The 71,085-nt window shown below is 44.9% G+C and overlaps 4 protein-coding genes across 7 annotated transcripts; 1 reads left to right on the top strand and 3 right to left on the bottom strand.

Annotated features, from left to right (window-relative positions):
* Positions 1–30,013: 30,013 nt before the first annotated feature.
* LOC311364894 (putative histone deacetylase 1-B) lies at positions 30,014–35,764 on the top strand. Of its 2 annotated transcripts, none has more exons than XM_084484397.1 (12): positions 30,014–30,092; positions 30,763–30,875; positions 31,259–31,376; positions 31,487–31,561; positions 31,773–31,911; positions 33,016–33,157; positions 33,282–33,374; positions 33,504–33,612; positions 33,717–34,097; positions 34,340–34,495; positions 34,902–34,947; positions 35,028–35,764. In XM_084484397.1, exons 1-12 carry the CDS (start codon positions 30,044–30,046, stop codon positions 35,053–35,055), a joined length of 1,449 nt encoding a protein of 482 aa, XP_084340523.1. In that variant the 5' UTR covers positions 30,014–30,043; the 3' UTR covers positions 35,056–35,764. The 2 variants fall into 2 exon arrangements, with proteins under 2 accessions (XP_084340523.1, XP_084340522.1); XM_084484396.1 differs by having other exon boundaries at positions 34,899–34,947.
* A 34-nt stretch (positions 35,765–35,798) lies between these two features.
* On the bottom strand, positions 35,799–38,837 carry eif3i (eukaryotic translation initiation factor 3, subunit I). Its single transcript, XM_084485106.1, has 11 exons — positions 38,755–38,837; positions 38,358–38,450; positions 38,181–38,268; positions 38,001–38,066; positions 37,644–37,793; positions 37,178–37,305; positions 36,955–37,065; positions 36,753–36,842; positions 36,539–36,612; positions 36,336–36,428; positions 35,799–36,079 (listed from the first exon to the last, which is right to left on the bottom strand). The coding sequence occupies exons 1-11, from the start codon at positions 38,755–38,757 to the stop codon at positions 35,998–36,000; spliced, it is 978 nt and encodes a 325-aa protein (XP_084341232.1). The 5' UTR covers positions 38,758–38,837; the 3' UTR covers positions 35,799–35,997.
* A 471-nt stretch (positions 38,838–39,308) lies between these two features.
* txlna (taxilin alpha) lies at positions 39,309–47,128 on the bottom strand. 3 transcript variants are annotated; one of them, XM_084484436.1, is made up of 11 exons: positions 47,060–47,128; positions 46,575–46,755; positions 46,152–46,424; positions 45,854–45,945; positions 45,238–45,408; positions 43,164–43,358; positions 42,664–42,783; positions 42,502–42,576; positions 42,314–42,406; positions 42,110–42,205; positions 39,309–40,776 (listed from the first exon to the last, which is right to left on the bottom strand). In XM_084484436.1, the coding sequence occupies exons 2-11, from the start codon at positions 46,732–46,734 to the stop codon at positions 40,453–40,455; spliced, it is 1,599 nt and encodes a 532-aa protein (XP_084340562.1). In that variant the 5' UTR covers positions 46,735–46,755; positions 47,060–47,128; the 3' UTR covers positions 39,309–40,452. The 3 variants fall into 3 exon arrangements, with proteins under 3 accessions (XP_084340562.1, XP_084340563.1, XP_084340564.1); XM_084484437.1 differs by having other exon boundaries at positions 47,069–47,110; XM_084484438.1 differs by having other exon boundaries at positions 46,575–46,743; positions 47,060–47,098.
* A 199-nt stretch (positions 47,129–47,327) lies between these two features.
* On the bottom strand, positions 47,328–60,557 carry kpna6 (karyopherin alpha 6 (importin alpha 7)). The gene is made up of 14 exons (XM_084484696.1): positions 60,428–60,557; positions 58,730–58,863; positions 57,611–57,703; positions 57,355–57,454; positions 57,166–57,260; positions 56,900–57,031; positions 56,734–56,822; positions 55,507–55,606; positions 54,023–54,186; positions 53,577–53,655; positions 53,206–53,331; positions 52,448–52,575; positions 52,169–52,353; positions 47,328–51,880 (listed from the first exon to the last, which is right to left on the bottom strand). The coding sequence occupies exons 1-14, from the start codon at positions 60,429–60,431 to the stop codon at positions 51,690–51,692; spliced, it is 1,620 nt and encodes a 539-aa protein (XP_084340822.1). The 5' UTR covers positions 60,432–60,557; the 3' UTR covers positions 47,328–51,689.
* Positions 60,558–71,085: the final 10,528 nt, after the last annotated feature.

Here is a 71,085-nt window from a genome sequence, read left to right as displayed (position 1 = left end):
AATATTGCAGTGTCCCAAAATCTCATGCCATGTTTTGACATCACAAGATAAACTCACTTAGTCAGTGGACATCATATCATTTACTGTATTTGCAGCACATTTTGTTTTTTAGTTTTCAAGTAGTACAGCCTCTCGTGCACCTCTATGCGAAAAACAGTCCCATCTCTTATCATACCAGTCCCATGAATCAGTTCATTCTGTCCCTCTTGGAATGTCACTGTGGCTCCATTAGTTGTGGCTGCTTTCACAGAGAATATGCTCTGTGGATATGACGGTATGAATATGGCCTTCCTCAGTGTGACCTTGCAGCATCTTCCTTCTCTGTCCTGCAAACACACCTGTGTCCCCTCGTTTTGATGCCACGTTGTTCATTCCATCAGCTGGCTCCATGTAGTGTGCAATTGGGTTAAAAGTCTTGTCAAATTTTTAGAATGCGTCTTCCTCAGTGATGTGATGTTGCCCCACAAAAGCATTCTACAAAATACAGAATAAGAATACAAAAATGTATTCTTTAAAAAATTGTGGTTGTACATAATTATATTTAAGGATAACTCTGCGATTTTTAACCCCAATATTGTTTTCCTGAGGGTCACCCCATGTTGAGAGAAGTAAAAAAGAATGGATGCGCGTGGATGCACATCCGTTCTGCTATCGGCTAGTAAGGGCTTTCTGGATATGTCAACGGGGTTATCTGCAGTGAGTCAGTGCGTTTACATTGCGTTTACACTCAAGAAAGTCAAATTATTGGCTTAGTCCAACTATGATTGGATTACTAAGATGCATGTATACACCTTAGTCAAGCTCAAATCTAATCAAATTGGGTTACTCATAGTCGAATTAAGACACCTAGATAATGCGATTCATAGTCGAGTTAAGCGTGCATGTACAGAGTCGAATTGGATTATGCGTTGAAATGCGTTCTGCGCATGCTCGAGATCTTTTCCCGGGGCCGTGAGTCGGAAGTAGAAGGAGACGATAGTCGTGTTGTTGTTGTTGTCACCGTCGGAAAATGAGAAACGGCGATTTATTTAAAAAGGTGGCGCAGAAGATGGAGGAAGCCGGTGAATGTAGTTACCCCCTATAAGAATTGTGTCCCAGCCGCGGGAGTGCGCATGGCATGCATTCATTAAAGGTGGAAGCACACAGACACTATGCTTCAATTTCACCCAAGGCTGAATTAAAAGTACATGTTTTTCTAAATGTGGGTCATCAACGAGGTTGTAAAATAACTACGATCTTTATTCATTCATTGCTCCGCGGCCGAACTGACGTGTGTATTGACTAGTGGTGCAACGGATCATCATTGATCCGTGATCCGTTCGGATCAATTATTTCGGTTCGGCACACACATGATCCGCGGATTGATTTATAGAAAAAAATTATTGTGCGCATGTTCAGTCCACACACAGCGTGGTCATGGCGAGCGGAGGAACGGAGGAGCTTGAACACCGCGCGTCATTTAAATCCCCTGTTTGGGAGCATTTTGGCTTCCCTGTCAAAGTTAATGATGAAGGAAAGAGGTTAGTGGATAAAACCGTGACGGTTACACATCTAGCATGACCACGCATTTGCAGCGACATCACCCCGGTGTTTCACTGACAGGAGTGAAACCGAAAGCGACTCAACAACCGCTTATCACCGCGGCATTTAAACAGCCCCTTCCTGCACAAACCTACCGGGCTAAAGCTATCACAAACAATAATAACAATAAACAAAAAGACACAACTTATGTTTATTTGTCTTGTCTATTTTTTTTTTTTGCTGATCCGAAAAATGATCCGATCCGTGACTCTGATCCGAGGAACGATCCGAACCGTGAGTTTTTTGATCCGTTGCACCCCTAGTATTGACTGAACAGACTGCGTCGGGTTCTCCGAATCTCTGGTACTTCCACAACAAGTAAAGACTCCTAGTCTGGTTTATCTCGCCCATGGGGGAAGAGGAATTGGGGGAAATTAACTTTGGCTTTGACTCTGAAGTCCAGATTGAAATGAACATGGAGGAGAAAGCGATGTTTCAGCAGACAGCTGTCAGTTCACTTCGGGTCCATATCATTTCTCCGACGCTCCATTGTTCCGACCTCTCGGTCGTATGCGGACTCCTCCACCGGCAGAGCAGCTTGCAAGCGAATAAGCAACGCTGTTTTTATTTATTTTTTGCTGTTTTTTTGGGTTTATATTATAAATCTCGAATATAATATCTATATTTTTTTAAAGCTCAAAATTGCGGCCTAGACTTCTGCACTTTTTTGTTCGCACTGAAGCCTCATATCTTCTCATAGTAAGAATTAAACAGTAACTCACCCCAAAGCCGCCTTCTCCAATCTCGTCATTCGTTTCTTTGGCCCCTCTGCTGGCCCCTCTCCTGCAGTGCTGAGGCCCACTTTAGCAGCCCACTGCTCGTAGCGCTGCTCCTGCTTCAGCCTCTGAGCCTCCTTCTGCTCCCAACGCTCTGCCCGGTACTTCCGCATTCTGATCTGCTCTTTCTGGGCTCGTGTGAGCTTTGTGTACGGCACATCTGCCTTACGTGCAAGTGTCTGCGGAACAACATGGACACGTAAGAAGATTTAAAAGAAAGCAAGAGCATGTGCCACACACATCTTCTTTTGGTGGCGCTCCTTCACCTTCTCATTTAGCCAATTGGCCAATTGCCACCTGAGGCTCTTCTCTTTGGGCTCCTGTACGGGTTTGTCCCCTTCCTCGTCGGTAATTTCCGAGATTTCCAAGAAAAGCTATTTTTCTATCTAAGCTTCTACACCTGGCAGGGCGGTGGATCCTGGTGGAGGCTGATCCTGGATCAGAGGAGATGAGATCTGACGAATGACAACGTGCTGGTCGTTGCTTTTGATGAGGTTGCCATTGTCAGTTGGCCGGGCCAACTGTTCCCTGCACTCCGCAGTGAACCGCAGCTTGGAGGAGAAAGTGATTGTTGCCGTTTGCGACTCCCGGAGCTCTATATATAATATATGATATTATATATATATAATATCTAAATATCTTTATAATATAATATATACGATATATATAATATCACAGCACAAAGCGGTGTGCGCCTCCGGATTATATTATTGTGGTGGTTATCTCGGCCATGGTTGATGAGAATGAATTGGCATAAAGCACCGTTGGCGGGAAAAACGCTCCGCGACAAAATTCGCCCCGCGACACGTTTCAATGTGCGGTGTGAACACAATTATGCTAATTTGCTTGCTAACAGTTGCTTTATTGAGCAGCGACACCCTCCGTGTGCATAGAAAAACACCTCCGTTACTCACGTATCCACGGGAATGAACGAGCAGCGCGGCGGAGTCAACGAGCTGAGTCAACGAGCACCGAGTACCCCCTCACGAGGCCGTACAGAGTCCCTCCTCACGAGGCCGTACAGAGTCCCTCCTCACGAGGCCGTACAGAGTCCCTCCTCACGAGGCCGTACCGAGTCCCTCCTCACGAGGCCGCAGCAGCAGCAGCAGCAGCAGCTAACGCACGGCATTGAAGTGAAAGCCTTTTCTCTCCCGGTGGAGCACGTTAAACAAGTCACTAACTTTCACACGACGTTTTTCTGCCAGAGGATACTTGTGCCAATACTCAATAAGATAAAGTATTCCGTCTACAAATATCCGTCTGTTCGCTAAGCTTAATTACTCCTTTTCCACTCGTTGAGCGCATCACCTTTTTCCGCGTGCTCGAGCCGTTTCTCCACAGGGTGGTCTCTGATTGGTGCAGCAATACAGGAATCCTATTGGCTCATATCACTTCGCTCAAACACATCGAAAATACATAGACCTCTGATGAATAATACTGCGTTCCAGTGCCCCCATCCAAACCAATGGGACGCGGGACTTAACCTGCCTCCAACTAAGAAAAGTGCACTGGAATGCCTGTCGAAGCGGAACCTCCTACCGGCGAATTCGGGGGAGCTGGACGGAGCTCGACCTACCCCGACTTAAGATAAGTCGGAGAATAATGGCGGCGCCCATGGAGTCACACGTCGTGAGAGATAAAACTTAAACGAATAGGCTATAAACGTGACTTCTCTGCGTGTAAGGTTGTTTTCGACACACAATTTTAACACAACTTGTTTTTCATATTATGGCGTGAAATTATGTCGTTATTATCTGTTAGCATGAAGATACGGTAAAAGCTTAGCTTTGAAGTAGGAGCTAGTACACTTCAGGTAGGATAAGTCCCACGTCCCACTGGTTTGGATGGGCTCTGGAACGCACCATAAGTCCCGCCACTTTTTCCATCTAGTTTCGACTGGGTTTTTGGATTGTCGGTGCCGATAAAGTAAACGATTATTAATGCTACTTTAACGGCACCGAAAATCCAACCCAGTCGAAACTAGATGGAAAAGTGTGTAGTTTAAAACGTGACGCAGCTTTTACTTATTTGCCACCTACAGTTTGTTATGTACGATCATTAAAAAAAAACCATGTTATTTCCCATAGACATTTGACCGAGGGAACCGGGAGCCTTGTCCACATATGAAATAAAACACACAATTTATTTATTAAACGGAATTTACCCACATATTAAATTAATCACTTTGTATTTATTTAACTGTATTTTTTTTAGGTCCCTACCCTCAACTCTGATCAGCACTGAGGAATGGTGCCTATTACTTTAACATAAAAAGTGTATAAACACACACACACACACACACACACACACACACACACACACACACACATACTTTAGTGGCTCAAAACTAATAACTTTTCATGATGTCCTATTGCTTCTGCTTCCTTTGTTTTCTGGCGTATGAGTGTGTGTGTGTGTGTGTGTTCTCCACAGACAACACCAGGAGAGGTCAAAGGTTACCAGTGCTCAGTCTGTACAGCAGCTTCAAACAGAGCTGATCAAGGTGTGAAAAGTTAAAAAATACATTTGACCTTAGCTCTACAAGAACAATAAAAAGCATCTCTTGTGGTGCTAATAGTCTCCAGGCTTCCCTCTTTAGACCAGCAGGACGTGAATCTAGGACAGATGCTTCTGATGTCCTCAGTTATGCCGCCGTGGACTCCAGCCACGCCGGACACACACAACCACGTCGGACACACACAACCATGCACAGCCTAACTCTAGCCCCGGGAAAGGAGCGACACACATGGCGAAATGCCACGTGTGTCCCGAAATGCCATGTGTGTCCCCCTCGGGAGCGGGTCCGTGGACTCCAACCATGCCGGACACAACTTAACTTTGAGTGATTATTCCCATTTACAGCCGCTGGCCAATCAGTTGCCAGCAGCCTGTTTACGTCACACAAAAGTACCTACTCCGCTCGCTTGGAACCTCGACGGAGGTAGTACAAAAAAAAGTACCCGGTACTAGGTATCAGGTACTTTTTTTGCCAATGGAAACGCAAAAAAAGGCGGGCCAAGTCGAGGCGAGTCGAGTAGAGCTGGTACTGTCGATGGAAAAGCGGCATTAAGAGTCAGAGTAAAGTTCTTCTTGATGTTTGTTCTGTTCCAGAGGGCTGAGGAGAATGCACACGCTTTTCTAGACAAGGAGATGAAGAAGCTCTGGAGGGATCTCTTCCTACATTACCCACAATGCTCAGAGAGTCAGAGGGAGGAGGAGGAGGAGGAGGTGGATGGTAAGAACGAGGAGCAGAGGAGGCGCGCCATAGAGGGAGTGGTAGACATCACAAAGCACTGCCTGATGGAGGTGAACCAGGAGGAACTGGCCGACACTGGGGGGCGGTAAGAGACTCTTATTTTGAAGGGCAGAAGATAATCTTGTCTTAAAAACAGAGTAGAATTACTAATTTTGAAGAGCTGAAGACTTTCCTTTTCGGTGTTAAATGGTCAAGTTACTAAAAGTTTTTGCGGCCTTCGACCTTCAAACGGATGGGGCCGGTTGTACTCATATTGACTCATATAACATGAACGTGTGTGCACTGCTCTTATGACGTTCGTAGGCTTGTAGCTGTCCACTGACACGGTGCTGAAATGGGCTCTGTAGGAGGGGGAGACGCAAGAATGTTGTAAGATTAAACTATATTTTGTGGCAGCAAATAAATATCTCCCGATCAAGGCCAACAGCAGAGTAGCCTACGGAAAGAATAGATGAATTTGCTATATCAGTCCTAATCATGGCATTTTCCTCCCTGAAATAATTCCATATTAGAAAAATATATTTTTTTTCTTTTTACTATAGCATTTATCTAAATGTGCTGATTTCTGAAACATGCTTTGCGCCGTAAGGGCAGACTTTCTCTGATTCCGCAGAAGGTTTCATTGATTGGCGCGCACTCTAGTATCGAATCTTTGGTGTAAACATTAAAAATTCAACGTTCCATTCATTCATTATCATTCAAACGCAGAGGCATTGACACGGCTATTGCTATTACTGGTCTAGATCCTGCCCATATTGTTGGGCAGGGGTATGATGGTGCGGGCAATGTAAGCGAGAAAGGCACACATCGCAACAGTTTCCCGCAGCAGTCCACGTTCACTGCAGAAACCACTCTCTCAACTTGGTCTTTGTGCACTCCACTAAGGTCAGGGATGTTCGTAACTGTCTAGACACGGTCCAAGAAATAGTGAACTTCATCACAGCCTCACCGACACGCCTACAGTGCTTTATGGCAAACAATCGCAACAAAAAAACGCCTGCAGAAATTCTCCGAGACCCGCTGGTCTCAGTAGATACATATAGAGTATGTCTTCTGTCATTGATCAATATGAGGACATTTTAACTACGATGGTTGAATTAAAATCAGAGGGAGACAGCAAGTGCAGCTCGCAAGCGACCTCTCACACGAGCAATGGAATCATTTTAGGTAACACTTTACGGTAACACTTAACAATAAGGTACGCAAAAACGTGGGTAGTTACTGAGGAACGAATGAGTAACGAATGATGAACAACCAGGGCCCTAACTGGGGCCCTAACAGGGCCCTAAAGTGACAGTTACTCAGTAACTACTGAGGAGTTACTGGTAAACAGACCAGGGGATACTGTATTCGTTACTGAGTAACGAATGATGAACGACCAGCAGCTGGTTGCACCAGCTGAGCGTAAGTTCCATCTTAGCTTAGTTCCACCGTAAATTGGCCATACGGCGGACTTTAGGCGCTGCTAATTGTTACGCTGTTGCACCACATACGTCCAACGTAGGCTTACGTTATATCCTAAAACTTACACCTCCTACTTAGTAGGTGTAAAGCAAAGTGTAAAGTCCGCCGTTTAAACCGTTGGTATGGCTTTTCATTTCGATCGGTTAGAAAACTTAATTCAAAATGACGAAAATGAGGGAGGATATGGTTTACGGAGACAACACGTTCTTCGTGATAGGTTAAATCCACTAGACATGTACGACGACGTTGATTTGTACATGCGTTTTAGATTTTGTCGCACAGAAATAATGCGAATAACAGACCTACTCGCTAATGACTTAAGACATGACACGGACAGGAACGGGGCCGTTTCTCCATCCCTACAATTATGTCTAGCACTCCGATACTTTGCTACAGGTTCATTTCAAAATCTTGTTGGGGACTCAATTCCACAAGTCCACTGTTTGTAGGACAGTCCGCTCTGTGGCGCTGTCATTATGCAGACGCATTAACACCTTTGTCAGTTTCCCATCACAACCTGACCACCAAAACATCACACGTCAGAAGTTTTTTAACATCGCTGGCTTCCCTGACGTGTTGGGCTGTGTGGATGGGACTCACATACGAATTAAAACCCCCACGGAGCATGAGAATGTATTCGTCGATAGAAAAGGCTACCACTCCATCAATGCCCAGATAGTGTGTGACGCTGACCTGAAAATAACAAACTGCGTGATCAAGTGGCCTGGGTCTAAACATGACAGTTACATTCTTCGGCAATCCAGGCTTTGGGGGGAATTCGAGGCAGGCACTTATCCAGGGAGACTTTTGGGGGACTCGGGCTATCCTCTCAGGCCGTGGCTGATGACTCCGTACCTCAACCCAGCCAATGACCACGAAGAGCGCTACAACTCGGCGCACATAAAAACCAGGAATGTGGTGGAGAGGTGTATTGGAGTTCTTAAAAAGCACTGGGCGTGTCTGCATAGAGGTAATGCCTCTCATGGTCACAGGCTAAACCATTTCTTTAATTTCCTAGACAGTCACCTGCTTTAAGTTAAAAAAAAAAAGATGCCAAGCTTAAACCAGCCTTAGAGTTAATGTTACATACAGCTACTACCTTTGGTCTTTAGTAGCGCACCAGCGCCACCTACTGATCAAAAATTATGTCTTTAATCTCTCGGAGCACAACTCCTTTGGCATTAATGGCGTCTGTTATCTCCTCCCATGTTTGTTGTTTTCTTTTGTTGGTTGTAAAGGTGTTAAATTTGGACTCCAGCACAGATTTGTTTTCTTTATATTTTGTTATCAAAATGATGACCTCATCATGAGTGAAATTTTTCTTTCTGGGTCTGCGATCGGACATGGCCAGGCCTGAAATACATAACACCACCATGTTATATACACACCAGAGTAGGCTATATAGCATATGTTTTCTGCCCTAAAAGTGCAGAGTGGCAAAAGGCAAAGTGCAGCAACTAACTAGGCTACTATTTTACAATATTAACTGGTGCCCTCAAATGATTAGGTAAAACCATGGCACTGATCAAAAATTATGAAGTTGGAAAATGTCTCTAGTGCAAAGTAGTTATTTACCAACTAGTTTCTAAAGGACATGCATGTATTGTGATTTTGGTTATTGACAGGCATAATAATGGAACCAGATAGAGCTGCGGTTGTAGCTGGTGCCTGTGTGGTGCTGCATAACATGGCAATGGCATGGAATGTACGTCTGGTGGAAAACGCTGATGCTGATGCTGATGCTGATGGTGACCTGCATGTTCCCCGAGGCATGGAAAACAACCTGCATGCTGAAGCAGCTACTGTTCGAGCGTACCTCGCAAGAACACATTTTAGCTAAAGACACAATAAAACTTGTTTTGTCCCACAAAAAAATGCTTTATTTGGATAACAGTATTTAAGATTTAGTTTTAGATAGATAACATAAAAATTAGTGATATAACAAAAAGAAAGATTACATCTCAGTAAGAGTTGTATAGCCATATGCTTTCAACTCTTCTTGTAGTTTTAGAATTTCCAAATTTAACTTGAATTTTTCTACATCTATTTTTTCCTTTTCAGCTCTTGTCTTCAAAATCTCTTCCTTTACCTTTTCAATTTCAACTCTTAAGAGTTCATATCTTAGACTCTTCCCTCTCTCGGTCGCTTTAGGCGTTTAGATGGAGGTGGCAGCTTGTTATGGCAGGCTCAGGTGTTGGTGACTGTACTGGCTGGTGAGATGGGCCCTGTGTGGTTGCATCAAATTGTGTTGGTCCAGGTGAAGGGGGGCAGTCTTCCAGAGGTGGGGTTCATGTTTCCTCCACTGACACGCCACTCTCCACTCCACCTCCTTCAACACCAATGAGACAGGGAGAATCTTCCCCTTGGATGTCCAGGACCAGTGAAGAATATGGCCCTATGTCTTCTTTTGGCCCACCCCCAGTCGAAACAGACTTGGGAAAGTCTTCTGTTGCTTGCATTTTCAAGTCACTCCACTTCTTCCTGACATCTTTAATCTCTCGGAACGCAACTCCTTTGGCATTAATGGCATCTGTTATCTCCTCCCATGTTTGTTGTTTTCTTTTGTTGGTTGTAAAGGTGTTAAATTTGGACTCCAGCACAGATTTGTAAACCCATGGCACATTTGTCAGGTCTGCTTTTATTGAAATATGCGAATACATATTATTATGAATGATTACAAATACAACACTGACTGAACCACAAGCTGTCTTAATGTGGCATAGACCTAGGGTATGTGTAGAAGGGAGTGGGGGTTATTTCAGCTGAAGGCCTTGTCACTGGTGAAGAAACAGAGCTGAAAAGTCTAGGCTATCTTTCCTAAGGATTCAATGTTATGTATTACAATTTGTTTATTAATTTATTATAATTGATTTCAATTCTAAATATGTTTTATCTGTTGCCTATCCTAAAGGTGATTATCGAGCAACACAAAATATGACACTGACAGCCTACAGTCACTCTCCATCAACTTATAACAAATGCCTATTTTTGGTTTACGTTGACCTCTATGATTTGCAAGCAAACATATAATAATAATAATATAATAGATAGATAGAATAGATATAATATAATAGATAATCCGGTTAGCGATAATCGCTAATGTCAGAGTGGAGCCTTTAATGGAGCAGAGGTAGGCTAAATTCCTTTATTTGCTAGCTTGGTCAGTTAGCCGACAACTCCATATTCAACCATCAAACTACACAGAGTATGTTGTTACTGCACTTTACCTTCACACACCTTAATATTGTTCATATTATTAATATAACAAACTTACCGGTAACGTTAGCCTACTTTGTTTGTATTCTTCCTTGGTAGCTAGCGCTTGCAAAGAGCTCTTGGTTTATTGTAGAAATTCTGTTAATTCCATTATTTCACTAAAACATTGTTGCTGGACAACACAATTCAGCCACAGTAAACAATACGTATTACATAAAAACACAAAAACAGCCACAACACAACACATGCATAACAGTGAGCTACTCTTTATTGTAAGACATCAAGTTGTTTTAGTTACAAGTTTAACGTTGGACATTCATGTAAACTATGGCCAAGCAGTGACACGGGCTAGTATAAGTTTAAAAGTCGAAATGAGCCATTTCTCCTCATTTTTCTGCTCTCTTCATCTGTAAATGGGCTTTACTATGCTTGGCATTTACCAATTTGCAACAGTTCCCCATTGCTTTTTTTTTTTTCATTTACCTCCCTCTGAAGGTTCCTGCCAAGAATCTCCAGGCGACATTTATCAGAAAACAAGTAAAGTCTCTCTCCCATGGGCATTGATGCCCTCAGCTGGTTGTAAAGGTCCTTGTTTACAGCATGCAGCTCTGAAATGGCGGCTGTTTCTGCAACAGTTTTTCTGTCAACGCCAACTTTTATGTGTGCCTCTGTTTTTGTCATGCCCTTCTTCACTGCTTCAAGGACACGCCTGTAGCGATCCATCGCCTCTTCTGGGGTGAGGACTGAAACAAAGAAAATTATAAACATGTATTAAATGTATTAACAGTAGTATTTTGTCAGGATGATGGTAGTGCAGTTGGTTAGGGGTTTACTAGTATTAATACTATTCTTGTATTAGTGTTATATAGTGGCAAGTTAGTCCTAAATTACATTCTAGAGTAATGAATGTACAGAGGTATAATAATAATAATTATTAAATTGTAATTTCCAGTAGTATCAAGAGTACTGTGAGTGTACTGTTTATTCAAGTAGTATTATCTGTACTCTTAACAGTAGGTTATTATAAATCAAATGAACTAGAGAGTAAAGTGGAAGTACTGTATAGTTTAGACAAGTGGTAGAATAAGTAAATTATATTGTTTAGTGTTATTTGAAAGCCATGTTCCTGCTGTAGCTTCATCCATTATGCTGCTTTGAACAGTCATGTTCAGACGTGGCTTTGATATTATAAGCAGACTTGGGACCAGCTGACCACCTATCTCCTTAAAGAAATGGGTAACTTGAGGCAGTGTAAACTAAAGCGCTGGTTACACTTCTACAACTGCGTAATGCGCTATCCAACTGCGTAACCACGGAGACCCCTCGAGCCCTCATAGTTCTCCATTGTGGTGCCGGATACGCAATTCAATTTCCCGCCATTGAAAATGGCGCTGCCAGTGTTTACGTTGTGATAGTAGTCAAACCGGAAAAGTAGACTAGTACATTACACTGTTATAGTGCTATTACGGTAATACTTTTCTCCCTGTTTTTTTAGTTAAAAACAACTCCAAAAACTATTCAAAGACGTGGTAACTGGCGCTAACAGAATAACTTTACAAGTCCAATTTCAAAGCTTGGACCACATTTTCATCGCATATCGCCTAATTTAACATTAGATAAATGGTTGAACCGTCTGTCTTTTGACCTAGTTAAAGAGTTAATTTTTCGTGTTTGACAGATAATTTAAATTTGCTTGCAACGTCGGCTATCTAGCCAGCTATCAATCCATTGGTTAGTGACAAGGTTAGCTAGCAAGGCCAAAAAATACGTGATAGAACAGACGTGGTACGATGTCAAATTAGCTCATTTTAGGAAGCTAAGCAATGTGACCGAATCATTACACCCTCAATTAATAATGAAATAACTTTAAAGCATGTACTTACATTCTACCATGGCTTTCTCTACACGTACAAGATCTCTCGTAGGCTGCCTTTTCCTTTTGCTCTTCCTCTGAGCCTCCATTGCCATGTTCTTCTTGTGCAATCCTGTATAATCACGTCACGAGCTCCTCCGAAATATCTTCTTCCCTCTTGTTCAGTCCTAATTACGACATTACACGCATTCAAGAGTTTGTGAAGACAGCACAAGTTGAACTGATGGTGACGTGAAAAAGCTTCGGTTGACCATTCGTGAGACACGTGTTAGGCCACTTGCCCACGTGTACACATCCGTCGACGGAAGAGAGTGGGCGTGTCCGACGCATGGGGTAAAACACGATCTGCGTATAACGTGCGTATAACGTGATCTGATTGGTTGACGGATCCGTCGCTGCCTGAAACTTTTCTCAACTTTTGGACCCAAGAGACGGAGCCGATTTGACGGACGGACCCATAATGTATTTCGTTCCTCCCTTACATCCCTCAGGGAGTGAAATGCCTTGTTAAAAGTGCAGCCTTTATTTTTGTTCCATTTTAAAATGCCTTTTTTTGTTTCCGTTTGTGTTTTCAATTGTTAATATTTTCTATATTATCCTGTTCTTATGTTATTATGTTGTATACATTTTTAACTAAAGTGGCTGTAGATCCCTCATTGTCATCAACAGTGGTTTGGGGTTTTATAACTAACCCTAAAGTGCTTCGCTACTGGTAAACAAATGGTGAACGAATGATTCAAAAGCTTAACTACTGGTGAACGAATGGTTCGCAAAAGAGTAACAACTCAGTATGATGCATGACTTTACACTAATGTACACAAAAAGCTTCACTACTGGTAAACAAATGATTCAAAAAGCTTAACTACTGGTGAACGAATGATTCGTGAAAGAGTAACAACTCAGTATGATGCATTACTTTACATGAAGTTACAGAAGGTAAGAACAAATGATTAATTTGTTTACCTTATTGTAAAGTGTTGCTTTTCACATAATAAACTGCCCGGTTTCTTTGTTACGTTTGAGCCACGTAACAAATGGGGACTCCTTCCAAACGCCTTCACACAGAGGTCTGTGTTACCTGCGCCTTTGTTCGTGGTGCATTAGTCTGCGGCGGTGTTTAGCTGCACCGAAATGTTTGACAATGAGGGTTGGTGAGTTCAGCGATATACTTGCGGGGCCTTTAACTTTTCCTTTCAGGCTTGCGTATTTTGTGGGATGTGTGGTTTATTATTTTTGAACAGTTCCTGTGGCTAGAGCATTTGTCTCGGGGGCACTCCCAGGCATTGGTAGAATCGCCAGTCTTCTGGTTGTTTTGCCATACCTGCGGGCTTGGTGCTTAATTCATCCCACCACGGGCCTGTTTGAAGCTCCGCGTTTAGTTAATTAAATTTGATCAAAGTGGGAATGGTTGTTGGTCTTTGCTTATATTATCGCTGGGCTTCCCTGTTTAGTTTTGATGGTTTTACACTGTAAAAAATGTGACCAATAGCTACTTAAAAAAATTGTGGCAACAAAGTGACATGTGATATATTTGAATAGATTTTAATACTACAACTTTTATTAAAATTAATTGAATAAGTCAACTAAATTTACACAATAAAATTAACAACATGGTAATAAAAGCCCAAAACTATTTAGTAAATCCAAATTAATATCATAAGGAAAACTGACTTGCATTTACTAATTATCTATGCAAACATAATTGATATTTACTAATTATTTGGGCAAAATTAATTCATATTTACTACATATCTGGGCCAACATAATTCATATTTACTAATTATTTGGGCAAAAGTTATTTATATTTACTACATAACTGAGCCAACCTAATTCATATTCACTAACTATTTGGTCAAAAGTTATCTATATTTACTACATATCCGGGCCAACCTAATTCATATTCACTAACTATTTGGGCCAAAATGATTTATATCTACTAATTATCTGGTGAAAGTTGATAAAGACTACTGTCTGGATAAAGGTCATTTGCATTCATTAAATAATATCAATTATATTAAATCATATTTCAGTACATTGTCTAACGCCTTCCAAATAACTCAATATCATAGCTAACCCTAGCTTCTTATAATGCCAAAGTTTACTTGAGTTATGTCAACCATGCATGAAAATAAACTCAAATGTCTTGCTGGAGTAACTTAATAACTTAAGACACCTAAGGCAGGTACATTTAACCTTACTGCAAAATTCTGTCATCTTTATTTTACTTGAATTCGTACAACAGATTGTCAGTAATGTTGATATTTCAAACAGGATACAGCAGTGTGACTAGCAGTGTGTGTAAGTGAGCGGTTCTGTACTGTGCGTGTGTACAAAATTAATAATCAATTCAACAGAAAGAAGTTGAAAATGTCTGAACAAGACATGGTTCTCCTACAAGAGCTTCACTCCAAAACGTATTTCTGAAGAATCACTTGCAACACTCGACCTCAAGTATTTGAAGGTAACATTGTAACATTATACCATTATAACAATTTGCTGCTCTAACTCTTTTAAAAAGAAACCCTGGGATTGTTATAGCTGCTGCACACAATATAACCAATCAGTGTTTTAGAAAGCGATAATGTAATTGTAAAACATATGTTCTTGCCAAGTTATGTAAATAGGACAGTCAGCTCACCAACATATCCAAATAATTCAACTCCAGCAAAGATTAGTCTGAACTAATGAGTTACAGTTGTAAATATTTGTAAATTACTGTTGTTGTTTTTTAAATTAAATCGATCCATTGCTACAATGTGTTTCTCCCTGGCACTTGTGTATTGAGTATTTAATCTCTATATAGACATGAATGTAGAAGTGCAAATATGCAAACATCAGTACACAGTAAATTCAATAGCGTTAAATTTACTCCTATAGAGTTGATTTTAACACTGTTTGAGATAACATATGGTCCCATTCCCGATAGTGTCAAGTTTACTCTAACACCAGTGTTGATCTCCAGTGTATATTTAACAATAGGTTTTAAAAAAAGAACACTTATTGAGTCACACTTTTGTGTAGTGTAACTAAAACTTAACACATATTTCTACAATTAGTGTTGTTTCAACACTACTTTAAGTTAAAGGAAAATTGTTCCACCATTGCTTCATTGTTCTATTCATTGTTATTTTTACTCTTTTTAAGTGTCAAATTATAATAAAACATATTTTCAATATTTCAGTTTCAGTTCAGATTTTATTGGAGAGGTGTACATGACTTCTAAATGAAGACACAATTTGGCACAATATATTTGAAATCATCCTGTGTGCCATATGTCATCTGCAAGTCAAACGGTTTATGGTACACAAGTTCATTTACACTGACAATCTTCCATTCCTCAACCTCTTTTAAACTGACTTTAAATGAATGAAAATGTTCATCAAAACAACATGTATGTAGAACTACACAGATCAAAAGTATCTCCTCATCTTGTACAAAAATGTCTCTGATTTTACAAAACTTGGAAGATCAATGTCAACACTACTGCAAATAATCAATTTGGGGTGATATTCAGTGCCATGGACTTTTGCCCATTTAACTTTCAAAACAGAAATTTCCACAGAAACATTCAAATACAATGTAGAATGTAGTAGACGCCAAGCCAAACTTGTAGGCCAAGTCAAGTCATTTAGATGTTTGATTGCTAGAGTCTTAGTTACATTTTTAAAACTTTTCAGTTGTTTTTTGAAGTAATAATGCTTAGACTTAGACTGGGAAAAAGCCTTTTAGAGGGAAATAAATATTTGAATAGCCTGTGATGTTCAGCTATGACATGTTTTAAACAATGTCAAACCTTCGGTCGCCTCTCTGCAAAACATCCCCAAATATAAGGGGCATATTTCTGACAAAACACCATGTCTGGATAGCATTAAGCCCTAAATCATTTCCTTCTTCTAGTCTCCAGATGGCTTGTTCTTACTCTCTGTGTAGCCATAATTGAATGAGTGTATCCAAGCTTGTAGTTCTCTGTGTGAAATGAAGTCGGACCTCAAATATTCTAATACTAGTTTCATCTTGTATTGGGCAACTCCTTCCAATATATTGTGCATTATGTCAACAGAAAAATTCTCTCAGTCAGGCAAAATCGACAGCAGTAACGGGCTGAAAATGATTCAACATATCCAAATAAGCAATGCAATCCAAGATTATCCCCCGTTACTTGGAATATACTACCCCGTAAACGGCCATTGAAGCATTGAACTTCAATTCCCTCAGTCTCGAGTACTTTAAGGTCTGACACAAGTGGCTCTAATATTGCATTGAACCCATATGTTTTAATATCTTGGGTGTGGAAGAGTGTGCATAGATATATGTTGTCCAAACATGAATTAAATTTAGACTGGAAATTTCGCAAAGTAAAGTATATGCCTCATATTTTATGAGAACCTCTTTTGGATCCCAAGGGATTACATGGTTCAAAGTCATCATAGAACAACTGTATTTTTAATGCATGACTCTGACTTGAAAAAAGTGGATGTGCCTTTGAATGAATGGTTTGTTTTTCGGACTAATATATACATTGAGACATTTACATATTCATTTCACAAATGCGATGAAAATGTTCGTCATAATAATGGTAAATAAAAAAAATGTCAGAAAAAGGAGTAGGCTGAAGCCAAGGGTTTATTATAGCCTATCCTTTGCAATTTTTTGTTTTACATTCAAACAATATGACATCCGGTGAATGAGAATACACAAATAAGAAAATAAATTTAAAAATAAATAAAATGATCAACTTTCATGTATTCCATTATATTATATAACAATAATAATACTAATAATGTAATATGGGGTCTATGGTGGTGCTATTTCAATTTTAATATATAATAGGCTACCACATAATTACTAAATTTGTTTATAACTGTTTATCATTTTATATTTAAATTTTTTTTTGAAAACATAGATTGAGCTACACATTCTTAAATCCTTATCACAGCAATTCCACAATTTGACACCTTTCACAGAAACACAGTTTTCTTTACTCTTTGTTCTTCCCCATGTCTTTTTAAACATACCCGTGTTCCTTAGTTCATATTAGGGCTGAACGATTTTGGAAAATAATCTAATTGCGATTTTTTTCCCCTCAATATTGCGATTGCGATTTAATATGCGATTATTTTTTCAAGGTCCTCATCTCATGTATTTTTCAACGAACACAAGCAAGAAATCAATCTGTTTCATAATAAACAATATCTGATTTATTTTCGAACTCCTTCTCCCTCATCCTGGTGCTCAATGTGTTAAATGCATCGGCATTTTTATGTGTGTTTGCCAGCATGCGTTCTATGTGGGCGTCTGCCCAAATATCCAATAGACATTCCGTCTCCTCTTTGCTCCATGTTGAGCCACAACTCATTTTCACCCGACGGTCCGACAATGTGCTGTTACCGCTACCGCGTTCGCTTTCACATCTCAAGCAAACCGAGACCACCTCTTTAGCAAGGTCTCGGCCGGCTGATTTGGTGCGCTGAGGTGTTTTTTTTTTCAAGGCCGACGAGGCTGTGATCAAAATGCGGTACAGGAGCTGTCCCGTACGGGACAAATCAAAATCACCCGAAATACGGGACGTCCTGCACAATCCGGGACGGTTGGCACCTCGTGAGGTAACAGTAGCGAGGCACGTTCTGCACAATACCTGACGTTGCACAGCATCGTCTTTTTTATAGCCAAAATAATTCCACACAACTGATGTGCCGCCCCTCTTTGGTACCAAACTTTCAGCTGTGCGCTCTTCTGACGAGACTGAGGCCATTGTGCAGCAGGTTAAAGCGCAGCGTCTCTCCCTGCCTGCACTGCTTTGCTCCGCTCGGCTCACTTGCAAGTCACGTGACCAATCAAATCGCAGCCTTTGCGGTTAGAAAATCTTGTTTTGTCATATCGCGATATTATCGCAAATGCAATTAATCGTTCAGCCCTAGTTCATATTTACTCTCTTGAATTTCGAACAGCGTCTGAGAACATCTTGGGAGGAGATTATGATGTGCTTTGTATATAATCAATAAGGTTTGAAGGTTGACTATATCCCAGAATTTTAATGTATTTAAATTTATTTAGTAGAAAAATGGGCTTGAGATTAGTTTTGTAAGTGTTTCCCCACACTTCCACACAATATGTCATGTATGGATTATAAGGGAACAATATAGCAGGTACTGTGATTTTTTTATTTAAAAATTCTTTGGATCTATAATTATCACTAAATTATAACTATCATTTTCTTTTTGACATGATTAATGTGTAATTTGTGGTCAATTAATACTCCAAGAAACTTATATTCAAACACTCTTTGAATCTTCACACTATCAATCCTTAATGAGACTTCATTGTTGATTTTTTGATTACCGAATATTATAAATTTGGTTTTACTTAAATTTAAAGATAATTTATTTACGTCAAACCACTTCTTCTGTTTGTTTAGTTCCCCTTCCATTGTTCTCAGAAGCTGATCCACATTCATTCCATGGCAAAACAGACTTGTGTCATCCGCAAACAGGACATAATTCAAGATTCATAATTCTTTGATACATTGATAATGTCATTAATATATAAAATAAAAAGCTTAGGCCGAAGGACAGATCCTTGAGGAACTCCACATTTTACTTTCAAAAGTTCAGATTTAATATCTTGTATTTGTACATATTTATAACGGTCATCAAGATAGCTTCTTAACCAGAGATTAGCCATCCCTCTGATACCATAGCATTCCAGTTTCTTGATTAATAGTTTATGATCAACTGTATCGAAGGCTTTACTAAGATCTATAAACACACCAGTTGTAAATTCTTGGTTGTCAATTGCAGTGGAGATCTGTTCTATTAGGTTTACCACTGCCATTGAGGTGGACCTGTTTGTTCTAAAGCCGTATTGTTGGTCACATAATGTCATGTTTCTCAATGAAGTTGTCGAGTCTGAGCACAAACAATTTTTCTAGGATCTTGGAGAACTGTGGAAGCAGGGAAATGGGCCTGTAATTTGTAAATATGTGACTATCTCCATTTTTATATATTGGAATGACTTTTGCTGTTTTCATCTTGTTGGGGAGTATGCCCGTATGAAAAGATTGGTTACATATATGAGTCAATGGTTCTGCAATACGGTGTATAATATCTTTTACTAGGGACAAGTCTATTCCTGTCCAATCAGTGGACTTTTTATTTTCTTAAAATATCAATAATTTCATTTTCCTCAACATCCCTGATAAAAATGGAGTGCAGATTGTTTTGCATAGTATCTCCAGTATTCAGCATCCCAGTCCCATTACTCTGCTCCTCAATTTCCTTAGCCAGATTGACACCAACGTTTACAAAGTAAGCATTAAATTCATTGGCAATGTCAATGGCTTTGTTAATGATTACATTGTCATCTTTTACAAAGTAGTTGGGAATTGTTTTCCCTTCACCCTTTTTAATTACCTTGTTTAACACCTTCCATATTTCCTGTGTATTACTCCTATGAAGTTCCAGTAATTTATGGTAATAGCCCTTTTTGTTTGATCTCATAATACTTTTAATAATTTATTTTTATAGGTTTTATATTTATTTTTGGCTTCTTTAGTTCTTAGTTTTAAAAATCTTCTGTATAGAACGTTTTTCTTTTTACATGCATTTTCAATCCCTTTTGTGATCCATGGTTTGACCACTAGGTGATGCTTTCGTGTATGTTTCCTTAGTGGGCAGTGTTTGTCATAGGACAACATTAGTGTGGACAAAAACGCATCATAGGCCTTGTTCGGATCACTATTCTCATAGACCTTGTTCCAAGTTTGATTACTGAGCTCTAAATCAAGAGCGGCAATGGCTTCCAATGATCTATGCCTAATATAGTTACATGTATTTGCCATTTTTTCCTTCCTTGTCTTAAAGACATTTGGAAAAATCGCAAATACAGGAAGATGGTCACTTATGTCATGTAGAAGAAGACCAACTCTGATGTCATTTTCAATTTTATTGGTAAATATATTGTCTATTAGCGTGACAGTATCTGAAGTAATTCTACTGGGTTTTGTGATTAAAGGGAAGAGACTGTTACTATACATTGCATTGATGAAGTCTACGGTCCTACTGTTCCCATGTGGATTTAGTAAATCAATATTCGTATCACCACATATTATTTTCACCTTGTTGTCACTGACCTTATCCCACATACCAGCCATTTGTTCATTGAAAATGTCAATTTAAGTTCCTGGGGCTCTATACACAACCTATAATGATATTTGGCATTTTATCTTTATAAGTTTTATTTCGACTGTTATACTTTCCAGGATATTCTCTACAGTTTTTGACATAGATTTCATGGTACGACATCTTAGGGCAGTATCAATGTAGAGTGCAACCCCACCTCCCGTTTTGCCTACTCCATTTGTTGTAAACAGCTCATACCCATCCAGTTGCACATCCATTACTTTACCCTCATTTAGCCATGTTTCAGATACAGCAATTACATTGAATTTTTTGAAATGACCCAAGTAATCCTTAATCCTTTCTAGCTTCCTATATAGGCTTCTAGTGTTGAAATGTATTACTGTTAAGGAATCATCCATTTTTACATGGCTATTGAATTAATTCTCTCTATAATACTCACAATTAATGTTAATGGTATTGTAGAAATGGTTTTCAGGGTCATTTGCCCTGTCATATATTTTATGGTCGGTGTTGTCACATATATTATAGTTCAGACGTTCATACCCTTTGGACTGTCTCTGCGGGTGTTCATACATATTGTCCATCTCCTCGTCAGATTGCTCCTCCAGATCCTCGTCTCCCGATGGAGACGTGAAGTACTCGTTGGACTCAGTCATGTAGTCAATGTTTTAAGTAGGTCCCTGAGGGGACCAATCCATCCCACAGCGATAGTCCAAGGTCTGGCCCCGACAGTAGGCCTGGCCAGTCCAGCCCAGTCCCACCCCTCAATCTGTAATCCGCACCCCACAGTGGGCCTAGTCCATTCGAGGCAATCCACCTCCCGGTCGGTTGTCCATAGCCCCCCAAAGTATATTATCTGTGTTGCAAAGCATGTTGTAAAAAAAGTGAAAAATAAATAATGGCCATGTCGCCAGCTGGGCTGGACAAGCGTGTGAAAAAAAGAGCCACAATTTATTGGTATTTGTCCAAATCCTTGAGTTCTTTGATTGTAATGACTTTAGATTGCTCACCATTCGGCTGTATCATCACCTTGCAATTTCGTGTCTGTGTACCTTTGATCTTTTCTTTATTCCTTAGCAGGCGTGCGTGCCTGACGATGTCGCCGTTTTTTTTTGGTAAGGTGCTCGTTCAGATAAACCCCTGTACCTTTTAGTTCCTTGGCTTGTTTCAGCAGTTCAACCTTGTGCTTCCGATTCACAAATCGAATTATTATAGCGGGTTTCGTGTCAGGATCCTTTCTAGGAAGCATGTGGCAAGCCGAAAGATCGGAACTCTGAATGGTAATGCTATTAGTTTCAAGAAAGTTTATTACTTGCCGTTCCAGCGTCTCTAGCTCCTCGGGCTGTGTCTCATCTCCAAGCCCGGAGCTCCTGGTCATGGAAGCATATGATCGATACTTTGTAACCAGTCCAGTAATAATAACATCTTCCATTCGTGTGTACTGCTCCAGTTCATCAATTCTTCAATCTAGGCCTTCAATTTTGCCGTCCTTATCTTTGATCACTTTGTTTAGATTCTCAATACTCTCCTTTAGTTCTTCAACATCCTGCACAACTTGGAGCAGCTTAGGTAGCTCGGCGGTAACTTTACCGACCTCTTTAGTCAGGTGTGTCAGCATGATCCTGATCTCCGTCAGGCTATCCTCAAGCTGTTTGTTTGATCCCATTTCGGCGTTGTCGTTGACTTTATTTTCGTCTTTGTTTTTGCCTTTGGTTTTCTTTTTGGTTGTTTTGTCTTGATTCCCCGTTTTTCCTGTTCTCAGGTCCATGGATATAGGTTTTCTTTACTTATTCTTATTTGTTGTTTTGACGAGGTGCCAGCATTTCACCTATCGGCGCCATCATGCTGTCACATGATGACCATTTATATATAACTCATATATAACCCATTTAACCTTTATATATAACCCATCCTCCAAATCAACATACAAGCCATCTGGGGAACTCCTGCCAGATTTGAGCATACTACTCATCTTTGGATTTTTGAAAATGGACAGTAATGTTTGTAGAATAGGAACATAAGAGAATTTGTCTGTGACGAGCACTTGGTCGTAAGTACCAGTTTTTTTGTTCCTCCTATTATCAAAGCTGACTCCAAGTACTTTCTCTACAGGAGTAACAATTTCACATGTCTCTTTGAAATAGGACTTCTGTTTAGAGACTGTATTAAGGGAGGTAAAGGGATTTTCTATTTCACTAAATGCTTTTGTGATTCTAGTATGCATTTCATTTTCTGGGGATAAGCATTTTAAAGCTGTTTCTTTCACCTGACTTTGAATCGGTTCTAAGTTCTTCCCATGATGACACTACCCCATCAACAGTATTTTGGCCTACTCCTGCTGACAGCAGTTTAGCTACAATAGCTCCACAAGCATCCTTGGTGTTTTTATCGGTCATTGAAAAATCAGCAGTTTTGACTGAGGAGGTAGCAACATCGCTAAAACACGAATCACTATCATCATCATCACAAGATATTGACACATTTCTGGCCGCAGAGGTCTGTCCCTCAGTGTTACTTTGAACTTTGTCCACTATGAACTCGATTCAAATGTTTTCTAAACCCTGAAAACGACCCAAACTCAAGAGAACAACCATTCTGGCCACATTTAAGGGAGAGAGTTTTCCCAGGCAATAAACCATGAACACTCTTCAGGTGTCTAACAAGAAGATTCACCCCATCAAAACATTAACTACATAGAATACACAACATATTGTCAGAGACCACCTGGCTTATAGATTAGTAGAGCTCAACAGCTAATTTAGTGGAGCAATCTTGCTCTGAGTTCAGCAACCCGAGGAGTCTCTCTAACCTTTGGTATGTCTATTTAAAAAATTGTGGTCTGAATGAAAGTGTACATTTTGTACAGTGCATTGTTGTAGGATGTGCCAAATACAAAGTGAGCTTTGAAAAGTTCATCAAATGCTCCAACAGCACTCACAGCCTGACAAGCTATGGCTTGCTTGTCCAGTATGATGTAGTAGCCATGGATGCGACTTTTCTTGGTTGGGCTGTCTTCTCTCTTCGATGGAATCAAGGTGCTGTTGTATGCTGGTTCCTGTCTGTCGATGACACACAAACAAAATACATTTGTTCGATTTCGAGTCAATCTGGTTATTTTAATTAATTGATGAGCAAGTCAGCCTGAAAAGCATAGCACTGCTCATCACTGAGCCTCACAATCTGTGAAATAAATAATATAATAATATAAAAATCCAATGTAACACTATTTTACATGGTTCAGTACATCTAATTAATTGAGTAAAGTCTAACAGTCTGTAATATGCAATGCATTTACATATCTCTCATCCTACATAAGCTGAACAATGTACAGTAAATACATGATGTTGCATATAAAATATCCTAAATACCCTGTATCTGGGACCAGACCATGTAAAATAGTATATCAAGCTTCCAATTCCACAGATATTGAAGGCCTGGTGCAACTGGTCATGCGAAGTGGAGCTGTCCAGTGCTGAAACCTCAATCAAAAGAGTGGCTTTCTGGTGTAAAGCCTGATATGTTGGCGGTATCTCCTTCGAAGTTGAATGTTAATTTATTGCATACTGGATTGAATTCCAATTTCTCTCCATTCATTTCTGATGGATTTGTTTCTTTAAAAGACGGTGATGAGTTAATTAAGGTAAAAATTCTCCGTTACACAGGAGCATCAGAGGCGTTTATACTGGAGTCTGTTTTACCATTTTCTTCCACTTCAAGTTCTGGAAGATCTCTGTTGGTTCGGGGAATTGACCTCACTACTTTTGAAGTAACTTTACATAGAGTCATGTTGTGAGTTGAGGGGGAACTTGAGTTGGGATACGCCCCGCCCTACCTGTTGACGAGGTCCATATTCATACTTGGATACTTGGAAATAATTACGCAGGAGGACGTGTGTGACATGTGAGTAATCCTGTGTCGGTGGTGTCTTCTTCTCCTCAGCTGAGAAATGAGGCTGATGATTGTTCAGAGTAGTTCCCTGACGTGTTTGCAGCTTGTGCTGTGACCCGCTCAGCTACTCGTGCTGTGGCGGAGGCCAAACAGGTCAAGGTGGCTGCAGAGAAGGTCCCTTGTGAAGGCTCTTTCCCAGTTTTTCTCCATTTTTGGCATACCAAAGGTAGACTGACCAAGGTTCTAATTTTATCTCCAGGGTGCCAGGGTGCCCTTGAGCGTTTCCACCAAATGTTGAAGACTCTGTTTTTTGTGCAAGCACTTTGTGCTTATTGTATTGAGTTGGGACAGGGCTGGGAAGAAGGGCTTCCTTGGTTGCTGCTTGCCTCGTACAAGAGAGCACAGGGTTTAGCCCTATGAGCTTGTATTTGGCCATTCGATCCGTGGTCCTTTGGCTGTGTTTAGGGATGGTGCAGGCCTCCAGGAGCCACCAAAGACCTTAGGTGACTATGTCAATGGTTTTAAAAGACGTCTATATGAGGCAGTTCATTTAGCTCGTGAACATCTGACTGCCACTTAGGCTAAGATGAAGCAGCGCTACGATCAGAAAGCTAAGCACCGTGTGTTTGCAGTGGGGGATAGGGTGCTCGCTCTTTTGCCTCTTTTGTTATGTCCTCACCGTTTCAGGCAAAGTTTGCTGGTCCTTATATGGTGACCAAAAAGCTGTCAGATCTTAATTATGTGCTGACTACTCCTGACAGGAGAAAGAACTTTTATGTCATGCCAACTTGCTTAAACCGTATCATGAGCGTCCAAACGCGCAGATGGTGCTGTTAGTGCTGTTGCTAACAGCACCATCTGAGCGTGTTCTGCCGCCTGCTTCTCCTTTAGCTCCTTTGGTGGCAGTGCAGGAACAGGATGAGATCAGGGCTCCTGACGATGGGGTCTTGCGGGCGGAGCGTGCAGCAGAGTAGTGATGGATTTCATGATTATTTTCCTTGATTCAGTTCATGTCAGTCAGTTCGCCAAGGAGAATCGTTCAGAATCATTTGTTTGTACGTTCAGTCGCGTTTCCGGTAGCGGTGAATCATGGAATGCTCAGACTCAGCTCCTCCCTCGTTCTCAAACGATCGTGCAAACGGTCATCAATCAACACACAGCATTACAACTAAGTTCCTTTCAGCTGAGGAGCGCTTCAGGTTCGGAATCGGGATGTTGTTGCCCAGGCCAGTCCCTCTTCACCACTCCTCTAACTTAACAGTGAACAGCGAGTGGGAGTCGAGTCTGGGAGAACAAACGATAGAGACGAACGAGAGATAACTGAAACGTGTTTCCAATGTTGTTTTCTGATACTACTTTGCCAATCAGACAACGTTTTTATCGTGTCTCTCAGGAGAAAAAGAAACGTGTAGTCACAGAGGTGGTATGTCTCCATACCACCTTTGTATACATCTAAAAATAAAAACAAGATGACAAATTTGCTCAAATATATTATAATGTTTACAGTCGAATAGTGAAACACAAAAGTACAATACAAGGTACTACAGGCAGTGGAAACATACTCTGGTTCTTCCAGCTTGAGATGCTCTTGGTTTGAGGGGACACCCTGAGTGGATTGGGGATACCGTGGCTGTGGTCCATATAGCCATGGTCTCGAGCTACCACCAGGTGTCTGTCCATCTCGAGGACTTTGCCAAGATGGCATTTATAACCCCTTTTGGTCTTTGAATATATATATATATATATATATATATATATATATATATATATATATATATATAAGCTCAAAATTGCGGCCTAGGCTTCTGATTTTGTCCCGTGACCTAGGACGTGCATACTTTGTCCTAGCCCAGGTCAATTTCAACATGGCTGGGGTTTCAGTCCGGTGTGATGTGCCAACTGGCCAAGCAAACCAGGGATGCTGTCAACGACACATTGATGAGGACTTGGTTGGGTCCCATCAGATGTGGGACTTGCATACTACCAGCCCAGGTGAATTTAAACAAAGCTGGGGTTTCACTCCAGTGTAATGTCACATCGATGTGGACTTGGTTAGGTCCCATCAGATGTGCATACTTTGTTTAAATTCACCTTGGCTAGTCTCCACCGTTTGCTTGGCCAGTGGGGACATCACACTGGACTGAAACCCAAGCCATGTTGAAATTGACGGGACAAACTCCAAAGTCTGGTCAATTTTGAGCTTTAAAAAGCTTTAAAAAATAATAATGAAAAACTCAAAGACCAAAAGGGGTTAGACAGACACCTGGTCCTCCTTCGAAGAGATCACCTTCGTAAGGAAGTAGGGTAGATTTGATATCTTTATTTTTGCTCATATAGGCTATATATTTTTTTTTGGTGTTTTCTTGTATCTCTTTTTGTATATATATATATTTTTGTGTGTTGTTTCTATACAAATGACCCACACAGGGGTTGGCAGAGTGGAGGGGATCATCTTATTGGAGCAGAGAGACTCTGGAAATGCAACTGAAACAAAAAAAAAAATCTCTTTTTTGTTCACACTGAAGCCTCATAAGAATTAAACAGTAACTCACCCCAAAGCCGCCTTCTCCAATCTCGTCATTTGTTTCTTTGGCCCATCAACTGGCCCCTTTCCTGCAGCGCTGAGGCCCACTTTAGCAGCCCACTGCTCGTAGCGCTGCTCCTGCTTCAGCCTCTGAGCCTATGACATCATAAGGGGCAGTGAGTGGGCGTGTCCACCTAGATGTGTGTTGGATAGATCAGTCTACTAGCCTACCCAGTGGACTGTAGAAAACGTTGCTCATCTATCCATCATACATCTAGGTGGACACACCCACCTGTGATGTCAGAAGCGGCACATTTTCAAAACGGCTTGTAATGGCTAATCACACTCACACCTGATGGTATAATATGTCCCCTTTAAGTTTGTGTGTGCGGTCCATACGTGTCCTCTCCCTCCCTCATCACCGGTCTCAGACGGTCTTTCCCTCGGGGCGAGGGGGAGGCCGGAGAGGAGAGGGAACGGGGCCTGACCCGGGCTCGACCCCGGCTCACGGCCGCTCGTTCAACCTCAACCCTACCCGGGTTCTCCGGCGCTCCTCGTTGAGGTCCCTCCTCTTGGACTCCCTCCTCTTGGAGGAGATCCTCAGGTTTCCGGTTCCTCACCTGTCTTCTCCCCATTGTTCTCTTGCTCCGCTTTGCTCACTACGCTTACTGGAAAAAACTCTGCTATGCTCGATCTCTTAGAACCAGGTAATGCTTATCCCTCGACTCTCTGAGCACTGAGGAACGGTGCCTTATGTAGAGGAGCGGGCCTCGTGACGTCATAGAGGTCCGTCCGGGTCCGCTGGCCCCAAACGACACACGATGTTGTGGTGTTGTCGCAGGCAACCAGATTTTTTTGATTACACTCTCTAGAATATGCCTCTAATAAGCTAATAAGCAAGTTGAAATGACTAAAATAAAAATGAACATAAAAAATTACTTTAACATAAAAAGTGTATAAACACATGCTTATATTAACAAAACCATGATATGAAATTGGTTCACACAAGTCCATAAGCTGTTTCTAAGTCTATCAACGTTTTTATACCCAAAACATGTGCATAAACACATTGTGTGGCCAGGAAAGATTACTCAGGCTATCAGATTGTCTTTTATCAAAAGACATCTTTTAGAATATTGAAATGTAAACATAAGTTTGAAACTGTCATTCTTGTTGATCAACTGGAGTGCACACACACACACACACACACACACACACACACACACACACACATACATATATATATATATATATATATATATATATATATATATATATATATATATATATACACACACACACACGTTTTATGAATGCCTTAGTGTGAGACTTTAGTGGCTCAAAACGAATACAACTTTTCATGATGTCACACAAAGAGAGGTCACACAAAGATGTTGAAAGCACACCATTCATGTAAGCCTAGAATGACTCCAGCTGAATAAGCTGGAGACGTCTGGCTCTTCAATATGAATCAGGGCATTAAGGTCTGCTAAAATTATAAACTTGGGGGCTGTCCCTAGAAAGAGCATCATCAAATGCTCCATTGAAACGCATTGGAAACACAAACCGAGATAGAAACTTGGCCATTAGACCTTTCAACCAGGGAGCATCTTGGGATCGCTCTGAAAATCTTGGGTCGCAAGCGAAAAGGCAAACCCTAACCCTAAGCCAAGGACCCTCCCTCCCTTCCCCGGACCCTGAGAGCAACAGGGTCACAGAGGTCTGAGGCAGCGGTGCTGTGCTGATGAAGAAGGTACCTCTCCTTCTCTGCCTGGGTGCGTGTGTGAGAGGGCCCATGCATGCCACCGTACCACAGAACAGAACCACAGACCAGGACCTGTTTCATGAAGATAATCAAGTTGACCCTTTGACCCTTTTTCAACATGTTGACGAGTTGACCCTTTGTGTTTGTTATTATAGGGCAAGACATGATAATTTGCAACAATTAGCAACGACAACTTCATGCAGAGTGTGTCCGCGTGGCGTCTCGATTCGAAGAGGCAGTGGAGACCATGGACATCAGAACCTCTCAAAATAAGCCTTATATGGTAATGTGATGGATGTCCACATCACCGTCTCATCCTGTCACATTTAGCATTTAAAATAAATCTAAAGGGATGGATGCTAGCCTATCGTTATTAGTATGCTTCATATTGTATTATCGCTGTAAATCAAGCATGGTAGGCCATGCTATGTCAAAGTCTATCCACATAATGAAATTCAATTCAATTCAATTCACTTTATTCATCCCAGAGGGGCAATTTAAGGGGGTGCAGCACAGTAGCTAAAAAAAGAGACAAACACAAGCACACAACACACACTGCATAATCGACAAAAACACACACTACACAATCAAGCAACACACACGTCGCAACAACAACATTCAAAACATGAGTAAAAAAAAAAGTGCTTCATAAAGTGCTTCAATTATAAAGTGCATTGCATGTTGAAAGGTCAGTGATCAGCGTTAAGGAGCTGGACAGCCCTCCTCTGTGTCCGACAGCCTGGACAGCAGAGTCTGCGTCCTGAGGGTAGCCACTCAAACTCAGGAAACATTATATTTCAGGAGGGGTCCTGAAAAGAAAGATAGGTTTGATATGAAACATCGAGGGCCAGATGTCTCTGTGCTCTGCCCTCAGGGGCCCGGTCCACCACATCTTCTCAACTACTAGAATAAGACCCCTGCTTGCTAAGATTCTTTAATAGCCAACATGTGGCGCTGTTGCCAGTAAATAATTTCACAGTCAGAGTTAGTCCCACGTGATTGAGCATTTGCAAACATAATCGTCCCGCTCTGTACAATTAATATCCAGCTTATTACATTGTATGTTCAACCAATGTGGAATATTATTCAGTAACCACTTGAACGTATGCTGCTTTTAATCTAGCACTAACAGACATTTGGATGTTGTATTGAATACATTAGATATACATTGAGTATATATATATATATATTAAAGAGCCACTGATGGTTATAGTAGTCCTCCATGGATACACTAGATATACATTGAGTATGTATATTTATTAAAGAGCCACTGATTGTTACAGTCCTCCATTAATACATTAGATATACATGCAGTATTTATCGTTATTAAAGAGCCGCTGATTGTTACAGTATTGCTCCATGAATAAATTGGATATACATTGAGTAAATATCTACACTAAAGAGCCACTGATGGTTACAGTACTCCTCCCTGATCTCCACCAGTCGGCTCTGATTGGTCGGCAGCACAGCTGCAGCTCCCTGGTTGGCTCTGATTTGTCGGTAGCGCAGCAGTAGCTCCTCCCCGTGGAGACAGACCGAGCAGCGGGGAGAGCCGGGCTAAAATGGCGCTGTCTCAAGGAACAAAGAAGAAAGTTTGCTATTATTATGACGGTAAATATAAGAGATGTGCACTCTTGTTTTGCATAGGCTTAGGATGGTGTGAATCTTGTACACAGATTGGTTGATAATTGCATGTAATCCTTCTGTAAAGTGGTGCCAAACGACTAGCTAACAAGAGTAGCCGGCGTGCTAGCTCGAGCGATAGCTAACTAGCCTGTGCTGCTAATGTTAGCTTGTTGTGCGGCTGCATCACGTCGTTTAGCTATTGTGCTGTGCCTTACTGATATTGTTTCACATATTTCAAACAAACCCTTAATTTGTTAAATGAAACCTAAGCATGCTGGGGCTCAGAACGCAGCTCGCCTCTGGGTTATGAACCTCGGAGCGACCGGCGTTCAGAGGTTCATAACCCAGAGGAGAGCTGCTTTCAGAGCTTCATCCCGTCCACCCACTTCCTCCATCATCAATCCATTGAATCAACCCTATCTTCAAATCCTCTTTTTCAACCGTTTGCTATACAAGTTGCGTAAATCATGTATCTATGGGACCTTGACCGGCCGGTTCACTATCGTAGTATCGTCCCTTAGTATCGTGAATATAAATTATGTATTGAGGATGTTTAAAAAAAAAAAAAAAAAAAGAACACAATGGTTTGAGATAATATTGCTTTCCGTGAAACACTTTGGTGTACAGTCGATTTGAACATGTTCCCACTCTTCAGGGGACGTGGGGAACTACTACTATGGCCAGGGCCATCCAATGAAGCCCCACAGGATTCGCATGACCCACAACCTCCTGCTCAACTACGGACTGTACAGGAAGATGGAGATCTATGTGAGTAGTCTCCACTTCCTCCCGGGATCCAAATACATGCAGTTGATGGATGATCTCTTGTTTTCGTGTGTATAACTATATTAGAAGTTATTTATATTTAACAATTTCAGAGCAATGCTGTGCATTCTCAATCGCACACTTTTGATATCTCTCCTGACACCCTCCTCATAAACACACTACTTAACTAACGGGTAATATATAACCATCTCTCTGTTACTAGTTGGTAACAAGATGCCAGTTCTGAACCACAAACCCATTGCACAATGTACAGAGGTCAGAAATAAGAAATAACATGATTAAACAGGTTATATTTTCCTGTGTAATACTGTGCCGAGTGAGTGTGAGGAGAAGGTAACCCACTGCTGGGTGTGTTGTTCCTCCAGAGACCGCATAAGGCCAATGGTGAGGAGATGACCAAGTACCACAGCGACGACTACATCAAGTTCCTCCGGTCCATCCGGCCGGACAACATGTCAGAGTACAGCAAACAGATGCAGAGATGTGAGCTCTTTCTTCATCCGAGTGCCCGGCTGCTGCCCAGTTAATGTCTTTAATGATATATCATATAAGCTATAGGTTTATATTCTAACCTTTGGTTTTCCTCTCCCCAGTCAACGTAGGGGAGGACTGTCCTGTGTTTGATGGGCTCTTTGAGTTCTGCCAGCTCTCCACCGGCGGCTCTGTTGGTATGTTTCCTCGGCTGTGCATCACTCTCAGTTCCCCTTCACCCTGCCATGTTTAAACTCTTGCTGTTGGTGGTGGTCGTGATGCATATTGACACACGGTTTTGATTGGGTAAGGTTAACGCTGAGTTCAGGAGTTCCATGTTCTAAAGGGTTTGAGATCAGGTCCAGGGTCCACTCTGATCCATATATCCCCCCCCCCCCCGCGGTGTAGCCGGCGCGGTGAAGCTGAACAAGCAGCAGACAGACATCGCCATCAACTGGGCCGGGGGGCTCCACCACGCCAAGAAGTCTGAGGCCTCTGGGTTCTGTTACGTCAACGACATTGTGCTGGCCATCCTGGAGCTGCTCAAGTAAGTAGAACTGGGTGTGGCCTGACGCAGCGGTGCTTGGAGGAGAGGCTTGCCACTGCCAGTGGTGGTCAACACAGTCTTTGTGGGCACTTTCTTTCCGTTGCATAGAAACCCTCGACTAGTATGCATTAGGGGTGTAAATCTCTGGTTTCATCACGATACAATATTAAATAAATTCATGATATATTTGCTGATATCAAAAGTCTGCTGCGATACGATTTCAAGGGCATGCGATCGATATGAGATGATATCATATGCCCATTTAACACAACCTCTTACATTCACATCAACTCACAAAAAACAACTTATCTATAACATCTTAGAATTTCATCATTTTATTTATTTTCTCTTCCGGATATTTAAAACAAAAACAAATCAATTTTTAATACAAATAATAAACTGCCACATTGCATTTAAGTGCAAAAGGTTTTTTATGGCTTAACTTAAAGAGCATGTAATTATCTTTCATTTTGAACATAGACTATTCCCAATCTATCTGTGGATAGTTTTCTTCTAAAAACAAAACATCCCTCGAATCATTTTGGCTGGTAGGATAAGCCATCCATGTTGCCAGATTGGGCAAATTTTCCCACCCAATTGGGCTACTTTTAATTACGTTGGAAATCACATGGAAAATGTGCCAAATTGCCCAATCTGGCAACACAAACCAAAACTAGACATCCTCTGCTCACATCTCGCCGTCGCTGCTTGCCTCGTTTAACTGGTGACCGGATATGTGAGCGGCTTGGCGCACTTGTGCAGAAATAGTTTGACAAACACCCGCAAAAGGAGATTGTCAAAATAAAAGCGTATAATACAGCGATATGCATCGATGTTTGGGCGCTGCATCGATGCAGTTGGATTGTTTATCAATCAATCGATGTATCAATCTACATCGATGGATCGTTACACCCCTAGTATGCATACAAGTGTGTATGCATAAGTGGCCTCACGTGCTTATTCTACAAGACATTTGTATTTTCTGCGTTGAAAGATGTTATTAATGTACTAATTGAATCTTGTTTTGGCCATCATCTAAAAGGCATCCATCATCTAGTTGTTAACCATGGGATACCCTAACACCCCTGATGCTGTGTCCTGCAGGTACCACCAGAGGGTGCTGTACATCGACATCGACATCCACCACGGGGACGGCGTGGAGGAGGCCTTCTACACCACCGACCGCGTCATGACCGTCTCCTTCCACAAGTACGGGGAGTACTTCCCCGGCACGGGAGACCTGAGGGTAAGTCAGGTGTCTGTGCGCATGCACGTCATCAGGCATAGGGCATTGGGTTTGCTTTGTTTGTGTGTATAATGCACACAATCAAAGAGGCACACCATTGAATGTGATCGGTGAATGTTCACAGGACATCGGAGCTGGGAAGGGCAAGTACTACGCCGTCAACTACCCCCTGAGGGACGGCATCGACGACGAGTCCTACGAAGCCATCTTTAAACCAGTGAGTCCCCCTAGATTACCGAGCCACCTCACGGTCTAATGTAGGGGCGTTCAGGGGCCTTGGTTGATCCTGATCGGTGTAGTAAGCACATGGTTGGTGTGTAATGTCCCTCTGGTGTGTCATGTGTAGATCATGGCTAAAGTGATGGAGATGTACCAGCCCAGTGCCGTGGTCCTGCAGTGTGGCGCTGACTCGCTCTCCGGAGACCGGCTTGGCTGCTTCAACCTCACCATCAAGGGTACGTGGACTCCGGGAGGGGGGGGGGGGGGGGTGTGTGTGTGTGTGTGTGTCGTCATGAACGGTGTGTGTGCGTGTGTCGTCATGAACTCTGTGTGTGTCCAGGCCATGCCAAGTGTGTGGAGTACATGAAGAGCTTCAACCTGCCACTGCTGATGCTGGGTGGAGGCGGCTACACCATCAGGAACGTGGCCCGCTGCTGGACCTACGAGACGGCGGTGGCGCTGGACTGCTCCATCCCCAACGAGCTGCCCTACAACGACTACTTTGAGTACTTCGGGCCGGACTTCAAGCTGCACATCAGCCCTTCCAACATGACCAACCAGAACACGGGGGAGTACCTGGAGAAGATCAAGCAGCGGCTGTTCGAGAACCTGCGCATGCTGCCCCACGCGCCCGGCGTGCAGATGCAGGCCATCCCCGAGGACGCCCCGCACCCTGACAGCGCTGAGGAGGACGAAGAGGACCCCGACAAGAGGGTCTCCAGTAAGTCCTCAACCCAGACCTTCTGTTCACCTCTCACTGTTAGTGTCACCTTGTTCAATGATGATTATATCTCAAGACCTGTTCCTGTGGTCCCCCGGCCCATTCATGTTTTTTTTGTTTTCAACCCTATCTGTCGGCAAAAAGTCAAAATAAAGGTGTGTGCCATCACACTGACGGGAGCTACAAATGTATAAGTTGTGAGGCAGGATGCTAATTGGTGCTTGTTCCACTCTTGGTTTCAGTCCGCGCCCACGACAAGAGGATTGCGTGTGAAGAAGAGTTCTCGGACTCGGAGGACGAGGCTGAGGGCCAGGGCGGGGGCCGCAGGAACGCAGCCAACCACAAGAAGCCCAAGCGTGTGAAGAAGGAGGAGGAGAAGGAGGGCGAGGAGAAGAAAGGTGAGGCACCACTACCACCGCCTGGCCTGTAGTCCATCTGAAGGCCTCCAGGAGGCCTGGCCTGTAGTCCATCTGAAGGCCTCTAGGCGGTCTGGCCTGTAGTCCATCTGAAGGCCTCCAGGCGGCCTGGCCTGTAGTCCATCTGAAGGCCTCCAGGCGGCCTGGCCTGTAGTCCATCTGAAGGCCTCCAGGCGGCCTGGCCTGTAGTCCATCTGAAGGCCTCCAGGCGGCCTGGCCTGTTGACCATCTGAAGGCCTGGAGGCGGCCTGGCCTGTAGTCAGTCCAAAGGTCTATAGGCGGCCTCATTTCCATCTTGAATTAACCAGTCATCACATTTTTTCTATTTTTACTTCTACTAATTTTCATACTGCTAATGTTAATGACCCTTCTATTGTTTTCTTAGCAGAAGTAAAAGAGGAGGAGAAGGAAGAAGAGAAGATGGACACATCTGGGTAGGTGATGCTGCATGGACCGGTTGGTCTCCATAAATTCATTAAGAAACATGGACTGACCGTGTTTCCTTTTTATTTAGACCAAAAGAAGAAGTGAAGACCACTTGACTCCCCTGGTCAAAGTGAAACGATGCCTGGACCCCCCCCACACAATGAATCCTATCCTACTGCAATGTTGAAAACCAAGGACTTATTTTCTAATCCATTTTTAGCATCTGTGCCTCAAGTCACTTTTTTAACCTCATAGGACTTCCAGATGAGTGCAAACAGGACAGCAGCACCAAAGTGTTGCCATTTTAACTTAACTAACTTAGCCCATTTGAATTTGAACTGCTAAACAAAGGGCCGATGGGGTTTAAGCCAGGTCATCTTTCAGACAGTAAAAACAGCCCGTTCATATAACCATACCCAAACAAAGTCAAACATGTTTGATTTAGACTGAGGGTTTGGTTATGATTCATGTTTAAATATTCTCTACACACTAAAGGATCCTTTTAAACACTTTCTGTACCCTTTGGGACTTTTTAAAAAATTATTAAGTTGCATGTTTGGAGTAGGCATTACTTTGGCAAGACTTCTCATAATTCCTGTCCAGTAACTTATTTTAAGTACCATGAATACATTTCCTTATGCCGTCGTCCTATTGCTATTTGGTCATTGCCCTTTTTTATTTGTATGTTGTGTGAATGAGTTTGTACCTCTTTGGGGACGATGTGGAGAAGTGACTAGTTTTAGATATTATGCCGCCAGGTGTATGAGCGTTTGATCCTTGAAATGTGCATCACCCTAAACTTTGTAATAAAAAAACTGCTTTCAATCATCTGTCTCCATAAAGTGTACAAAGAATAGGCTGTGGGTTTAATCAGTTTTAATGCAGGAGTCAGGTTAGATGCCACGACTACTGCAGATTTCAACAATACAAAACTCCAGGGATGAAATATACACGTTGTCTTCTGGGTCACAACCCTTCATGTGAAGGTCCCGCTGGAACCCGTAGACGTGACAGTTCATTAAGGGTAGGGGCCCTGGTTGGTCGGTAGTCCTTGGTGGTTAGGCCTCCAGCTCAAAGTCAAAGTAATGTGGGTCAAAGTAGTGAATCCTCACGTAGCCGTCCTCTCCCCCGCTGCTGTAGCTGCAGACGGAAGGAAACATTCAGTACATTACAGGGCCCAACTTACGTTCTAAACACATGGAATTAACAGCCCTGAACTCCACACATTCATTCTATATGCTGAGGACTTGATATTTAGTGTACAGATAGCAAAACTGCCAGGCTGTGTCCTGACGTTTTTGGAGAACATTTGAAATCAATCATTATTTAGAATATAATTTGTATGGGGTTTAAAATTATTGTAAAAGGTGTCCAAGATGTGGTGGTGGTCTCCTACCTCTTTCCATCCGGGTGGAAGGCCACACAGTTGATGGGGCCAAAGTGACCCTTGACTCTGCCGAACTCCTCTTCATAAGCAGCATGGAAAAACCTGGAGGGGGGGCATAGAGAAGTCTGCATTCAGCACTTGAATCTATGAGATGCTGTGCTCAACGCCATATAGCTAAAGAGACCGAAGACTGCCAGGGGATATCCTCTTACCTGGCCTCAAACTTGCCGATCCTGGTAGAAGTGGTGGTGACCTCCATGGCCTCCTGTCCACCTCCCATCACCACCTGATAGAAAAAGAACACAAGAGAGCAAACATAATGGGTACAGAGATAGACATGGGCCACCCCTCAAATGTTAAGATAACCCTTGAAGCTGCAAAGCTTGGATAATGATTGTTTGAGCAGTGACCATGAGTTTGCCTTACGTGGTCCATGATGGGCGAGATGGCTGCAGAGTTAACGGGTCTCTCTGTCTTGAAGGTCTTGATGTGATCCAGAGTTGTGGAGTCAAACAGCTGGATAACAGAGAACACCGTTAAACATGGTCAGTAAGTGGAAGTGATTGACATCCACACGATGGCGTGTGTTTAAAGTCTGCTGTATCTGGGCGGAGGGGCGGCGTGCTACCTTGGCAGTGTTGTCCTTGGATGCGCTGATCACCATGGTGAGGTCCACGGAGCTCTGCATGTCGTTGATCTGCTTGGTGTGCTCCTTGATCTTCTTCAGGACCTCCCCGGACTGTGGACACAACACCCAGTTACACTCAGGGTAAGTACACTCAGTTACCCTGTAGCTTAGAGTCAGGACACACTTAACATGGGACACAACCACAACAGAAAAGTACAGCCACCTTGGCGCTGAACTGGTTCATCTCTCCACTCTCGTGGCCGGCGATGACGTACTCGCCCAGGGGCCCCCACACGGCGCTGGTGATCTTGGACTCACTGCAAGGCACCGACATGTAGGGCTGGTTGTCCTCTGCACCACAAAGAGAGGCATGAGCAAACCCCTCCACTGAGAGGCTCACACTATTCATTTAGCCAAAAAACATATCAAACCACGCAAAGACACATTTCATCTAGCTTGTAGCTTAAATGATCCAGTCATATCTGTAGTCAATAATAATAAAGTAATACAATCACACAACCAGTAGGAGTGGACAGAACACATCTTGATGGTTTTATTAACCTGAAAGGTTCAGCCTATTAACTGTGAGACTGCAACTTAAACATGAGACCATTAAATAGAGTATATTGTTTTAACATAAGGGAGAATAAAGTTATCTTTTCTCGGTTGTAACTGAGGAGGGTGTTTACTTATTTGCTGGGGGTCCCTCAGGTCGAAGAAGTTGAGGAAGCACTGGTAGCCCATCTGCTTGTCCGTGGAGAACATGATGATGTTGCCGCTGAAGTCGAAGCCACAGGTCCTGACGGCGGAGCTGGTCTCCAGCAGGGCCAGCTGTTTACCTGCCAGAGGACGGGGTCTCAGGTGAACCGTAGTGACGTGGGCTGGACGCTCAATGATCACGCATCACTTTATAGTTGACCCTTGGCTGCCAGGGTCGTAACATCACCAGTTCAATACATTACACACACGGACCCAAACATGGCCATCGCTGATGATACTTTACAAAAGATACCTAAAATAAACACAATGCCTGCCTCATGCCCTACCTGTTTCACAGTCCCACAGTCGACAGCTGTTGTCTGCAGACCCCGTCAACACGTTCTTGGTGTCCCCTGAGGCACAGTGTTAAAGAAATGGACCGTTCTCACACAATAAAAGCACACAATACAAACCAACTGAATGTAAAGCCATGCCAACACTATGGAGAGCAGGAACAACGAGGATACAGTCACAGTCCACACACCACACGGCTCCAGTGTGCCCATTGTAGGTCCCCAGTCGCTCGCCGTTGACGGAGTACCACGCGTTCACCACCTGCAACAAAAAAAAAAACAATCTGGTTTAACTTTAGGGACCGACCGGGAGCTCTCACTGAGGTGAAGTGCGGCTCTCAGCGGCCTCACCGTGTCCTTGGCCACGGAGAAGAGCAGGTCTCCCTCTCGGTTGTACTTGATCTGAGTGATGGAGCGCTCGTGCCCCTGCAGCAGGATGGGTTTCTGAGGAGAACAACAGGATCAGTATCCATCATCTGTGGCATCGTCATCATCAGGTGTACCCATCACCTGTAGCATCCTTATCGTCAGATGAACCGATCATCAGATGTACAGTCACTCTGCTCATTGTGTCATATGCTAGGAACGAAGCTATCCAGCGCACCGACTACTAGCCTAGCTAGCTAGCCACCTAGCTAAGCTAACGGTAGCCGATGTAGCTCCCGCAGAGCAGACCTCTTAACCTGATAAATCCATGTTTTCGATTAAAGTGTAACAGCGCCGGAACATGTTCATGGACCTGACTCACCATGACTGAAGTCCCTTTACTCCGTATTCGGTGGTTGTTTATTCCACCGTAGAAATAGAAGGACCAACACTCGTGTATCAAGCGCCGGGTTTTCGGCGGAAAGGAATTAGCACTTCCGCCTTGGGCCCCCTAGCGGCCGGTCAGGGGACCCTACCGGCCGGACAGGGGCCCCCTATTGGCCGGAGGGAGCTGGTGCTTGTCTTAAAATGTAATCATATGAGACGAAGTTTGACCACCACACACCAAATCCCTCCTTCACAATGCCATACTAAATCAGGCCCCCATTTCTAGCAAAACTATACAGAGTATAGTAATTATAGTAATTATGTCTGGTTGTCTAATGTATTCTAGTTTACCTATAGGCCTATATGGTTACAACAATTCAGGGAAACCTTTTATGGAGTTGTGTATTTCAACCTAAACAAAAATACTTTTAATTATTTAATAAGCACATTGTGCAGCTTCCTCCCCATATCAAATCCCATGGGTATCCCAGAACTCTGACCACACTACCGTGGGCTTCCTACGTCAGCACGTCTGTATGAACACACATATACCCCAGCTGCACTTTAATTTCAGATAACGATTTTACAGACAGTGCCACACAAACACACAATAGCAAAATAAACAAAAAGTTCAACAATCTTTGGTGTGTTCCAATAAACCACAGAATACCCAAGCACTAGAGTGGGAGGCACAACATATTTCCTAAGACAATGATATTCAGTTAATCCATGGTATTCAATACAATAGCACAAAGAATAGAAGTAACTGAATAATAAGTGTGAAAACGTCTTTCAGCTCTAAACAGACCACTGTATTCAACACCAACCCTCCTTCATATTATCATCATTGTGAGCTTGCCCTGTCAGTGGAAGTAAAGCAGCAAGTGGATACACATTTTTTTTTCTGTTAAATTAAAAGCGTGAATTTGGAATGAAAATTGAACCATGCAAATGCTACAATGGAATAGACTTTACATTCTCATGTGAAAGCGCTTGCTTGATCAGAGAGAAGTAGAACAGGTGGCTAGGATTGCATAGTTTAACATTCAGTTCCCAGTGGCTATAGTGAGGTATAGGAGGCAGTAAGCAACACAGCCATGACTGAACCCGACAGTTACAGTTTACACACAAAGCACACCACACCCTCCACACAATATGGGGAAGAAGAATGTTGTTGGTATTCAGCAATGAGGAAAGACTGTTCTATACACAATATGATATGATGAGATAGGGCCCTTTATTTAAAAGCAAAAACAGCTACAAATAAACCTCAATACATATCAATTAAAAATATACATTTTTAACGAATAGTGGTGCTCTGTAAGATATAGGTAACAGCTACATTAAATATGTCAAAATGTTATTACAGTCCAAGAGCATTGTGCAACTACATGTGCAATAATTCAACATAAGGCAGAATAATTCAACAGAAGTCATTCAGCTAAGCTGGCTTTTTCTCACATCAATGGAATGATTTTAAATAGACTTTCTAATGGCAAGGGAAATAAGATTTGTCTTAATATATGGACTTTTGAGGTCCTAAAGGACCTGGTATTCTCATATTTAAATTTCTTGTTTTTAAGGTTTGGGGTGGAATGTGAGTGAGCGTGGCTACGGGGCTGGTTAGTGGGGAGGTGGGGCTGTGGTGGGTCAGAAGGGCAGTCTGAGCGTGCTCTCCTCCCCGTCAGAAGCCTCAGTCCTGGGCAGCGAGGGGCAGGGCAGCGGGGGGCGGGGGGGCCTCCTCCAGCAGGCTCCTTGAGTCCGTCTCCGGGCCGCACTGGCAGGCATGTGAGCAGGAGGAGCCGTTAGGGGTGGGGGGGTGGCTGCTGTGGTCCAAGTCCATGGGGGGTGGGGAGGGGGAGTCGGCGTGGGCCGGGGGCGTGGCCTCGTCCGGCCCCCCCAGGCTCTGCACCTTCTTGCTGAGCTCGTTGCGCTCCACCTTCAGCGCCCGCCGCAGCTTCTCCAGCCGCTGAACCTTCCCCTGCAGGCCCTCAAAGTCCCGGTCCCGCACCGTTTTCTGAACACAGGCACAAGGATCAGGGACAGGTTGACGGGTCCATTCCTGGAAGTGTTAATGCCTTGCTCTAGCGGTTGAGCTGAAGCGCTCAAATAAATTGAATGATCCCCTTGTAGATCCTGATATAAACCTAGAGGAACGAGGCTGTAAACCCTGATAGAAAGATTTCTGGTATTCAAAAGATAATATCGGCAATAGATCCCACAATAAATTGATTAAAATTGAGGAGCGAAAGCCCCAATCAGTGGACATAGTCCCGGTTGGTCTAGCGGTGTGAACCAATCAGTGGACATAGTCCCGGTTGGTCTAGCAGTGTTAACCAATCAGAGGACATAGTCCCGGTTGGTCTAGCATTGTGAACCAATCAGAGGACATAGTCCCGGTTGGTCTAGCAGTGTGAACCAATCAGTGGACATAGTCCCGGTTGGTCTAGCAGTGTGAACCAATCAGTGGACATAGTCCCGGTTGGTCTAGCAGTGTGAACCAATCAGTGGACATAGTCCCGGTTGGTCTAGCAGTGTGAACCAATCAGTGGACATAGTCCCGGTTGGTCTAGCGGTGTGAACCAATCAGTGGACATAGTCCCGGTTGGTCTAGCGGTGTGAACCAATCAGTGGACATAGTCCCGGTTGGTCTAGCGGTGTGAACCAATCAGTGGACATAGTCCCGGTTGGTCTAGCGGTGTGAACCAATCAGTGGACATAGTCCCGGTTGGTCTAGCATTGTGAACCAATCAGAGGACATAGTCCCGGTTGGTCTAGCATTGTGAACCAATCAGAGGACATAGTCCCGGTTGGTCTAGCGGTGTGAACCAATCAGTGGACATAGTCCCGGTTGGTCTAGCATTGTGAACCAATCAGAGGACATAGTCCCGGTTGGTCTAGCGGTGTGAACCAATCAGTGGACATAGTCCCGGTTGGTCTAGCATTGTGAACCAATCAGAGGACATAGTCCCGGTTGGTCTAGCATTGTGAACCAATCAGAGGACATAGTCCCGGTTGGTCTAGAGGTGTGAACCACGTTTCGGGTCAGATGGTTCATGACCACAAACTGCCTTTCTTCTCCCGCTTCAACGGCGCTGTTGGAGTTTTAAACCAACACCGCTGACCAGACTAGGACACCGTATTGCCTTACATTACTGTATTATTATTACCGCCGTACCGCTTAAGATCCTTTATTACGCCACTCTAATATCTTTCCAACGTTTGGACCTGCGATAGTTTCTACTGAGAAGGCCACTGGGGCATCTTAAAGAAGACTGGTCCCACTTAAGGGTCCGGCCCTGAAAGAAACCCCCCGCTGACCCACGGGGTCAGGAGGGAGCAGGCCTCACCTCCTCAGCCATCTCCAGGAGGGCCTTGTTGCTGCTCTCCCAGCGGGACCGGTACATGGTGGTCTCCTTCTCCAGCTTCTTGATCTTCTTGGTCATCTGGAGACCACATCATGATCATTCATTACTCGTTTTCACATGGACCGATTCATTACAACAGAATGAAAACATGAACTACAGAAGGACACTCCCCCCACACACACACACCTTCTCCATCTCCTGTTTGAAAGTGGTGAAGACCTCGTTGCTCTTGGCCAGGGTGGTCTGGAACTCTTCAAACTTTTCAGTGTATAACGACAACTACATAGGGATGAGGGGAGGAGTCAGGCTCTGTCAACAACCACAGCAACAACAACCTTCAGGCTCATGCGGTCGGTCAGAGAGCCAGTCCTCACCTGCTGCTTGAGGTGCACCTCCTGCTGCTTCATCAGCTCACACATCCTCTGGGACTCCACCGCCTCCTTCAGAAGCTGGTGGGCGGACCAGACGGAGGGTAAGAACCCAGCTAGAACCGCTAGGTGTGGTGTGTGTAGTGTGTGCGCGTGTTCAACACTCACAAAGTCCTTCTCCCGGTCGTGGCGCTCCTCGGACTGCTTGAGCAGCTCGTGGGCCTGGTGCAGCTTGGCGTCCACCAGCTGCTGCTGTAGCTCCTTGTGCTTCACCACCTTGTCTATGTGCTGAGCAGGAGAGGGAGGCCTCGATTACCAAGGGCACACATTCAGTAGCATTAACGGCTACTAGCGCACTGTTGAAGTGGATTGTGTTTAGGCAGCAGTAAAACAAAGCCATTTCTGATGCGTTGTTCCTACGTTCTCCAGGACCAGTCAAATCCCACTTGATCCCCCGTTGTGCCCAACACGGCACATCTGGCCCCTTACTGGGCCTCGATTCAGGGGACAGTCAAGAGACAGGGGCGGAGCCACGCCCACCTCTTCCCATTACTGGGCCTCGATTCAGGGGACAGTCAAGAGACAGGGGCGGAGCCACGCCCACCTCTTCCCATTACTGGGCCTCGATTCAGGGGACAGTCAAGAGACAGGGGCGGGGCCACGCCCACCTCTTCGCGGAGCTTGTACTGTTGGTAGAGCTTGTTGAGCTTGTCGGCCAGCACGGTGTTCTCCTGCCGCAGGCTGGCATTCCTCTCGTTGTGCTGCTCCATCTGAGACTGGATGTCCTGCAGCGTCACCTGGAAGTGGGACGTCACCTCCTTCCTCTTCTCCTCCTCCAGCCGCGTCCGCTGCACCCCCTCTTCCTGGGGGCGGTCGGGAGGTGGTGATAGAGTGAGTTTGTGAGTGAGTGAGAGACTGAGTAATCAGGCACAGCGTTTCCCCATTTTAACAAAGACTTCATGAAGGGATATGAAACAAACACGGTTTAGCTCATCACGAAAAATCTAATTATTGGGTTAGTCTGACTATCATTCGATTATTAAGATGCATGTATACACCTTAGACGGACTAAAATCAGACCGAATCGGGTTTCTCATTGTTGGATTAAGACCCCTGGATTATTCGATAGAAAGTTGCATTAATTGTGCATGTATGCGTTCAATCGTATTGGAATCAGATTTTGCGTTCTGCGCATGCTCGAGATTTTCCCGGCAGCAGGAAGTAGAAGGAGACGATAGTCGTGTTGTTGTTGCCGTCGGAAAACGAGAAACGCTGATTTAATTAAAAAGGTGGCAAAGAATATGGAGGAAGCCGGTACTGTGCCAATGTAGTTACCCCCTATAAGATGTGTATCCCCGGCCGCGGGAGTGTGCATGGCATGCATTCAGTGCAGGTTGAAGTACACACTACGCTTTGATTTCACCCCGTTCACCCAAGGCTGAATTAAAATTACGTTTTTCTAAATGTTGGTAATCAACAAGGTTGTAAAGTAGTAACTACGGGCACGTCTGTCAAAATAAAAGTTTTTTCTTCCGACGTGTTTACGATCTTTATTCATTCATTGTGCTGCGGCCGAACTGATGGGGATATTCAGATATAATGAATCTTAAAGACTATGTCGGGTTCTCCAACTCTCTGGTAAAGTAAGTAAGTAAGTAAAGACTAGTGGGGGTTATCTCAGCCATGGTTGAGAAGGAATTGGGGGAAAGAAACTTTTGCTTTGACTCTCTGAAGTCCAGATTGTACCGCGACATGGAGGAGAAAGGGATTGTTGCCGTATGCGGACTCCGCCGCCGGACTCCCTGCCAGGCAGACAACTTTGTATTGTGTTAATAGGCTAGAGAAAAGTAATTTGCTTGTTATTGATGATTTAGATCTTAGATTATTGGAGGTGATCCACAAAACAATGGGATGTCAGAGCAATGGGTTTATTTTTTTGTCGAAATAAAGGGACGTCGGACTAGTAGGCTGTAGAACCAATGGGAATTTTTCTGACTATTGAGAAGTTGGAACAATGGAGCGTTGGAGAAATGGTAGTAGACATTAGCCTGGCATGACTGGGAGTTTCATCTCCATGACAGCAGGGCTACGTGCTTGAAGGCGCGTCTTAACCAATGTCTTGTCTTGAGTCCATGACAACAACATACATCATAGCCAACAAGGTTCTACATTTATAACCCGTTTAATTTGAATGATTCTTTCAAGACACATTTCATGAATTTGGGCCGTTTCAAACGACGGAACACAATGATATCCGGGATGAGGATATCATTTTTTTTAGGTTGTACACACATTTCCCAGAGTGCCGCACGGTGTCCTTGATATTAGGAATGTGTCGAACATCAAGAGCAGCAATCTAAAATATTGTCTTATGTCGAGTCTTTACACCAAGACTTATCTGAAAGGAAACGTTGCTGCAAGCAAATATCAACCTAAATCCCTGTGGTGCGTTCTAAACCTTCATTACCCTTTTTTAGGCTGATAGTTATATTATTATATTATACAACCGAGAGAATAACAAAGAATCAAGCTGTTAGAACCATCCTCTGGTGGAATGAGACGTGTTGGAAGTCTAGGGTTCTTCCATTTGATATTCAACTTGTAGTTTAGTCTGCCGGGACCTGGTCCAGGAGCAGACCTCACTAGTTTAGTCTGCCCCGGGTCCTGGTCCCTACAGGAGCAGACCCAGGGTCAGTGCTACGAGACTCCCCTGAGGCTCTGCTGACCAGCTGATGAGGGTACCTTCAGCGTCCGGTTGTGTCGCTGCAGCTCTCTGCAGAGGCTCTCCAGCTTTCCGCGGGCCAGGATAGCCTTGCTGTGCTCGTTGCGTAGGTTATCCTTCTCCTGCACCAGCTGGCTCTGCTTCTTCTGCAGGGCACGCATCTGCTTCTGGGCGTTACGCTGCTCCTCCAGCTACACACACACACACACACACACACACACACACACACACACACACACACACACACACACACACACACACACTTGAGGTGACAGTCTAATTTTTCTTGATGTGAAAGATGCTTTGATCAGACTTTGCAACTAGCTTGCTGTACTACAATGCTTAAAAGTATATATTTTTTAAAGATACAAAAGCACAAACATTCACCCTGTTTTGACTCCAACAGCTCACTTAGAGTTGACACTCATGGAAATGACAGTTTGTTTTAAACTAAGATTACTGAAACCGAATAACACAATAACTGATTGGATTTATGAAAAAGGGTTGACTGATGTATTTCAGCTAAACTGTGATTGTGTCATTTTAGCCATCATAGTTTTCCCACTCAAACCCTTGAGCCAACAATGCTTTCTGGCAGTGTGCCGGTGTGTGAAGGCGGTGCAGGAGGCCCCTCACCAGCTCAGCGTACTTCTTACAGAGGCCTGCCAGCTTCTCGTCGGGCGTGCTCAGGGTGTTCAGCGTCTGCATCAGGAGGGTGATCTCTTTGCCTGCGCAGCGGCCCGAGGAGTACATTTGAAGAGTGTTATGTGGGGGCCGAACCAATACAATATAACTTCATAACATAACAAGGAAAATATGGGGCTAGTTGATAGTCAACAGCGTGGGGCTGCGTGACGTCCTGTAACCCTCCATGAGGCCCTCAGGACCTCCATGACGTCCTGTAACCCTCCATGATGCCCCCTGACCTCCTTACCCAATCCCTTCACCTTCTTCTTCTCCTGGGTCTTCTTCGCCTCCTTCCCTCCCCCTCCCCCTCCCCCACCGCCGCTCACTTTCCCGCCTTTCACGGCCTTGCCCTCGTCCCCTTCATGGGCCAGGCCGTTGAGCTCGGGGCTGTGTGATTGGCCGTTGGGCAGGGCGGGGCCGTCTCCATTGGCGCTCGCCAGGCAGTAGGTACTGAGGATGTCCTCCAGCTGCCGGCTCAGCTCCTCTGACACGTCACACTGGGACAGCACCACCTCCGACACTACACACACACACACAGTAGGTTGGGAACGTTTCAGTGAACCTTAAATAGCCACAGTTCATTGGACGACATTAACCTAACACAGAGCCAGTGGTCAAAGTGTGGGCAATAGCTGTTTCACATGTTGTATGCATACAACATGACGGAAACCTTTATCGTCCAGCCCGGTTCCTCCAGACTGAGGCGGTGTGTGGGCCGGGGGGGTCTCCGGTTCGGATCCCGTGGGTGTGGGGTCCTCCACGGCCCCAGCTGTAGCCGGCGCTTCATCGGCCGCCGGGGGACTGGACTCTTCCGCGTCTTGTTTCTTCATCTCTCCAATCTACGGTAATATCTGGCGTTAAGAAGTAAGTCCACACTATTAGTTTCCAACGCCACAACACAATCTCGACCACAACACACTGAGTAAAGTCTTCTAGACTTTACCCAAGCGTTGTGCCTTGAGACCACTCACTTCAGAGCAATAATACTAGCTCGACCTCAGTCTAAAAGATGCACTTATATCCGCCGCTTGTAGGTGAACGTTAGCAGCAGTTCCGAGCTAACACAGTGAGACGTTCGCTGTCTTCAGACAGACAACAGTCATCAGTCCTGTACATTTTCCTCTTGTTACGCCATGTACATATTAAACTCGTTACCTGACACACCTGACGGAGGAGATATGCCCCTGCTGCAGCTTTTGGTTTTAGTTTCTTGGCAGCGTGAGAACCATATCCAGAACACAACAATCACTTCCGGTTAGCCCGCCTACTCTATCAGGAGCCTTTACTCGCTCTAGCGCTCCCCAGCGATCAGGAGCGGAACTGACCTGAACCTCATATGAACCTCATGTGAACCATGCTGTACAGTACACCAAGAGGTTAATCATACACAAACACAAACAAAACGGAAATGCACTAAAGGGTTGCAACATAACTTTATTCGTTTTGTACAGCATTTCCATTGGACAATTTTTAATTTCATATACTTTTTTTTTTTTTTTTTTACATTTCTAATATTGTTAATGGTTTTGTATGCTTGTATTTTTTTTTGTTCATGTTTGGGTGTCATGTTCATTCTAAGTGTATCTCGTCACTCATTCATACCGTCGGTAAAGTCAAGTCACAGTTAAGAATGGGATCAGACATTAAAGTCATCTGAAGAGAAATAAATACATTTAAAAAAGGGGGCGGGAGAGGACTGAAGCAGAGAAGGGGAGTTAGGGCAGGTCCGTGATGACATGAAACCTATTTCACAAACACATAGCATTGTAAACATTTGTAGCATAGACATTACTTGACCAAGCTAAGCATCACTTTCCTTTTTGACAAGAGACATCAACGGTTACTCCTATAGGACGGAAGACATGTCTAACTAGGGATAGAGACCTTGGAACCAGCCCCTCAGAGAACAGCTCCTACAGTATTCTGCAACCGCACGAACATGACCAACAAAAAAATAAAAAGATCCTACCTATGATGTAGATATTCAAAATTGTAAACCAGGATATCCTGATTAGGGAGGAAGATAAACTAAGCAAATTAACAAAAACCTTTGATGTACTATCTCCCATTGTTTGAAGACCCTAATGAGACCAGGACATCCTGAAGGTCCTTTCTCCACTTCTCAGAAGTGATTGGAAGTTCACCAGAATACACGTCCAAGTATCAGAAAATACACATAGAATCAGCTCAAGTTTTACTTTTTTTTTTATAATGTCAATCACTGCATCATTTATGAAAATTATGAAGTTCCTTCAGTTGCTTCAACTCAAAGTATGAAAAACGTGCTCCGTCTTTCTGGTTGTTGAGTCTGCAGTCGGCGTGTTGAGCGCAGAGCACTTTGCAGGAGTGTGTTGACTTAGCGCAGCAGAAACAACCTTTTGTTGATGACCCACATAAACAACACGTACACGGCAGCATGTTGCCAAACAGAAATACAACGCTCTAACCACACCTTAAAATATATGTTGGGCTTAGGGGAGTCCACTTTGCTGAGATAACCAGCTCACTTGGGCAGCACTAACCATGTGTGGACAAGCCTGGCTGAGATCACCAGCTCACTAGGGCAGCACTAACCATGTGTGGACCAGCCTGGCTGAGGATCACAGCCATGCATCTTGTGCTCTTGAGAAGAGGCAACAAACCTTTTCTGAACAGTGTTGGAAGGTGGATATTGGCCGCAGTGATGAACCTAATGTTAAATAACCCAGTCGACCCAGTGGGTCAGCCAATGTCACCGTGTCACTGGGACAGCCGGGGCGGTGGGGTCACCCTGAGCCGCAAACACAACACCACTGGAAGAAGTGGGGCACAACTCCGAGCTCGCAATGTGATGCAATCATTAAGCCCTTTGTTGCCCCGAATGATGAAGTCACATCCTGCGTCCTGATTTACTTCCTGTTTGGTGAAGAATGCCACTTATAGAAAGAATAAATGGCAATATCATGAAAATGTGGAGATAAGGAGAGCAGCAATGTTTTGCACAAAATGTGTGCACATTCAAGTACAAAAAGGACAAAAAGAAGAAAATAAAAAGGAAAAAAAGAGTATCAGTCAGAAACCTAGGAATCTCAGTCTGTTGTTGGTCGGGTTTGGCACTTTAGTGAATAGGAGTGCATTTCTTAAAATATAAATATTTTATTTTTTTATAGATTCTTCTTTCGTTAGCATGTTTTCTTTGCCACTCTGGCATTCTTTGAGGCGCTTGACCAGAAGTGGAAATGAAACCAAAGTCCATCGATATAAATGCTGCTCGGCAGACGCTGCTGCCGTTTATGCCGTGAGCGACGCGGCATGATAAACCGCTCGCTCGACAACTTCCACGAGTGAACCTCTCCAGTCTAGTAGGAACACGTTTACTGTGGATCTTCAGACCGGCAGAGAGAAACAAACAGCGCCGGACGGCTGCCCAGCGCTGTGTCTCCCCTGCCATTAAACCGTGTTGCTGCTGCTGTTGGGTGGAGAACACACAGGGTGTCTTTGGGCCGGATGGATCACCAATTTATGTTCAACAATTAGAATCTGATGAAACGTGTGTGTGTGTGTGTGTGTGCACTGGATTGAGCTCAGACCAAAACCACAGTCAAGCCTGCACGCTGAGCCCCAGCAGTGGGGTTAAATCCACACAATAAGCGCTGCTTAAGGGGGTCATAATATAAAATTAATATATCCGTCTTCACGCAGTGCCTGTCAGTCAAACATCACACTAGCAGACTGTTGTGCCCAGAGAAACGCTGATCCCAGTTCCGCTGGGCCTCCCCCAGTGAGCCTGTGGTGACCCGCAGTAGACGGGCAGCTGACCTGGGATCAGGGTTTATGAGGCTAAAATCCTCTCATGTCAAGTGGCTCTGCAAATGAGAAAGGTATCCTAGAATACAGGTCATTTTGACAGAGGAACAGAATAACGTGTGCATAGCTTTCCCCCTTCCCCCCCCCCCTTGGAGAGGAGTGCACTGTAAAACCTGTAATCAAGCAAACCATTTTCAAATGCGAGCGGCCACTCATGGGTGAGGTGTGTGTGCAGTGTCTGCTGGTGTTGTATGCAAGTGTGCGTGTAATGTGTGCTCTATACATCTTAAGTTTTGTTTTGGAGGTTTAGGCTCATCACCTAAGACATATCCCTAGCCAGACCCTAGATGGTACTACACGTTGTAAGCCAGTGGTATGAATATATACCCACACCTTTACATATTACAATGGACCCATGCAACATCATCACCAGTTGTCAATGCCATTCTCCACAATAAAGGTAACCAAGAATGCATAAGGTTAGATATCTATCAACTGCTGTACAATACACCATCGCCACCACTGGGACTACACCAGCACCAAAATAAGTAACTCAAAAACCACCCACTAGATGCAACCCATCCAGTTGTAATCCTCCAGGTGTACCACTGCAGTGACACTCTTATTGTGTAGTACGAGTCCGCCTCCGAGTTTGGCCAGGGATATTGTGTGACTTGGAGTCGGGTCATAAACGCCATGCAGGAGACCCTCGGACACACGACAGGGGAGGGGTCGCAGCAGAGCCACGCTAACAGACCCTTGACAGAGGTGTCCTGTCTGGCAAACAGTCAACGTAACACTCATCATGAGTCTGCTCCTTTAGGTACCAGGTGGCAGACTCCAACAGTAAAGACATCACTGAGGGACCACTGCCCATGCGCCCTGCTGCGTAGAAGAAGCAGAGCCATTATTGGTTTTGTGAGTGACACCTGTTTGCCCTCCATGACACCTCTGTAACTAACCTACAGGTCTGAGGCTTGATATCACCGTAGAAATGCATGCACCTTATGACGCCCCCCACGGAGTCCCGGTAACACACCCCGCCCCCGCAGGCTGACCACCAGCCATGCTCTATCTTATTAGTCAAGAGAACTTCATAATCCAAAGGGTTCATTATTAATAACACGGCACACCACGAACATTAGATCCCCCCCCCCCTTAACACCACCCTCCAAACCTGAACCATCTCAATCTAATTACATCCTACTTCATCACCTTCAACCACACCCCCCCACTCTATCCCACTATCTGGAAAGCAAAATCAGGGAGTAACAAAACCCGTCAACTCAAAATGGCGAGCGTGGCTCCGCCTCTGTTGGACTAGCCCCGCCCTTTCCCAGTGTTGCCATGGGGAGGAGCGCAGTCCCCTAGAGGCTGTTCATCTCTTACCTCGTGAGACCAGCCCTGAATCTACGGCCACTGTAGCAGAAACCAAACGCTGCTCCACACCCAGAAACCAGGAGGGCTACCAAACAAATCCTCAGGACAAACGCAGAAGATAGGAAGAGAAAGCATGATTAAACAACCCTCCCTCGAGGAACAGAAATGACCATGAATTAATCTATTTTGGGCCATGCGACCTCACGCCCCTCAGAGATCTCCACGAGGGGTCCTCAGAGCAGGAAGAGGCCCCTGAGCCAGAGAGAGGAAGCCTGACAGGGACCCCTATGAACCACGGGATATCAGCATGGAGAAGAGATGTCGTCACATGTGCATTGAAGCCACGACGTACTTGCACGCGATGGCCTTTGTCGAGGTGATTGTGTCCTCACAGTAACCGTTTGAGTTGTGTATTTCTTCAGACTACGTAGGATTGTTTAAAGGTCACTGTAGAGGTCAGCGCTCCCTGCAACAAGCAGGCCCGACAGGAGGCTGCAGGATGGGGCAGGGGGAAAGGTAGATGGGGGAGATGCGACTCCACACATGGGAGAGAGGGAGGGTGTCAGATGGTACCAGGGTGCCCTCTGGATGTACCCTGGAGGATGGGGGGCGGGGGGAGTTATAGCTGGAAGCCCTCCATGGGGGCCTCTTGCTGGGGGAAGAGGAACTGCTGGCCGGCCTGGTCCACCTGCGGCGCCAGGCCAGCCACGTCGTCCTCCTCCACGCCGAAGTAGTGCTCAATCAGGTCGAAGGCCTTCTGGTAGATCTCCTGGTTGTCGTGGCTCTGGAGGAACTCGATCTTGTCCAGACCTGAAGAGCACAAACAAAGGAGTCTGATTTAACAATGATGGGGCCTAAACCGTTTCCATGTTCCTCATCTCATTTTATGAAATAGTATCATCATGCCTATTTTCTGAATCATTCCTCCACATACATGTTTAAATGCTACGGGACGTGACGAGACGTGTTCGCTAGCGTCCATCCCTCACTGATGACCCCCCCAACCCCCCATCGGGTCATGCGTGTGTTGACCAGCAGAGAGAGTATGTGGACCAGCAGAGAGAGAGAGAGAGCGAGAGAGAGAGTGAGTGAGCTGACCGTAGGCCTCCTCGATGAGGCTGCAGTAGGGGTTGACCCCTGCTCCGCTGGTCTCCTGCTTGGCCTCCTGCTCCCCCAGCCGCAGGATGTTCTCCAGGCCGTTCAGAGCCACCTGCACGATCTTGGAGTCCATGACGGTCAGCAGGTCACACAGCGGCTTGATGCAGCCCAGGTTCACCAGGTACCTTTATAACAGGTGTTATAAGAACAGGTTATGGTCTTCCAATAACAGGTGTAATGAATGAATAAGGTTAACAGGTGTAGTGAAGCTCTGATGACCTGATCTGCTCGGGCGTTCCTCCCGAGGTGGCGTTGGTGATGGCCCAGGCCGCCTCCTTCCTGGTCCTGAACTCCGCCTTCTGCAGGATGTCGATGAGCACCGGGAAGATGTTGGCGTCGATCACCGTCTGGGGGAAGGGCAGAGAGGAGGAGATAAAGACTTCCCCATCCCTTTGTTTTTGGATCTACTCTCCTGCCTCGTCTCTCCGAATATCAAGCAGATAATCGAGACCTCCAGGTCCTTGTGGGATATCCTTTTTTTAACCAATCTCAAACCACTGGAACCAGTGCTGCCATGGTACCACCTGTATCTGAGCTCTGTAACCATGGTAACACCTGTATCCGAGCTCTGTAGCCACACCCGTATCCGAGCTCTGTAGCCATGGTAACACCTGTATCCGAGCTATGTATCCATGGTAACACCTGTATCCGAGCTCTGTAGCCACACCTGTATCTGAGCTCTGTAGCCATAGTAACACCTGTATCTGAGGAGCTCTGTAGCCATGGTAACACCTGTATCTGAGGAGCTCTGTAGCCATGGTAACACCTGTATTCCGAGCTCTGTAGCCATGGTAACACCTGTATCCGAGCTATGTAGCCATGGTAACACCTGGATCTGAGTTCTGTAGCCATGGTAACACCTGTATCCGAGCTCTGTAGCCATGGTAACACCTGTATCCAAGCTCTGTAGCCATGGTAACACCTGTATCCGAGCTCTGTAGCCATGGTAACACCTGTAGCTAGCTCTGAGGCCACACCTGGATCTGCGCTCGGTTCCCGGCGGTGATGTTGGAGATGGTCCAGCAGGCTTCTTTGCGGATGGACTCTTTAGCGCTGCTGAGGAGGTGCAGCAGGCAGGGCAGCGCTGAGCAGTTCAACACCACCTTCACGGAGAACACACACACAGTGACCCTGGCTGGAGGCTTTACACCACCCACTGGCTTCAGCCTGCAGTCTGAGGCTGAAGCCAGGACTGATGCAGGGCACCAGGAATGTGGTGGGACCTCGTAGCCAACAGGCTAGAAAACTATAAAACACTGAAACAAATATATTATGGGAACATAGGAACATTTAAAAGAAATGGAGGAGTACCTTCTACAACCCTCCTAATGCGGAGCGCTCTGCTCACCTGTGTCTGGATGTCGTCCCCGGTCACAATGTTCCCCACAGCTCTCAGAGCAGGAGAGGCCACCTTATAGTCGCTGTGCCTGCAGAGGAGAGGGCGGAGTCAGGGGTCGTGGAGGTGGAAGTGGATGAAGATAAAAAAAACACTTGGAGCAGATGATCTGATGTGATAGCGTTTACACCCAGACAGAACACACCCATGGCATGATGATTCATACAGGATTTGTTGGCGGTGCACTTAATGCCCCATACCAAACATATATAATACAGTGCACTTTATGCACTGAACAAAACATTATTTTTTTTTTAATTAAAATTTTAAATCAGATCAAAATAAATCACCACCCCTTTCATTTTCCGACTAGTCACACTTTATGATTTGTTCCCGATAGTTGGAGGTGAAGGTAAAAGAGGTTTGAACTGTACGAGTCTGTCTGCAGACTAACTGACATCAGCAGCTCCACCAGGCGCCGGCAGACCCCCGAGTCGATGACGGCCTGGATCTTGTCGTTGGGTCCGTCTGAGAGGTAGGACAGGGCCCAGCAGGCGTCCGCCAGCAGGTCGGGGTCGCTGCTGAACAGGAGCCTGGACAGCACCGGGAGACAGGGGGACACCTGGGCGCCACACACACACACACACAGTAAGATACAGAGCTGGGCGGCACGCATCAACACACACAGGGTCAGGTACAGAGCTGGGCGGTAAATAATAATAATAATAATGTCCCGTGTCGGACACGGGTGCGGGTCGGGCGCCTGAACAACGAGGGTCGGTCGCGGGTTTCGCGATTTCAATTGTCAAGGCCTCACGTGCAAATAAAAAAATCATTATTGGTGACACATCTACAAAATATGCCTGCATTTCAAAATGATGAGCTCGAGTGTCAGCGGAGTGCACTATTGGACGTAGAGGATTCCAGTCATGAGACTCGGGACGAAGTTGCTGCTTACACTGATTACAAAACACCTAAAGATGACTCTTTTGGTGCGTTATCGTGGTGGGGAGAGCACGGCTGTTCATTTCCCAATATTGCTCAGATTGCCAGATTTATCCTCGCGCATCCAGCGCAGCAAGCAAGTGAGACTTCTCCGGTGCTGGATATGATATTCAGGAGCAGAGCAACTAAAACCGTCCACAGTGGATGATGTGCTTAATGATGTGCTTAACCCTAACCCTAACCCTTTTGCACAGCAATCTAAAGCACCACACCAAACACATGATAGTGTAATTCTCCGGCGTTCCATCTAATGTGTCTAATTTTCCTACGGGTGTGGGTCGGTATCAATTTAAAGCGGGTCTGGTCGGGTGTGGAATGTAATTCGCACTACTGTCAGAACACGGTCAGATGCGGTTTTAAGTATTGCGGGTACGGGCGGGTGCGGATTTACAAAATAAGACCCATGCAGGACTCTGCTCTGCTTATCTCTCTCAGAGTGTCCCGCTCTGCCTCTGGCTCACACACACTCTGCCCCAGCCCCGCTCTTCCACTCCGTCACATTTTCAAATCCCCTTCAGTGCGAAACATGTCCGTCAAATCATTTGCCACATCTTGCTCTGACTGTTTTTGACTGACTCATTTTAAAATGTTTAGCTACCCTGGCCTACACCCAAATTTAGGATTGAGTTTGCAACGAGCAGAGCGACGCAGGCAGGCTGGAAATGAAAGCACAGCGAAAATATCGAGATATGACTTTTGGTCCATATCGCCCAGCCATACAGTGCACACAGAGTCAGATATAGAGCTGGGTGACACACACACACACACACACACACACACACACACACACACACACACACACACACACACACACACACACACACACACACACACACACACACACACACACACACACACACACACACACACACAATCCATAAGAAGTAGAAAGGCTACGGCGGCCTGGTCCCCATGGAGAGGAGAGAACAGGACTGACCTTTTCGAAGGCGGGCGGTGGGTTCTTCCCTCGACACAGGTTGGACAGCGCCCAGACGGCGTTCCTGGTCATGGTCAGTCTGGTGGATTTGGTCAGAAGCCTGACAGGAGAGTCCAAACAGTGACCACTGGGCTCATCACATCTCTGCCCAGGCCGTGTATGACCGCCTTGTGGATGTCCCTGGTCTCATGTTAGACTTCATTCTGTCTGATAGCACACCAGCTCCAGTACGCGGGAACAGTGGGTCTACCCTTCATTCACCTCAAATGTTTTTTTCGACCAAGAGTGTTGCTGGAGGCGAGGATCTGAAATGAGTCATCGGCTAACACATCTTGGCTAGCAGTAGTTAAAGGAGCCCACTTTCTGGGTTGTCTAGGATGAAATTGACACAGAAATTTTGACGATTGGTCCTGTCTCAGGTATTTGGCTAATTTAGAATCGCCCCGGCCTGCTTCAGAATGGCTGGCTACGGGCATTCACAAACCTGTCCTTAAAACAACCCTAAATGTTTGTTTTCAGAAATGTGCAACTCAGCGAGTGGTTAGTGGTGTTTGTTGATGTTCCAAATCAAGTATCGTAGAAATACAGAAATACAGTTTCTGTTGTGTTTTATTTGGCTTTTTGTAAATCCCATTGATTTCTGTTGGAAGACTCATTGCTCGTTGACCGTAAACGGAAAGGGGGGCTGTTTATGTTTGGTTGTAGTCCTCAACATTAGGGCTAGAACCGAGCGAAAAGACTACAACCAAACGTAAACAGCCCCCCTTTTCGTTTCCGGTCAACGAGCAATGAGTCTTCCACTCTATTTCATCCTAGACAACCCAGAAAGGGGGCTCAAAGTGCAAAGTACCGGAATTATCCTTTAACTGAACAAAAGTGTTGTGTTTAAAGTTTTCAAAACATGTAGAGTGGCTCCAGTAGAAAGATCTTTAGGAACGTTAAGATCCTTTCTGAAGGCGTCATCCCTTTGATTTCAGTAGCATATGTACGTAACTTAACAAGGCAGAGCACTGCCCCTTAAGGTGATTTGGTTCAGGCTGTGGTGGTCTGCTATCATGTAGGGGTGCTGCTTCTGATATTATTCTCATGTAAACCATTAATCCCTCTTTTACTGTCATTGATTTGATCTGACACTTGATCTGTGCACCAAAGAGTAATGATGGGATGGTTGTACACAATGTATAGGCTGGTACAAATGTGAGTGTGGGGCAAAAGAGACCAACTTACATTAATAGTGGTGGGAGGATGTTGCAGTTCAGCACATAGTCCCGGCACACCGCACTGTCCCCAGCGATGTTACCCAGGGCCCACACAGCCTGAGTGAACAAGCACAGCAGGTGGTTAGAGCACTGGGTTCAACAGGCGCAGTGAGGAACACCAGCCCGGTCATTACCTGCTCCTGGACATCCTCAAAGTCAGAGTTGAGGAGCTCTATGAAGACGGGCACCGCCCCGGCCTCGATCACCGTCTTCGTCTGCATGGAGGTTCCCGACGCGATGTTGGTCAGCGCCCACGCAGCCTCAAACTACCGGGAAAAGAACACATGAGACCCTGGCAGAAGTGAAAAGGGTGTGTGTGTGCGTGTGAATGTCTGTACCTGTATGTGCATGTGAATGTATGTCTGTCTTTGTGTCTGAGTGAGTGAGTGAGTGAGTGTACCTGTAATGTGCAGTTGACGCTCAGCTTCAGGAACTCCACGAAGCGCTCCACAAGCCCAGGTGTGTTGATGACCTCATCAATCGGGGGGTTGGGCTCTGAGATGGATGAACCAATACAAAATGAGGCGTGAGATGCTATGATCGAACACATTGACTCATCCCAACAGGCAACACGTCAGGTGTGGATTACCTTTGGAGAGTAGCTTTCGGAACTTTTGCGTGGTGCTTAGCTGGAGCTCTGGGTCTTCTGAGAACAGCATCTCCACCATTTCTCTGGTGATCACCCCTTCCTGACAAACCACAAGCAAACCAGCTCAGAAACTACCTATCCCAGAGTTCTCAACCCACATTGGCCACCAGAACTGAAACTAAATATGGACAAAGAACCAGGCATGAGTCTGTGTTGAGATATGCCTTAGTTGCGTAGCTGTTTGTGTGGAGCTCACCGTGACAGGTGAGTTGAGGTAGGAGTCCACCAGGGGGCTCTCAAACATGGCCGCCTCTTCACTGAGCATGTCCACGTTTCGCCTCTTGAAGAGCTGAGACTCAGAAGGGATATGGGTCACGTCACAATGACATTGGACACAAAAGCACACGCACGTACTTCCTGTAGAATTTACTACTTTATTTTGAGCAAAACAATACAGCCAAACTCATCTGAAAGTCACCAGTTCATTGAGAAATTATAAAAATATTTGCACTGAAGAAAAACCGGTTTCAGCCTTTTCCCCACATTAAGATGCAGCGTTGCGCCGGCAGTCAGATACTGCAGCCACACTGTTTATAATGCGGTGTTGTTGTATTCTATAACGCTAACCGTGAAACGCCTGACTCATATTCTCACAGCACAATTGCACAAGGTGCAATACCGCATCAAACTGGATATAGTAGAGGCTTAAGAGACACCGTAACACTCATCTTCTAACCTCTTATTCACAGCATTGTTGTGAAGAATGTGGTCTGCAACCTCAATAAATTGAGGCAAAGGTTGGACCATTCAGGTCACGGATTAACGTTCTGCATGGCTCCAAATAGGACTGAGATCTTCAATAATACTACGAGAATTGTGATTATTATTATTGATAATTGCTGAGTGGGCAACGCCCTACTGGGCCCAACATCATGCAGAACACCATGAGGGCCACAACCTACTGGGCCCTACATCATGAGGACCACGACCTACGGGGCCCTACATCATGCAGAACACCATGAGGGCCACGACCTACGGGGCCCTACACCATGAGGGCCACGACCTACGGGGCCCTACATCATGCAGAACACCATGAGGGCCACAACCTACTGGGCCCTACATCATGAGGGCCACGACCTACGGGGCCCTACATCATGCAGAACACCATGAGGGCCACGACCTACTGGGCCCTACATCATGAGGGCCACGACCTACTGGGCCCTACATCATGAGGGCCACGACCTACTGGGCCCTACATCATGAGGGCCACGACCTACTGGGCCCTACATCATGAGGGCCACGACCTACTGGGCCCTACATCATGAGGGCCACGCCCCGCCCTGGACCAGGGGCCCTCTATGGAGTCTGTGACCACCTGCTGCTCTCGTTTCTGCTTCCTGAGCTGGAGGCCCTCCTCCTCCCGCCGGCGCCGCATCTCCTCGGGGTTCAGGGCCTTGTTCTTGTAGCGGTTCATCCGGCAGGTATCCTTGGCAGGACTGGCTGACGGTTCTGCGGAGAACACACACACACACACACACACACGGTAGAATGAGAAGCTGGTAGCATGTGTCTTAGGGGCGCAGGGTATTTGACTGACGTGTCTCACGTTTCTCCAACCCCACCTAAAACTAAAATTAGGTACCGTTGAGGAAACAAGATGAGGGGGGGGGGGGGGGGGTTAACTTTACATGAGGTTTGCAACTTGGAATGTTTTTGCCTATATTTTATGCTTGCAGCAATATAAGAAAACGTCTAAATCCTCCATCTCTGGCCAGAGATTAAACAGCTTTCGGCCGACATCAGGGTATTTCTGCCTCTCCAAAAAAACGATTAACAGCAGCAGAGTTTATTGACTGCATAGAATATCTCACACAATATCCATTCCCCACATTAACGTATACTCTTGTTGTATTTCATGGCAACACATGACTGAGCTGATACTATCACATTCCTAAAGACCTATTGGTAGGATAACTTAGGAACTGTAGGAAGATAGTTAAAGAGCAATGCTAACGTTGAGATCATTTATATTAAGATTGTATAATAAGATTGATTAACATTGTAATGATAGCCTTCAATAAAAGGGTTCTGCTCAGCAGTAGACCATGGTCAGGAACAGACTTTACAGCTAGCTGTATGGAAGTGCAACATGCCATAGTGTCATAGCCTGCTTAATATGACTCACTTATGAACTTTAGTCAAGGTGATAGTGCCGCATGGACACCTGTCGAGTAAGGGAAAAAACATGAAGTCGACTTACTACTCCATTGTAGTAAGTGACGTGTTTTTATCAAGTATGTAAGGCACGGAACACTGAGACTGGGTTTTAAATGTGATAAGGGCAGACCAGGGGTCAGGCCTGTAGTTCAGCTGGACTGGTCTATCCTCAGAGACCAGGGGGTCAGGCCTGTAGTTCAGCTGGACTTGTCTATCCTTAGAGACCAGACATGTAGTTCAGGTGGACTGGTCTATTATCATAGACTTGTAGTCCAGGTGGCCTGGTCTATCCTCATCTGGGTCACATGTCAACAAACGCCCACGCTGGATTGTAACGCAGGATTTAAATATTGATATACGTCTGTTAGTTGACGGGCTAACACCGTTTCCCTAGACTTGTCCGTTCGGTGTCAAACGTTATTGCCAAACAGCGGAAAAGGTTTTAGCTGACGTCATGTTATTTAGTTGTTGGACAGTTTTAAAAATAGAGGCTGACAGCCGCATTAGCCGTTAGCAGGCTAGCAGGCTAGCGTTAGCCGCTAGCGGGGTGCGTTACTAATTTAATCGTAAACTCCGCTTCCGTCGACCCATCTCCACTGTGGTACTTCCATCCGAGGTTGTCTTGATACAATGCGCATTAAACATGTAATTTGGCATCACTGCATGTGCATGACTGTGTTGACATGAGCCTGCTACACGCATTAGCTCCCGCTACAGGGCGCCGCTAGCTAGCTGCTAGTGGACTCACTGCCATCAGAGGACTAAGGAACACAATTAATACACACATTCATTCCAAGGTCTTACTACCTTACCCATTTTGTCTTTAATCATTCATTCCAAGGTCTTACTACCTTACCCATTTTGTCTTTAATCAAACGTTTTCCTCAAGTTTCGTAGAAATAAATCGTAGAAATCCTTCCTCCTGAAGCTTTCCAGAGGTTGCTCCTGAAAGCAATCCGTCGTGTCAACACTGGAGGACAGCAGCCGTCAAGCAGGTGATCTTCAGCCGCCAGGGGGCGCAGCGACCCCACTCACTGCAGCCCCCTGATAAAGTCTTCTCAGAATTAAGTTAGACCGATGGTGTGGTTTTATATTTTAGAATTGTGTCATTGTGCATTCAATCAAGGGGTTTCCCGTGTTTCAATTATTAAAGAGATACTAGAGAACATATCAATAAAAAACTAACGCCCACCTCCAAGTCACTGTTGTTGTGGTGGCCTTGCAGGTGTCTGGATGATATTTATAGGTAGTTATACGGCTTATTCTTCAGAATGCATCAATGGCTTGGCTGACGATACTTCCTAAACATACCGTAACCTAGACCTATCAAAACTTAGTTTGGCAACGTCTCACAGGAGAAACGCTGTGGCAGTTTCAAACACCACAATGTGAACCCATAATGACAAATTATTTCACAATTAATTATTATGACCGAAATACCATTACTACCAATACTATTCATACGCTCCTATACTTCTGAAATGTACAAAATGTAGGCGTCATTGCAATGTGACACATGATATACACACATTAATTTATTACCTCCAATTAGCTTCACTTATGCTTAGTCTGGGGTGGGATTTGAACCCATGTCTCTATAAAAAGAATGCAGCATGCTTCTTCCAGATCTGTCTGTCCGGATCTGCACCTCCTGGAGGACGTCTGAACATCTGTTTCCCTTCCCCGCACACTGGATGTGGGAGAACAATTGAGATGAGGTGCCAGGACAGAATGAGTCTGGCAGAGTAGTGGTGAATACCTCTGCTGTTTTCAGACCCCGTTGTCTTCAGGGACCTCGTGTGAGGCGCTGAGGAGAAGCTTTAGGGGGCAATGTTGTACAGATGAATGCAGTGATAGTGCTTTCACCACCATCAGGCGCTCTCATATTCCACAATGGATTTTCTTTTCGCAGGTCACGCCAACTTCAGCAAGAACCACAAAAAAAAAGAAGAATATTGATTACAATTTCTCAGCAAACAAGAAACTAATATTGACCATCATTCCTGTCGGTTTAAAGTGGATCCACTGGCTTTGGTCAGAGCCTCATCAGGCCATGCCTCCCGCTGGGGGTATGGTGGCTACTGGTGGAAGGGCCGGCACTGGGTTATGGCATGCTGGGACGGAGCTCCCCCACTTGTGCTAAGTGACACAGGACCAGGAGCGAGACCAGCCGCCGCTTCAAATGGGCCCCGCTAAAGGCTGGGGCCTCTGGGGCCGCTGTGGCCGCCGGGGCCTCCCACCCACAGGGAGTTCTGGTTCCTATTCAGTCAGCCTGGCCTAAAGAGATCACACAGTGCGCAGTCCTTCTGGAGAGAAGCAAAGGCTATCCATTAGTCAACGGCACAGACGTCCTGTGTAATGAAATCAAGGGAGCAAGAAGTGAGCAAGAAGGCATATAAATAGCTTGTATAGATGTTTATTGCTCATATAAATAAAGAGTTGCCAGGCCTGCTCTGGCACAGAAGCAGAGGTTAATGGAGGGTCAGCATGGAGAATATGGTTGGAATTCTTCCATTGGTCTTTCACACTCTGCCCAAAGTCCAATTGTCAGTTTGTTAACCACCAGAGATGTTGTTATTGTGGTATATTTTAGTGTGGTACTCAGGATCATGCTTTCCTGGACACAACAACAGCATGCTTTCAATCATGCACTTGTTAGAGCATATCAAAGGGACCTTAGATCTCTGGTGGCGGGCAATAAGCAAGACGCCAGGCTATTCACCTTATTCTGCGACTGTTCTATTTCCCATGATTCATTGTTGCCCGACGGTTTTCCATTTCCCATTGAGTGCAGTTTACATAGCGGCTAGCACATTTGCACCACTAGCGCATATCTTGAAGGCTACAGCAATAGTTTTAAAAGTTATATATTACATTAGGTCAAAATGGCAAGTCGACGGCATGGCTACACACTGAATTCATCCTCGCACTAAAGTACTACCAGCCACGTATTCTCTCTTCTAACCAGAAATGGGAAACCGGAGTCGTCGTCATGGTGGCACGCATTGTTTAGCATGAAATAAGGTGGATAAAAACAGAGGCTAAAATCTAGCTCATATCAAATAAATAACATATAGGAAACTAAAAGGAGGTTCATAATAAACAGGGATCCTGACTGCTTACTGAATTAAACCAATTATCTTTGAAATTAGATTTTAATTGTGCTGTTTCCATTACATGCGTGCTTGCTTTTTAAACCTCCCCCTTATTCAATTAAACACCATGATGATAACAAGGGGGTTCTGCTGAGCGGAGAGGAGCGGGGAACAGGAGGGTGCTCACGGGAGGTAACAACTGCAGGGCGTCGTATGAGAGCGAGGGGCTCTGCTCAGAGAGAGTAATAAGGCTGAGACGGATATCGCCACAGGGAGGGAGGGAGAGAGGGAGGGAGGGAGAGGTGTGTCAGCGCATGTGGGGTATGAATAGGAACGAGGATATATGTCTTCATAGCGTGAGGCGTGGAGAATTCATTCAACGCGCGTTAACCCTCCCTTCTGTTATACTGATGAGCCACTCACTCTTTTAGCACCACTCATTCTCCCTTGTACTGTATTCTCTCTCTGTTACTCTCTCCCTCTGTGTGTGTGTGTGTCTCTCTCTCCCCCTGTGTGTGTGTGTGTGTGTGTGTCTCTCTCTCTCCCCCTCAGTGTGTGTGTGTGTGTGTGTGTGTGTGTCTTTGTCTCCCTCTGTGAGTGTGTGTGTCTCTCTCCCCCTCTGTGTGTGTGTGTGTGTGTGTGTGTCTCTCTCTCTCCCTCTGTGTGTGTCTCTCTCCCCCTCTGTGTGTGTGTATGTGTGTGTGTCTCTCTCTCTCCCTCTGTGTGTCTCTCTCTCTCCCTCTGTGTGTGTCTCTCTCCCCCTCTGTGTGTGTCTCTCTATCTCCAACCCCCCCCCCCCCCCCCCCCCCCCCAACATTGTCTGTGTCTGCTTGTCCTCCGCCCTTCCGGTGTCACGGCCGATAAGACAAATGCTGAATAGGTGGTTTTTCAAATCCTTTCGAGGATCATTCCATCAATCCTTTTGTGGGAGAGAGAGAGATTGGTGAGAGGCATTTGAATAGTAATCGTGTCTCATTTTGCCCCCTTCACAGAAAAATGATATATACGCAGTAGTGGTAGATGTCCTCCATGCGGGAAGTGTCAGAAATAATTAAACCAAAGGCTGTGGAACCAGAGACCTTTACACCAGTGGTGTGACATAACACCTTTTAATCAGGACCGGTCTCATGTTTAAAGATCGGAGACTGGATTTGTTATTGGACCCTTTGAGACCCATTGCTGCTAACATTGAGAGGGCGACAGATAGCAGTCCCTGTCCAATAGACAGGCCAAAATGATAAGGTGTGTGCCTGTTTGTGTGTACATATATACAGTACACATATATGTACATATATACACATACAGTATATACGTGTGTGAATGTGGAAGGGAGATGGGAGTCACTCAGACCGTTTTACGTTTCAACAGGCGCATTGAACGTTGTTTATGGATTTTCAATTGAAATCCTCCAAGTCCTATAACACAGTATGTGTGTATCTTGCTTGATAACATTGTCTTCCAGCCTTGGCCTTGGATAATGTTGTTACATTGCAAACGATACCAGAGTGCAGGCTGAGAATGCATTACACCAACTGATGTCAGAGAGAGAGAGAGAGAGAGAGAGAGAGAGAGAGAGAGAGAGAGAGAGAGAGAGAGAGAGAGAGAGAGAGAGAGAGAGAGAGAGAGAGAGAGATTACGAAACACTTAGGGACACTGGTAGAGTGGATGAAGTAAACAAAGCCGGGATCAATATAGAACAATCATTGTACACAGACAGTAATTGAGGAACACATGGCATGGGAGGAAGTAACTCTGTAAACCTTACAAGCCAATCAAACCCGCTGGATAGGGTCTGTTTTTGTTTGAATAGGCTACATCTTGTAGCCTTTCTATTACTGGACCCTTTAAATCTCTCCAACTTCATATTACTGTTATACATGAATAGGCCTAACAAATATAACTTCAGACGATTTCAACATACATTAAAGTGCTGGACAGCAGATCCATCATTTACTCCTTAATTTTATTATTACATTATTAAGGGTTATCAAATACTGCATTGAGCATCAGATTATGTTCCATGAAATCCATTACAATTGAACAAGATTGTGTTCATCAATTTCCTTCTATTCCTTCAAACAGGCTTGCAGTATTATGAATGTTATGAACTGGGTGTCGTTGTGCGAAACTTTAAGTATCTCTGGAATTACCACTTATCACCAAAAGTGTCGCCAACGGCAACAAAATCTAAATCTTGGACATTACCACTTTAAGGGTGCACTCACACTAGGCCATCTGTACCGTGCCCGAGTACGTTTGCCCCCTAAGGTCTAGATCGTTTGGCTAGTGTGAGCACGCCATCCGTACTCAAGGTCAGTTCAATTCCGTGGCATCAGTACACTGGTGTGCTCAGGCCACGGCACAGATGCTAATGACCCAACACGCGCACACGCACGGATACGCATCTTTATGTACAAGAGGCAACCGTACTCAGGCCCATTTGAGATTGCCTAGTGTGAGCACAGGCCAGCGGCACAGTGGGGGGGGGGGGGGGGGGGGGGGGCAACTTTGCCTAGTGTGAGTGCGCCCTAACTGACTTTGAGATGTATATTAATATACTTTTTTACCTTCTATACATTTTCCTGACAAGATATGTGGTAGGTGTGGTGTAGTAGATACATTCCTCTGTGATATGTTTTAGATATTTTAGGTTGTCCATCACTTTAACTTACATAACCTGTTGTAACTGAAACACCTTTCCCATTGGTAAAAAAAAAACCACGACAACCAATAACATCTCACATCTGTCCTTAGTGGGGAAGGTCATTCCCAGGAAAAAAGACTGCAGTTGTCCCAAGTGTTCGTCAGCTCCAGCTGCCATCACCGGGGACAGAGACATGACACCCGGCTGTCGAACCGGTTTTCCAGGGTGATGCTATGATGTTGGTTCCAAATGCTGGCCGTTTGGACAGGAACATCATGCACACAGAGGCCGAAACAGAAAGCCACGCTCGTCCACTAGCAATGGCAAAGAGGTTAATAGCCTTAATATCTTAAGTAGGTTTTCCAGGGTTGAAAAACCCGCACATATGTGCAAATTTTGGTTGAAAAAGTGCATAAGATATTGGCAAGGGGCAAGGGTTCCAACAACAGAGAGAACGTACATACACAACATCACTTATGGGTTTACACAAAATATAACCTATGAGGTGTGTGTGGATGAGGGTGTGTAGCAAGGTCATTGCTCCACGCCACTCAATGTGCAACAGTTTGCAACAGCTCGGTGACTTTCACTGGGCTCCTCTAGACACAGGATACTGTAGACGCAGGGTGGTGGTGCTGAAGCCAGTTTATTGTACGTTTGTAGTTAACGATACATGGCCTGGTGCTCCACACACACTTGTGCTCGTGCTGGTTTAACCTGTGCCGCTGAGTACTTAGGCTGGCTTTACACGACAACGATCTGAACACAAACCGCAAAAGTGGCGTTGCGTTCCAACTTTTCATTCCACGTTTAGACGAGCATCTTTGGGTGGGAATCTGCGTGCATATGGTGACACAAAAGTGTGTGAAATCCGACATATTTGTTGTGGTTTGCCTGTACTGCACATGGATGTGACGTAAACGAGTACAGGACGAGAGCCAGCGTGAGCAGCTCAGAGCACACTTTTGCGTTGTTAACCCTTTAGACGGAAACGCAACGGTGGAGCGTTTCTAAGATTTCCACTCTGGAGGGTGGGTTAATTTTTTTGCGTTTTTAAGCCCTGAAAATGCTGTTGCCGTCTAAACAAAAGGCACATCAGATAAAATATTTTGTTGGTTTCACCCGGGAGTGTTGTCGTGTAAAGCCAGCCTTAATGTGCAAGAGGTGTGCAAGACGTGTGCAGCCTCACCCATCCCCTGGGCTGCTTCAACCAGCCCTCATCCACACACAACCCCATACAAACAATTCTACATTTATCTCTAAATTGATAGACAAAGGTGAACAAAATTAACTAATTTGGGCAGATGTAACAAGCTGCTGATTGCTAGCCATCAGCAGCCGTTACATCCGTCACCTATTAATGAGTGAATTGTACTGTGAGAATATCTTTTGATTTGCCTGTCCCTGTATGAGCTTTTTCATTTTTTCGGTTGTTAAGTTTCAGGATGTTGAACTCTTTCTGTTCCCTGTCTTAAGAAAGCTGGTGTCTATACCAACAGCACCTTAAGAATAACACACAGCAAGTCTTCAGGGCCTTGTTGACACCCTTGATCTAAGCTTAGGAATTCTAGTGTTGGACGGACTTGGCTTTCCACTGCTGAGCTCCATCTCCGGTCTCTGTGGGCTCCTCTAACGAGAGCCGAGTCCCTTGTTCTGCATGCTGTGTGGTATAATGCAGGCGCAGGACAGGAGCGACCATAAAAGGGGGATGGACGTGTCGGCAGTGCTGCTGGTGGACCTCCCTGCTTCACTGTGGGACTCCACACACAGCCTGCGGTGGCCATCAATCCTCACTGTGATTGTAGAGAAGAGGTAATGAGGGTCCAAGGGCCCAGTGCAGCACACACACGCACACACACGCACACATGCGGTCACACGCATAGTCATACACAAACACACAAGCACATGCACACACATTGTCACACACACACACACACACACACACACACACACACACACACACACACACACACTTGCATAGTCACACAGTGCACACACACACACACACCTAGTTTAATGAGTAAAATCCTACAGTATCTGTCTAGTAATCTCAGCTTGGAAACAACAACAAAATTCTCTGCTTAGAAGTCCATCCAGAAGCAGGTTCCATCAGTGCACTTGTTTTTCAGCACTGCATCGTAGTCTTAGCAATTGTGTTTAAACTCAATTACAACCTTTGCATCAAAATAACAATTGCAAATGAGCCAATAAGTGAGTGGTCTGACAGGTATGGTAGCACATGGTTAAAGGTGGAAGAAAATAGCATTGATGTTGAATGTTGTTCCCCTAATGCACTGCTGTCTGTGTGTTCAGCCACTCTATTAGCATCTGCTAAACAGGCGTATTGAGTTGGGGGAATTGGAAAAGGACCCTCAGCGTAATGATACGTAAGTGGATTAGCCAATTTCCTCACTGCCCTTTTAACCAGAGACAGACAAAGTAGTTATTCACCTTTAATTTGGACTCTGACCCAACCGAACACAACCCCCCCAGTGACCTTTCCAATGTGGCAGCTGAGAAAATGTTACAGTCAGCCACGTAGAGTTAAAGGGCTGCTGGAAGGAAACCCTCTCAGAGGCAGACTGAAGGAGGTCATTGAGAAGCAATACTGCAATATCACTGCCCATCCTTCAACTAAATAAACACCCTTCAATCTTCCCAAAGGTCATCACAATTATTTGCAATTGCTGTAATGTAGTATATGTAGTACAATAGACCAAAGTGACCAGAAAACGGAAAAGGCCCCATTGAGCGGTGCCCCTCTCCATTGTTCGTTTAAGCTCCATTCTCTTGCTGGCCACTTGGCCTCATGTGCTTCACCCTGGAAACAAAGGGCTGAATGTGGAGTGGCTCTAGCAGCAGGTTTCAAATGATGGTTGTGTCAGTGCCAAAGTACTCTCTACTTTGGTTCTCAAATGCTACAATATTTGCTCCCTGCATCCTTTCACTAATTAAAGCGCTTCTTTAATTGCTTTTTATACTCTTCAGCTTCGGTTCTGATGGTGGGCATATTATTTCTGATGCATAACAAAGCATATTAATATATACAGTATATATATATCTTAAGAAATCAGCTCAGAAGGTTCTATTGCTGGTGAAGATAATGCCAGGGAGGAATGTAAACTGGTTTACTGGTCCTCTCTCACCAGTAAAAAGAGTGGAGATGAAGAATTTGAATTGATCTAAATAAATAATAATAAATACATGGACTCTATTTCTGGACTTTATTTCTCAGCAGACAAAGAGTGCTGGGACGGACCAAGAGAAGGCGTGTTTCAGAGTGGCTTCATTGTGAATGAACAGATGACAGGGCTGAGGGACATATACCTGAAGGTGTGACTGTTTCCAGCCTCACACCTCTAGCTCTGCTCTGTGAACACAACACTAGGCTTTGGTTTATTTTAGCTTTTGTCTACTTTGATGTTCGTTCAGAAAATATCCTCAGAGCCTATTTTAATCGATCCATAGGAATAGCAATACAAATTTAACACCATAAATGCAGTTCTCCCACTAACCCTGCCATCCTACCCGCACCATACCCTGCCCGCTGGCTACTCATACTCTGAGCCCATTTGTAGCGGCCCAATAAACATGGTGGCTCTTCTTCTGTTGATTTGGTGCCTCTTACTGTGTCTGGAGGGTTTCTGCGTCTTCATTTGCTAATTACTATTTGCTGATACTACTGCTGTGCTGAGGAGACTTGGTCGTTACATTACATTGTCTTCTTGCTTTTGCTCCTTATTGCCAGAATATTTCTCCTTATTGCCCGAAAATGTTTTCTGGAGATGTACTGTTCCCTCTGAGGATGTTATTAAAAAGATTTGCCATGCTCTGGTAGACTTTAGCACAAGGGGTAATTGTGAAACCATCTTCTGGGGGTTTGTAATGGCCTTTTAGACCTAATTTGTGATAAAGGGTTATGAAAGAATTGATACCTTTGTTGCCTAGAGCAAACTACTATGTGAATAGTGTAGCCGTGATAAAATCTTTAATATGATTAATGCAATAGAATATGACCCAATCACACAGGCAGAATGGCCTTAATGCAAACCCAAACAATGAATGGTATCTCATTGGCTGGCTTGCCAATCAGCGTTACTCACCTTCCCATTTCTCATCAACATACCATTGGCCATGAGTCTGTTGCATGTTGTGATGATTGTGTGACTTCCACACCTCCTAATGAGGTCCTCCACGGTCCGACCCGCCCTCCCTGAGGTGGGGGACTATCCCATGACTGATGCTCGGGCCTGGGCTTCTGCCACCTGCAGATTCCATCCTCTGAACGAACAGCCCTCATCACCCGGTCTACAAAGGAGCCATTGGTTCTGTTTCTTTATTTTTTATTGCTTTCCAAATCATGTAAGTCCAGGTATCTGTTACCTCTGAGAGGTTTTCCTCTCCACCCGGGGTAACGCCCCCAGGGCTGCCCAGCTGCATTCGTACACCTGCTGACTGGCATGTGGGGGTGTCTCTGTGCAGGGCTGAGCGGTGTGGTGTCGGTGGCTCTCCGTGGGGAGCCAGACGCACTGCGCCCTGGGCTGGGCTGCTTCACGCTGGGATGCAGAAAAGAGATGGAGAGAGAGTGATGAGGTGGAAGAGGCTCGTATCCATAACCCATACATACGAGGAATAACAAAGGAATGTGTGTGTGTGTGTGTGTGTGTGTGTGTGTGTGTCTTCATGTTTGTGAGTCTAACTGTCTTTGTTTGTGTGTGTTTTTCGGACTGAGAATGTTTGTATGTGTGTGTGTGTGTGTGTATACCAATATGTTCATGTGCCTGAGTGTGTGTGTGTGTGTGTGTGTGTGTGTGTGTGTGTGTGTGTGTGTGTGTGTGTGTGTGTGTGTGTGTGTGTGTGTACATGTGTTGTGTGGGTTCATGTGCCTGTGTGTGTGTGTGTGTGTGTGTGTGTGTGTGTGTGACTGAGACTGATGGGGGTCCTGTGCAGGGCCCTACAGTGGTCCTGATGGGTCCTGTGCAGGGCCCTACAGTGGGTTCTGATGGGTCCTGTGCAGGGCCCTACAGTGGGTTCTGATGGGTCCTGTGCAGGGCCCGGTCCCTGGGGCTTCTTTGTTGTGGGGATACAAAGCCGCCCTGCGCCCCGTCTGATCTCCACTGCTGCTTCTCCAGAGCTGAATGCTGGAGCACAGCAGGCCCAGCTTCAAGGGGCGGGACACACACACACACACACACACACACACACACACACACACACACACACACACACACACACACACACACACACACACACACACACACACACACACACATATTCTTTCAGAGGCTCAGTGAGTGGGCTAGCAAAATGATGAAACAACCGCTGGGAGAAGCACAAAGAGCTCAAAGCAGCAGGACGCTAGCTGCTGTAACCAGGGCCTGCTGTCACAACCCAGACAGAAATAATGACATGGAGTTATGGAGCCAAGTGCACGTCTTCCTGTAGTCTCTGTAGTTATTATCCCAGTGGTCTCAATGTGCAGGTAGCAGTGTCTGCAGAGGGGAGAGCAGGCCAATCAACTCAATACAGCGGGGAGGAGAACCACGGGCTGGGGGCCATGATCTGGCTGGAGGTCCAGATGATCCTATAGAGGAACAGGATGGGAGTCACGTGAACAGGAGGGTCTCCAGCCTATAGGATCGAGGGATCGCTCTAAGACACAACAGCGGTCTCCCAGAGGCACATCACCGTCTCTTCACCACACAGGTGTTGAGACTACGCTCAGATGGCTTTCAGAGTCACTCTGCACCGGCTTAAATATCAAATTGCTTTTAG

This window comes from Micromesistius poutassou (assembly GCF_964030765.1).
Source record: "Micromesistius poutassou genome assembly, chromosome: 20".
In the NCBI taxonomy this organism is placed as follows: domain Eukaryota; kingdom Metazoa; phylum Chordata; class Actinopteri; order Gadiformes; family Gadidae; genus Micromesistius; species Micromesistius poutassou.
The sequence above is the reverse complement of the archived record's forward strand: the minus strand, read 5'-3'. Positions and strand labels throughout refer to the sequence as shown.

What these genes read in the sequence shown, in the direction of transcription:
- txlna (XM_084484436.1), bottom strand. Translation starts at nt 46,734, where the DNA reads ATGAAGAAACAAGACGCGGAAGAGTCCAGTCCCCCGGCGGCCGATGAA. An exon ending in GTAAGAAGTACGCTGAGCTG is followed by an intron (nt 45,409 to 45,853) that starts GTGAGGGGCCTC and finishes GTGTGTGTGTAG; the next exon opens with CTGGAGGAGCAGCGTAACGC. An exon ending in TCAAACAGGAGATGGAGAAG is followed by an intron (nt 42,206 to 42,313) that starts GTGTGTGTGTGT and finishes TGTGGTCTCCAG; the next exon opens with ATGACCAAGAAGATCAAGAA.
- eif3i (XM_084485106.1), bottom strand. An exon ending in ACTGTGGGACTGTGAAACAG is followed by an intron (nt 37,794 to 38,000) that starts GTAGGGCATGAG and finishes GTCCTCTGGCAG; the next exon opens with GTAAACAGCTGGCCCTGCTG. An exon ending in TCTCGCCCATCATGGACCAC is followed by an intron (nt 36,613 to 36,752) that starts GTAAGGCAAACT and finishes TTTTTCTATCAG; the next exon opens with GTGGTGATGGGAGGTGGACA.
- kpna6 (XM_084484696.1), bottom strand. An exon ending in GGGACGACATCCAGACACAG is followed by an intron (nt 53,332 to 53,576) that starts GTGAGCAGAGCG and finishes TTCTCCGTGAAG; the next exon opens with GTGGTGTTGAACTGCTCAGC. An exon ending in GGAACGCCCGAGCAGATCAG is followed by an intron (nt 52,354 to 52,447) that starts GTCATCAGAGCT and finishes CCTGTTATAAAG; the next exon opens with GTACCTGGTGAACCTGGGCT.
- LOC311364894 (XM_084484396.1), top strand. Translation starts at nt 30,044, where the DNA reads ATGGCGCTGTCTCAAGGAACAAAGAAGAAAGTTTGCTATTATTATGAC. An exon ending in AGTTTGCTATTATTATGACG is followed by an intron (nt 30,093 to 30,762) that starts GTAAATATAAGA and finishes CCCACTCTTCAG; the next exon opens with GGGACGTGGGGAACTACTAC. An exon ending in CCCCGACAAGAGGGTCTCCA is followed by an intron (nt 34,098 to 34,339) that starts GTAAGTCCTCAA and finishes TCTTGGTTTCAG; the next exon opens with TCCGCGCCCACGACAAGAGG.